Source organism: Thamnophis sirtalis, unplaced genomic scaffold, assembly GCF_051295495.1.
Source record: "Thamnophis sirtalis isolate CommonGarterSnake01/CBP01778 unplaced genomic scaffold, rThaSir2_p1.2 scaffold_14, whole genome shotgun sequence".
NCBI classification, from domain to species: Eukaryota; Metazoa; Chordata; class Lepidosauria; order Squamata; family Natricidae; genus Thamnophis; species Thamnophis sirtalis.
The window spans coordinates 10,433,532-10,503,334 of record NW_028261394.1 but is presented as its reverse complement, the minus strand read 5'-3'; the positions used below and the strand labels follow the sequence as shown (position 1 = coordinate 10,503,334).

The window sequence follows — 69,803 nt, the reverse complement described above, 5'->3', positions numbered from 1 at the left end:
GCGATCAGCAGAAGTAGCTTGCCGTACTGCACTAATCACTGCGCCACCGCAGCTCTTAGGATGCTAAGAACGCTGATTGTGCATTGTTGTCCATTGGCCAATGCCTTCCTTGGCTTGGCTCTTGGCTCCTTTTTCCCACTATGAGTGACAACTCAAACCATCAAATCTCCTTCTATGGTTTATCACCATCACATCCAAATCAAGAGTCTCGACAAACCAAGAATGAGAGGCTAATAACAAACTACAGTTTCCGGGGCTTAAGGGGGAAGAGTAAGCTAGTGACCTTATAGCAATAGCAATAGCAGTAGACTTATATACCGCTTCATAGGGCTTTCAGCCCTCTCTAAGCGGTTTACAGAGAGTCAGCATATTGCCCCCAACAATCTGGGTCCTCATTTTACCCACCTCGGAAGGATGGAAGGCTGAGTCAACCCTGAGCCGGTGAGATTTGAACCGCTGAACTGCTGATCTAGCAGTAGCCTGCAGTGCTGCATTTAACCACTGCGCCACCTTGGCTCCTCAGGTGGAGGTATCCCATTCAGCAAACAGCAGGAGTTGTTTCCGCGAGCCTATTCATCCAGTGTCAGCAACGGGACTGGCAACCAATAGCAAGGTTGCTTGCTTAATGTCCTACATGAACATAGTCCTTGTTTTGTAACCTTTGGTTATTTGTTTGTTTTTTTTTAAAAAAACCTACCGTTTGAACAAAACGCAGAACTCCGTCAGCTATTAACCTAGTTGTAGACCCTCGTTAGTAGTTCTGGCAATGGCACCAACAACTCTAGAGACTTCAGTTCTAGAAAACAGATAATCCACTCCTTTCAGTCTTGTGGTCTGGTCTCTTACTAACCCTTGCATTTCAGGCAGAGAAGGCAATAGGAGGCGTGACTAAGTAACGTTTGGAAGGTGTGCTTTGTTGATGTATTGTGATACATCATTTGGGGCGTGAATTCAATAATGGAGAGACTTGGGACCCCCCAAGTATTTTGAGACCGTTGTGAATGCCCCTTCTCCCTCCCACCCCCTCCAATGAGTGACTGGGGACAGTCGTGAAATTGCCCCTACTTTAATGAGTTGCCCCTACTTTAATGAGTTGCGTCAAAAAGTTTGCATGGCACAGCTAAGTGCAGAAGGATGTATACACCAAATAATCTTGTGGTTGTTCAAGATTACAACTAACCAACTCCGGTCCCACCGTGGTGGCTTGAGATTCACCATCTGTAGCCAACCCCTCCTTTGATCTCATGAAATCAAGTGGTGTGACCTCAACTTTCCAGTAGGATGAAAACAGGCAGCGAGTAAAGTTAGGGTTGAACTAGAGTTGAGTAAGTCCAGGTTTTTGCTTATTCTCTATCCCAGAATGTCATTTAACAACTTGGGACCGGTCCCTATTTCTTAATCTAACCTAGACAATTATGTAGTTAATGTTGCAGAGGTAAAATTGTAGCAGATAGTCCTATGTATTTGAGGAAAAGCCATATTTTATGTAATCATAAGAGACTCGGTGGCTCAGGGACTAAGACGCCGAGCTTGTTGATCAGAAAGGTTGGCAGTTCAGTGGTTTGAATCCCTAGCGCCGCGTAACGGAGTGAGCTCCCGTTACTTGTCCCAGCTTCTGCCAGCCTAGCAGTTTGAAAGCATGTAAGAAATAACAAGTAGAAAGATAGGGACAAGCTTTGGTGAGAAGGTAACAGCGTTCTATGCGCCTTCGGCGTTGAGTCTTGCCGGCCACATGACCACGAAGACATATTCAGACAGCGCTGGCTTTTTGGCTTTGAAACAGAGATGAGCATCGCCCTCTAGAGTTGGGAACAACCAGCACATATGTGCAAGGGGAACATTCACCTTTTATGTACTCCTATCAGGAAAGAATCCAATCTACTGTTGATGCTGTAGAAATTTGGAGAGCATTTACAGATAGGAGCCCCTGTAGGGATTCCATGCAAACCCCCCACAAGTGCTGATGGAAAGAAATGTAATGTACAAGCATAATAAATCTATAATAGTAAAGAATAAGTCCCATCGACATCAAGCATTCCGAAGGCCGCTGGCTAGGTTTTGGCTGCTTCAATAGGCAAATAAAACTGCCCTGGCATAGGAAATGCTTGGCATTGTACCAGTTGGATGGGTGGATTGTTCTAGAATAAATAGATGGATGTTTGACGGACATTGCAACTTTACATTCCAAAACTGTCGAGCTGAAAATGGTTGAGTTCAATTCCCTGGAAAACTGAAGGATTTGCTGGAAAGTTCAAAGAGGAGAGAGAAGGAGGGGGAGGGCAGAATTATACTTCTCAGAATTCCTCCCTTTATTTATTTATTAGCGATGTTTAGCGATGTTTCCAATCCATCACAATCTAAGCAGACTACAGAGTGGATTTTAAAAAATGTCATGGTAGTCACGATTATAAAAAATAAGTAATCACTCTAAGCAAAACCTACAACAATTAAAATAAGAGGATAAAGATGTTCTAATCAAATCGGGAAATTTCTGCTGGCAGTTGTAATTTAGCAACAAGTTTAGGATTGCACATTCCTCACCCTTTAAGGAATGGTCAACCTTGATAGCTTGAGGATGAGTGGACTTCCACTGCTGGCAGGGGAATTCTGGGAGTTGAAGTCCACACAACTTCTGGTTGCCAAGGTTCAGAAACAAAGCTCTCCCTTCTTTCCTTCCTTCCTTCCTTCCTCCCTCCCTCCCTTTCTTCCTTTCTTCCTTGTTTCTGTTGTGACCCACCAGCGACCAGCAGAGTTGGCAGCAGATTCGGACAGTGAGGAGGTTGGGGAGGAACCTGGGCCAGTCCTGGGGGTTGAGGAAAGCTCTGATGAGGGCTCTGTGTCAGAGGCAGAGAGGGGGCCAGGGCTGTATGCCAGTTATCAGCTGCCTTCAGAGTCAGACATCAGTGAGGCAGACGGACAGCTGGAGCCTGTTCCCAGTGTACGCATGTGCAGAGTTGCCAGAGAAGGGAACAGCTAAAGAACAGGGGTTGACTTGAGAGTAAGGCCACAGGGGGATGATGAATGGCCCCTCCCAGAGGAAGTAAAAGAGGGAGGGGAGTTTGCAGGGGACAATTAGTTTGCTTAATTGGTTGGTGACTCTCTGAGACTCCTTGCCAAGTTTTGCAGATATCGGCCTGGCAGCTCTCCAAGCCAGATAAGGTCTGTGACTGTAAATCCTCCCTTGAAAGACTTTGCTGGATGTGAATGAGCAGAATTCACAGTCAATTAATAAAAGGGTTTTTGTCGGGACAAGGAATTGGCTTCAGGCTCTTGGGAAGCCTCGATCAGAACAGTGCCTAAGACAGGACTAGAACTCTTGGTCTCCTTCTTTTCAGCTTAATGCTTTAACCACTGCCCCAGACTGGCTCTTCCTAGCTATTCACTCACCAGTAATTTGGCTAGGATCAGGCTTGAGGGCACTGCTCCTCGCAAGCCCTGTTTGATCCTGGTTTACGAACTTAACCTAATAGGTATGGCGAATTTCAACAAGCTGTTCTTTAAAATGTCAATCGCCTGACATAACCTTATTGTGGAGGACCTAAAATCACCTACACATGAAATCTGAGGATGGATCTTGTAATCCACTGGCCAAGACTTGCTAACTTTGTATCTCCTTTAGAGACAACTGCCCTTCAAAGGCAGTTTTTTTATGGTTCAGTGTGGCCCTTGAAATCTCTCAGAGTTTGTTGCAAAAATCAAATCCAGAAAGCACACACAGATAACTGATTCATCTGGATTCACTAACGTCTTTACACACATAAGAATAGATGAATAAATGTACAATACCAACAGGTGGTTCTTCCAAGTAAACACAAGGCTGGAGGGTTACAGGCAAACACAGGCAGTTTCATATCAGCAGACAAGCCCAGACTGGCTGCTAGTTTACTTCTCAGAGCAGCAGACTGCTTTCTTCTTTAGTTTCTGTTTCAATTCTCTGCACAGACTCAGATCTTTTTAAGCTCCCATTGGCTGATTTAGTTGCTATGCCTATTCATTGGCTGACCTTGTTCCCATGTCTCTCCCAGGCATGAATATTTTAACAAAAACTACTTTAAGGACAAAATTCCAGGTAGTGGTTAAATTTCCCTCCTAAATCCCTTGAATGTCTCTTAATAGATTAATATTATCTTAGCTAATAATATTATCTTAGCCAATAATCTACTATTACAGTCCCTAACGATACATAATATTTTATACTATTGCTACTCAATGTGCCACTCTTTGTTTCTCTTTTTTACAGATCCTGTGAAAAAAAGGGATAATTTATGCGAATGGTCTATTAAAAATGAAAATTAATAACAACTTACCAGCACGTTTGGGGTGTTTTCCCCTTGCCCTAGTCATTTTTGGGAGCCTTCTATTCTAATCACACAGAAGGGGATTCAAGGCATTACAATCGGGAATGGAATCTGTTGTGCTTAATCATATTGTTCCTCTTGGGTTTGAAATCTGTTAGCAAATTAGGAAACTGTGCTAGTTTTGCTCTCATCTGGTTGATACACGAAGGTCTGTATTATTGACACTGGCGAGCAAAAGTTCTCCAGAGTTGAAGGCAGAAATCTTTCCTAGAAATGCCAAGGGTCCCAGATTATCATCACGTTGCTTGTGATGTATACAACACAGTAAGCCGTCACACATGCAATCCGAAGAGTGGGAAAGTGGCTAGGAATAATCTTGTCTCTTTCCAACTGGAAAGCACAGCATGGTCATGTGGTCACCTAGGGGTAAATTTGCAGGTCCCAATTAGGGTTATTAAATAAGGAATTACCTTCCTTTTTTTTTTTTTTAGTAACAGGAATAACTGTCAACCTTGATGGTCAGCTATTAAGGGGCCTTCATCCAACTTGGATTTCAACTCTCACAAGTATAGCCGTATTGAGAGAGGCGATGGCTCAGGGGCTAAGACGCTGAGCTTGTCAATCAGAAGGTCGGCAGTTCAGCAGTTCGAATGCCCAGCGCCACGTAATGGAGTGAGCTCCCATTACTTGTCCCAGCTTCTGTCGACCTAGCAGTTCGTAAAAAATGCAAGTAGAAAAAATAGGAACCACCTTTGGTGGAAAAGGAACAGTGCACCCTGCGCCTTCGGCGTTTAGTCATGCCGGCCACATGACCACAGAGAGGTCTTCGGATAGCGCTGGTTCTTTGGCTTTGAAATGGAGATGAGCACCGCCCCCTAGAGTTGGGAACGACTAACACATGTGCGAGGGAAACCTTTACCTTTAAGCATAGCCATTGGTCATATTGTCTAAGGGTTATTGGAACTGATGCCTGACACATCTGGCTCCTTTAATACATCCTTTTCCTGGACATATTCTCATCTCTTGGTCCAAACTTCACCTTCTTCTACAGAATCAAATGGTGATAGTGATTTTACATTAGTTTCCTTTCAGCTTTTCTTGGGTTCTCTTAATTCCTCCTGATTTTATTTGTTATGCGCTTATATCATCCCAAAGCCATTCCCCTGGGCAGGGCATGCAAAAATAATGCCCTCCAATAAAATCTGAAACCAATCAGAAAAAAGCCACAGAAGGAAACGCGAAGTGACCAGCTAGCAACATCAGCCATGCAAGATGCCCCAGTGACATCGCATATGATTCCAATGCATTCAGTGTGCAATCCATGTCTTGGTGGGATGACATCATGATGTCACTTGCTCTCTCATAAATCCACCCTACTGAGGCCCAGGACACAGAGCTTACATTAAAAGTACAGATGCCACACCTTTGGTTCCTCTGCCTTATTACTGGATCTTATATGCGATCTCAGTCACACCACTCACCTTGCATAATTAAAGGCCAGCAATAAAGAAATACAAACCTAACTATATCAATGCTATTGTTGTTGTTACCGGTAGTTGCGAAGTCGTGTTCGTCCCATCGCGACCCCAGGGACAATGTTCCTCCAGGCCTTCCTGTCCTCTACCATTCTTTGGAGTCTATTTAAGCTCACGCCGACTGCTTCAGTGACTCCATCCAGCCCCCTCATTTTCCGTTGTCCCCTTCTTCTTTTGCCCTCCATCGTTCCCAGCATGAGGCTCTTGTCCAGGGAGTCCTTCTTCCTTCTCATCAGCTGGCCAAAGTCTTTGAGTTTCCTCTTCAGGATCTGGCCTTCTAAAGAGCAGTTAGGGTTGATTTCCTCTAGGACTGACCAGTTTGTTTTTTTTTTTTTTTTAAATATTTATAGGCCGCCCTTTTCCCCGCGGGGACTCAGGGCGGCTTACATAAAATAGGGAGGGGGGGTATAAACAATAAACATAAAACAATACATAAGAGTAAAATAGTACACAACATTCATTCTTCATTCGGGTGGGGACAGATTGTGATCTTATCCCCAGGCCTGAAGGGATAGCCAGGTCTTGAGGGCTGTGCGGAAGGTCTGGACGGTGGTGAGGGTACGAATCTCCACGGGGAGATCGTTCCAAAGGGTCGGAGCTGCTACTGAAAAGGCCCTCCTCCGTGTAGTTGCCAGTCGGCACTGACTGGCAGATGGTATTCGGAGGAGGCCCAATCTATGTGATCTTATAGGTCGCAGGGAGGTAATTGGCAGGAGGCGGTCTATCAAGTTGGATGGCCTTGCAGTCCAAGGGACTCACAGGAGTCTTCTCCAGCACCAGAGTTCAAAGGCCTCCATTCTTTGGCGCTCAGCCTTCCTTATGGTCCGACCTTCACAGCCATCCATTGCAACTGGGAAAACCACAGCCTTGACTAGACACACTTTTCTTGGCAGGGTATATCAATACTATATCAACATTCCTGTAAACAACCAAAGAAGCTAACATTCCTAATGCAGCAGCTATCGGGGAAAGGATCCCTGTAAATCAGTAAACTCTTCCATCCTCAGTAATGTTTGAATTGCTTTCCTGGATGTTATCATGGACAGGACCGTCTGTGGTGGTCTCGGCAGACTAAACTATTCTGGGAGAAATGACCCTTACCTGTTTCACATTCAGGTGTGAAAATGGATGAGGGCGGGAACTTACAGCATACCTGCATTCTCTATACCAGTGTTTTTCAACCTTGGCAACTTGCTGGCTGGGGAATTCTGGGAGTTGAAGTCTTGCTGGCTGGGGAATTCTGGGAGTTGAAGTCCAGACATCTTCAAGTTGCCAAGGTTGAAAAACACTGCTCTACACCCACAACCTATGGGGTGGGTAGATTTTATACCTGGATGAGGCGATCTCAAGCACATGCTTTTTTGGGGAGGTTTGTGAAACTTTGGGAATTATCACTGTAAATCCGTGGTTTGAAAGTTCCATGCTGTATCCCACGCCAGAAAGTATAACAATCTAAAACAGATGAAGAACAGTTGCAGGAACTGGGTATGTCTAGTTTAATGAAAAGAAGGACTAGGGGAGACATGATAGCAGTCTTCCAATATCTCAGGAACTGCCACAAAGAAGGACTATTCAAACTATTCTCCAAGGCACCTGAGTGTAGAACAAGAAGCAATGGGTGGAAACTAATCAAGGAGAGAAGCAACCTAGAACTAAGGAGAAATTTCCTGACTGTGAAAACAATTAACCAGTGGAACAACTTGCCTCCAGAAGTTCTGAATGCTCCAACACTGGAAGTTTTTAAGAAGAAATTGGATAACCATTTGTCTGAAGTGGTGTAGAGTTTCCTGCCTAGGCAGGGGGTTGGACTAGAAGACCTCCAAGGTCTCTTCCAACTCTGCTATTGTATTTTATCTTGATAGTTTCTGCAAAAAAAGGGAGGGAAGAGAATGGCTTGCCTTACCACTTCTACCTTTATCCCCTGATTTTATTTCTTTCTTCTGAAGGGACGCGTGCCTTTTCTCCTGCCGAACACGGAGATTTTGTGACGGCTGAAATCACAAAACGCAGTTGGGAGATGCTTCCCTTGCTTAGAGTTGTTTTTCAGAGTGAGGTGGGCAGCACAGAAAGTTTTTAAAAATAAAAAATAGAGTGCATGGGGAAGGCTATCCACTAATGATAAAAGGTGCTGTCTTGCACATCATTTTTTTTAACAGTAACCCCAGATAACCATAGAACTGCCAACAGAAAATGAAGTGCCTAATGAAATTTCAGGTTTTATCTTTCTTGGCTCGAAGGTCCCTGCTGACTCAAGGTTTTTCCCCCTCTTTCTATCTCTCTCTCTCTCTCTCCCTCTTTTTGTTTCTGAGCCCTGTGTCAATATGTACTTAGCGCCTATGAAATTGTTGGTGTGTGTCTCTCTCATTTTGCCCTTTTGGTCTATAATTTCCAAGAATTGAATGTTAAAATAGACAAGAGAAGGAGGGGGGGGGATCTAAATTCAATAGAAATGTGGCATGATAACAAGGACAAACCCTGGGAGATCTGCAGAATGAAAGGTGTTTCTCCATTCTCCTTTTCTCTCGGTCTTCCTTTTGTCCTAAAACTCCAAGCGGCTGCAGAGCCATGCATGCCATCTTCTCCGAAGAGCTTTTCGATGCTTGAAAAACTTTTGTCAAAGCAAATATAGGAATTGGTGGTATTTCATCAAATATGTGGGATCCTGCACCCTTTCCAGCAAGACCGGGTTCCTCTTTTAAGCAGCCATGGCTATTTTGAATACAGACACCCTACACTGCATTCCCACCTTTGTGATATTAGGTATACAGAATAGAATAACAGAATTGGAAGGGACCTTGGAGGTCTTCTAGTCTGACCCCTTGCTCAGGAAAGAAACCTTATATCATTTCAGACAAATGGCTGTCCAAACTCTTCTTAAAAACGTCCAGTGTTTGAGCATTCACAACTTCTGGAGGCAAGTTGTTCCACTGATTAATAGTTCTAACTGTCAGGAAATTCCTCCTCAGTTCTAAGTTGCTTCTCCCCTTGATTAGTTTCCACCCATTGCTTCTTGTTCTGCCCTCAGGTGCTTTGGAAAATAGCTTGACTCCCTCTTCTTTGGGGCAGCCCCTGAGATATCGTAACACTGCTATCATGTCACCCCTATCCTCCAAGTTTGTGATAATAACCCAATAATTAGGTGGCTCAGTGGCTGAGACACTGAGCTTGTTGATCAGAATGGTCGGCAGTTCGGCGGTTCGAATCCTTACCGGAACGGAGTGAGCTTCTGTCACTTGTCCCAGCTTCTGCCAACCTAGCAGTTCGAAAGCACGTAAAAAATGCAAGTAGAAAAATAGGGACCACCTTTGGTGGGAAGGTAACAACGTTCCGTGCGCCTTCGGCATTGAGTCATGCCGGCCACGTGACCATGGAGACGTCTTCGCACAGCGCTGGCTCTTCAGCTTTGAAACGGAGATGAGCACTGCCCCCTAGAGACGGAAACGACTAGCACACATGTGCAAGGGGAACATTTACCTTTACCTTTAATAACCGGATTAATAGTTTCTTGTTGTTAGATCTTTCCTTCTCAAAGAAGCTGCCTAGATCATGGCTCAGGTTTCCATAACACAGTAAGCCACATAAGAATTGTGAGTTAAATTCTAGTGTCCGCAGACACTTTCGACTCTTTCCACCATGGCCAAACAAACTTGCTCCGTGGCTTGTTTACCAGCTGGATGGGTAACTGTTTGAATGACATCTTCTTAGTCGTTGGCTGTGAATGCAGCTGAGCAGGACATCTAATATCTGCTCAGGGAACAAGCATATCCACCTTTTCTTCTTCATCATCCTAATAAGACCGCCTTGGCCAGGCCAGTTTGCCTTTCCTCCTAATGGTGGCTTAAAGGTTGATGTTTGACTTCTTGGTACCACTAGAAGTGGGGACTTAACAATTTCATCCCCTTTAAAATAGTTCAATTAGTAGGGGGAAAGGATGTGGCAATCTTTGCCTTACAAGAAGGGGCTACAAAGAGTTCAGTTAAGGACTGCATTAGTCTGATAAGTATTAGGAATTCAGATTGCTCCTCTCCAAAAAAAAGTTTTAAAAGTGGGATATGTGTCTGGTTTGTAGGTAGAGATTCCAACAGAGGAGAACATTTGAAGTTCAGGGTTGAAATAATGAGTCCATGGTCCTCTCTTGATTTTGCAGATGTTTCCATCTAGGAGCTGCCAAGGAAGTCCACAGTAAACGGCCCAACCAAAAAATTTCCAAGACCAGCCCACTAGAATATAAACTGAGAGCAAACCCCACTCCTTGTAGCACTGATGGTGTTACCTAGTCTGGTTAATGAAACGTCTGCCAGAAAACAGCCAAGCTCAGTGAGCACCAAAGACCCCTCCCCGTGTAGTGATTCGTTTAACCAGCAGACACAGTTGAAGTCCTAGCCAGCCTGCCCAGTTGCAGGGGGTGATGGGAACTGTAGTGCATTTCTAGGCTTCCCATCCCTGTCATAGTCACTCCAGCTAGCAGGATAGGGAATCACCAATCAAAGGGAATCAGGATAGAGTTGGAAGGGACCTTGGAGGTCTTCTAGCCCAACCCCCTGCTCAGGCAAGTGACCCTATATCATTCCAGACAAGTAACTGCCCAGTCTCTTCCTTAAAATCTCCAGTGATGAAGCACCCACAACTTCTGGTGGCAAGCTGTTCCACTGGTTAATTGTTCTCATTGTTAGGAAATTTATCCCCAATTCCAGGTTGTTTCTCTCCTTGATTAGTTCCCATCCAATATTTCTTCTCCTGCCTTCGGGTGCTTTGGAAAATAGCTTGAAACCTCCCCCCCCCTGCAACAGGCCCTCAAATATTGGAAGACTGTTCTCCTGTCATCCCTGGTCCTTCTTTTCATTAAACTAGAAATATCCAGTTCTTGCAACCGTTTTTCATATATTTTAATCTCCGGGGAGAGAACAGAAAGAACAAATTATCATAGGAGTACAATATGCACCAGCATCTTATTCACTGATTTATTTTGTTGTCTAAGCATTCGATCTGGCTTCTTAAAAGTTGCCCCATTGACCAACGGGCAGCTCTCCTGTGCTTCCACCTCTTTTTGCAAACTTGTCTGGAAAGGTGGAGGTTAAACCATAGAGCCTTTGCAAACAAAGGGCAGAGATATGGCCCTTCCCCTCCAAGAAGAAACTTTTAAGGAGGACCCATATCTTCATTCTGTTCATGCCTATCCTCCCTACCCCCCCCCCACCTCAATGCAAGGTAGTCCCTTCTCTCCTTGCCGTAGGGTTGATCTTAGAGACCGATCTATCTGTGTCGGATTCACAACCATGATTTACAATCATAAGATCCCAGCTGGATGAGGCCAATGGCCTTCAGCCAGCATGTACTGCTCCAGTTGGATGCTTCTAAGAAGCCTAGAAGCCACATCCAACACCTCTCTAGACTTCCTCTCTCCCCACAGCCCTTTGATCTAGCATTCAAAAGATCAACCCGAGACTTCTTAGGAAACAACAACTGAAGGAAAAACTGCCGGTGACCTTCTACCGCTGCACCATAGAGAGGATTTTAACTTACTGCACCTGTGTCTGGTTTGCCAACTGCACAGTGGCAGATAGGACACTGAGGGTTAAAGTCATTACCCAGAGTGTCATTGGTTGCCCCCTCCCCACTTTGGAAGAGCTTTATAGCTCACGCTGCCTTAAGGAAGTTCAAACCTTCTTAAAGACCCATCTCATCCTGGGCTCCCTTTTTTTTTTTTTTGAACTATTACCATCTGGCAGACGGTACCGGACAATAAAAACATGGACAAATAGGCTGAAAAACAGCTTCTATTCTAGCAGCAACTATATTAAATTCTACTGTCTAGTGCAATATTGATGCAACATCAGGGGTTTTCAATTCAATTGTCTAGAATTGTGTTTTTGTTTTATTTTATTAGTTTTCCTTATGTATAATGTACACCGAAGCTGGCACTGAATTTCATTGTACGAGGTGCAATGACACTAAACCTCAACTTAGCTGTCCCAGCAGGCCAGAACTATGTGAAGCTGGATTCATTGAAAGATCTAGGTTTTTTTTTTAATCTAATGCATTTATAGAGTTTTTTAAAGGGGAGTTTTAACTTTAAAGGGGAGTTTAGAGTTTTACAGGAGCCAACGAGATGATTTGGGGAGATCCCCGAGAGAAGGACGCCCTTCAACCATTATGCCTTCCCAGGAGATAAGCGTTGCCCATGTTGCTCTTCTAAAGGCACTCAGTGCTCCGTGCCAGTAAATGATGGGTTAAAAAAGCAACCCCTCTCTCTCTCTCACACACACACACAGCTGGACAATCCACAGGGTGGTAGCTGTTGAACTGCTCTATTTGTAGAAACCCAGAGGACAAGCATTACCTGAAGTTGCTCGCAAACCGTTGACTTTTCACACTTCAGCCCGAGAGCAACCAGAATGAGCAAAGGTAGGGAGGAACTGGGTTTTGTTTTTTTCCTTCTTTAAAAAAAAATGTGATTTCGTGTTTTGGTTTTCCTTCGGCATGGCCAGTCTCACCAACTCTGCCACAGAAAAAGGGCTGTTGTGGGGTGGGGGGGAGAGGAAAATAGACTTTTGCAGGATCTGCTTGTTCGTGTTCCTGCGGTTTTCCTTCTTTCCCCACTACGGGTATCTAAGGTAAAGCCTTCCAAGATTTGGGCTGCAGCACTACATTCGTACAACTTTTTGGTTAGTGGGATTCGTTTTGCGGAGGATCCTGGCTTTAACCTTCTGCTGTGCATTGCCAGTGAAAAAGATCAGCGGTGTAGGGAAAAAGGGGGGGGGGGAATCTTGCAAATGTGTCCCCTTTTATCCTGCGTCTCTTTTTAAAGATTTGCAAAAGTGCTTAAAGTTTTGTAGCAGTGGGCAGGAGCAACAGGTAAGAGAAGGGGAATGTCATGTTAGAGCAAAACTGAACAGGTATACGTATATGATAGGGACGGAGGAAGCTGTTTGATTTTGCTCAACTTCATGAGGGGTGATTTGACCAAAAGGAAACCGGGAAGGCAAGCAACAGAACTCAAAACAAATATGCTTCTTACATCCTCATGCTATGTTGACCTGCAGGGAATTAAAATACTAGTTTTAGAGATTCTCAGAATGTACAGCCATTCTCTTGCCTAAAGAAATGTTAAAATCATTTTCATAGAAAACCTTCACAACGACCACAGTGCTTTCCTTAATTCTTGGGGTGCTAACAGGACACATAAAAACCTTGGCTACTGGTTTGTCTCACCTGGCTCTCGTAATAATCTATGGAAAATAATTACTATGAGCTGCATAGCACTTCTGTTCCTTAAGCACATAAGAGGGGGGAAAAAACTACAAAACTGGAGCTTCCGATTATTATTTCCCAAAATGTAGATTTCCTAGTGTTGGCCAACTTTGGAGGATGTGTTTGCAGGCTGCCTTGAGTTAAATAGGTGGTATTTGGTTAAGTCTGAAAAACTCCCTCTTTAAAAACTTGTAAATGCATTAGTTTGCACCCATTACTTCTTGCTCTTTGTATGGAAGGCAAGGGAAGGTGATTCTATTCTGGGCTTAAAGATGCTGGGATCTATAGCTGTGGATTTAAAATTTATTTTCCAAATGATGGTCTTTTCAGATTTGGATGATGATACAGCCACAGGACACAAACATACTCAGTCAAAGTGATTGGCTTAGCCTGTTATACGGCATGCATGAAACAGTTTAACTTTTTAAAAAATGAAAAAAATATGTATATTTGTTAGTTTTTTTATCTTAGAAGTCAACCCAGAGTTTATTTGGGTTCAGGCAGCATCTAAGTCAAATAAATAACTAAACCCGCTTCTTTACCGGCTGGTAAAAATGTAACGTCTATTCAATACAGTCTGAAAAAAAACCATTTATTGGTGATTTTAACTCAGTTTTAAATGCATTAGATTGCATCCATTATTTCAATTCTGATGAGTTCTAGTTTTCTTGGCCTTTTTTCCCTCTGGAAGTGGTTTTGCCCTCGCCTCCTTCTTCCCAGGGCAAAGGGGGGGGGGTCACCCAAGGTTACCCAGCTAACTTTGGGCCTAAGGAAGGACTAGGACTCACGGTTTGCCACCTTAAGTGCCTTAACCACTACACCAAACTGCTTCTCCGTAAAAAGAAATACCAAGGCTCTACTGTTTTCTAAGTACATTCAGTGGTACAGGAAGACCATCCAATCACTGCAGTCTTTTGTACCAAATCTACCTTGGCCTTTGGTAAACGTAAAGGTTCCCCTCACACATATGTGCTAGTCGTTCCCCACTCTAGGGGGCGGTGCTCATCTCCGTTTCAAAGCTGAAGAGCCAGCGCTGTCCGAAGATGTCTTCGTGGTCATGTGGCTGGCATGACTCAATGCCGAAGTGCACGGAACGCTGTTCCCTTCCCACCAAAGGTGGTCCCTATTTTTCTACGTGCATTTTATACGTGCTTTTGAACTGCTCAGTTGGCAGAAGCTGGGACAGGTCGCGGGGGCTCACTCCATTAGGCAGCACTAGGGATTCGAACCGCCGAACTTTTTTTTTTTTTAATAAATGTTTTTTAATTTTAATTTAAAACAGGTACAGCATCTTTCTTTACATCTGTAGAAAATGTGTCAATCAATTACAGATAAGTTTTGGTACATCTCCTCCACAGTCAACCAACATAACTCATATTAACTCAAGCATTATTATATATCCATTTTCATTTAACTGTAATTATTATTTAGAAATATTAATAAAAGTAATAATCTTGAACAATACCTGCCCACACCGGTGGGAAAAGAAAAAATCCAAAAAAAAAGGGCAAATAAAAATAAAAAATAAAAAAATAAAAATAATACAAAAAAAGACAAAAACGACAAGAGACAAGGCAGGAAAACAAAACAAAACACAGGTGTCTATTATTAAAAAAAAAGAAGTATATCAACTGGTTACAACATGCTTTGGTGCTTCTCTTCCATTAACTCCTATTAATTCAAATATCTTAACTCGAATATTTACCATATCAACATCATTATACCTCCAGTTTTAATTACCTATGGTTATTTAAACATCCTTCATCCTTAACTATGCCAAAGAGTTAATCCATAACACATGCTGACAATTCATTTACTTATTTGTAAAATCCTCTATTATCATCAAATCCTCATGTCCTATTTTAGCTGAACATCCATAATATTTAATTATATCATATATCATAACATTTTCCCAGTATTAATTAACATTTGATTGTATGTATTTTATTTAGTTTTTTTAATAGTGATAATTATTGTAGTTAATACTCTTTGCCGCCGAACTTTCTGATCGACAAGCTCAGCGTTTTAGCCCCTGAGACACCACGTCCCTGCCTTGACCTTAAACTATCCTTAAACTATCCTTATGCATTCGGGTTAAAAGTCTCTTTTCGCCCCGTCCCACTGATAACTTTCAGACAAATAACATGGGTGTAGTGACATATTTAGACGAGAGCCCTTGCGTGTGCGAAGGAGCGAGAAAAGAGAGGTGGGATTTAATTCCAGGCTTTCGTAAAGATGCCTCGCACAGAAGCTGCTGATGTCCTTTCTGTCTGTTACGCTGCCTTTCTTTTCTTTTCAAATTTAGAACTTTTAGTTCGTTTCTCATATTGTGTCCCTTAAAAAAAAAAAAGAGGTTCAATACTTTTCTTGACTTTCCAGCCTTCAGTAGTAGTTTTTTATTTTTGTAATAAGTTTTTATTTTATTTTATAGCATATAAAAATTCTAACTTCAATTGAACAGTGTTTTTGACTGGGTACAACTCATTTTAGGAAGTAATATTCCAAATGTTTACAGCGATATTCATTGCATCTATATATCTATATGTATATCTATATATCTATATATCTATATATCTATATATCTATATAGCTATATAGCTATATAGCTATATAGCAATATAGCTATAGCTATAGCTATATATCTATAGCTATATATCTATATCTATATCTATATCTATCTATCTATCTATCTATCTATCTATCTATCTATCTATCTATCTATCTATATATCTATATATCTATATCTATAGCTATAGCTATCTATCTATATCTATATAGCTATATCTATATCTATCTATCATTTATCTATCTATCTATCTATCTATCTATCTATCTATCTATCTATCTATCTATCTATCTATCTATCTATCTATCTCTATATCTCTATATCTCCATCTATATCTATATCATATCTATATAACTAAATCAATATATCTTAATACCAATAATAGTCATACTATTTGTTTAACCAATTTAACACATCTTCCTTGAATCTCTGATCCTTCCATAGATTTCCCTGTTTCTAGCTCCTGTTTTTGTCAGCTAGCCATCGATAAAATAAGTCCCAAGTCAAACAATATTCCATTTCTTTCTTTTCCTTAAATTGTAGTTTTTTTTAATGTAACAGTATTAAAAAATAATACAATAATACACAGGGATTCATTTTAAATAATAGCAATAGCAAGAAGCAGGGATGCGGTGGCTCAGTGGCTAAGATGCTGAGCTTGTCGATCAGAAAGGTCGGCAGTTCAGCGATTCGAATCCCTAGCGCTGCGTAACAGAGTGAGCTCCTGTTACTTGTCCCAGCTTCTGCCAACCTAGCAGTTCGAAAGCACGTAAAAAATGCAAGTAGGAAAATAGGGGACCACTTTTGGTGGGAAGGTAACAGTGTTCCATGCGCCTTTGGCATTTAGTCATGCCGGCCCCATGACCACGGAGACATCCTTTGACAGTGCTGGCTCTTCGGCTTTGAAATGGAGATGAGCACCGCCCCCTAGAGATGGGAACGACTAGGACAGATGTGCGAGGGGGAATCTTTACCTTTACCTTTAATAGCAGGAAATGCCAAGTAAGGTTTTATTTACAAGTTCTTTTCCTAGAACAGGGGTTGGCAAACTTAAAAACTCCAAAAGCCATTTGGATCCGTTTCCCACAGAAAAGAAAACACCGGGGGCCACCAAAGTCCTAACCGGAAGCCCCCTGTTCAATTCTGGAGCTGACCAGAAGTTTAGTTCCCCCACCATAGAGTCTCCTCCTAGCACGGCGTACTTTTTCCTCTACTTGTCATAACTGAAAGCTCTATCAATTGTGGAGACAACTGGAAAACCCTCCTCTTGCCATAGAGTCTTCTCCTGGCGCACTGTGCTTCTTTTCCCCCCTCCCCCCCACCGGAAGCTCCTTTCAAAATTGTGGTGCCGACCGGTGACGGAGCCGCAGCAGAGGGAGGAAAGAGCCACATGCGGCTCCAGAGCCGCAGTTTGCTGACCCCTGTCCTAGATCACTTTGGAGGAATGAGTGGGGGTGACCCTCAATATTTCTTATTGGCTGTACATTTTAAACAATCATATGAAATGTGCAAAATCTCACTGCTCCCTTCTAGAAAAGCAGCTTCCCTGCAAATAATAATATTTAGGGGGAAACATTGCTGTTATGAGTCTCCTGTTGTTGTTTTGTTTCCTGTTACACTGAGCACCAGAAGACATCATGCCGTTAACTTCATTCTCTTTGGGGTTCATCAGACGTGGGCAGCCAGACGTAATTCCATCGGGGCTCAAATGGTCTACTGAGAATTGAACATAGGATGCACACTGTGTGTATATCCTATGTGTAAAGAGGGTGAGGGTATGAACCTCATGTAAGACAGTCTTCCTGAGGCTATCACTTGATGGAACATCCACCTCTTTCTCTTCCCTGAGATTTGAAGGGAAGATGGACTGTGTAGACCATTGTGCTAGATCAGAGGTGTCAAACTCAATGTACATGAGCCGGATCCAGACCGCAGGATGCTTAGATCTGGCCCACGGGACCACCCTGGAAACAGCAAAGGACTGGCTCATGGTGTCTCTGCCAGAGCTTGGGGCTCAAGCTACATTTTTGCTGGCAGAGCAAAGCAGAGCAGGAGGCTGTCGCAGCTGAAATCGGGGCCTGGGGAGGGGATGTGCATGCTCCCCCCAGCTCTATTTTCACTGGGAGAGGGCTGTCAAAACAAACTAAAAACTAATGTTTCCCCCTTTTGCATTTGAGCACGCAAGAAAGGGACAGGACCGAAGAAAGGGAAAGAGGATAGACAAAGAAAAAGGATGGGAAGAGAGCAAGGAAGGAAAAATAAGGAAAGAGGGGAAGGAAGAAGGAAGAATGAAGAGGGAAGGGAAAAAAAGAAGGAAGGAAGGAAAGATGATGAGAGTGAGTGAGGGTCTGAAGGAACTCCTGCCTTAGCACTTGGCCACCACAGGTGGCCCCGAGACAAGTGACGTCAAGCTGGCCACGCCCCCTGGCTCCTCTAATCCCCCCAGGTCAAACACAACCCTGATGGGGCCCTCAATGAAATCAAGTTTGACACCCCTGTGCTAGATTCCCTAGGACAGAGCGATTATTGAGCCCTAGTGATCGACTGGACTGCTCTTAAGGGAGAGCTGAGCTGCTGTGATTTTGGGGTGCTTCCTCGTTTCCCTTACCTTCTCCTTGGGTCCCCTGTTCACAACCTTATTCAAGCAAGAGAGGACAGACCAAAAAGACTGTTCATTCTTCTCTTTTTCTTTTTTTTCCCTTGAAAACAAGGTTTTTATTTTTTATTACAATTTTTAACAAAATGGATTTTTCTTTTACATCCTCTCATGTACATAATCCATTTTACATCATCATTCTGCTTCCAATTTCAATCCCATTATTCTCTCTCCATATTTTCCATCTTAAACTTATTTTCTTCTTAATGCATAAACAACAGCACTAATTGCCCCTTCAGAGTTAAACCAAATGATCATTTCATAATTCATCTGTTCTATTTTACCCCAGTGAAATCATCTAGCTGTTTTTTTCGTTTTCAGTTCCTTCTTACCCCCCTTCCCAATATTTTCTTCTTGTTCTTCAATTGAGCTCTCTTTTACCCTCTTCTCTTCCATTTCCTGGTCTGAGTGCTCCATTCTTCTCTTTTTCTGAATATTGCTTGTGAAGTTGGAGATGGTGGCAGGGAAAGCCAGAGCTAGGGATTCCTCAAAAGAACCCATGGCTTCTTTTTGAGATGTGGTCCTCACGCTACTGATCTGATAGTTTCCTCCCTACAACCACGCTGTTCCTTGAGATGCACTAAAAATTCTTCACACTCTTCTACATCTGCTAACTTGTTTGTCCCAGTTTTGTTAGCTTCCTTATTTTTTTTCCTTCTTCTTTTAATTTTCCATCCAACAGGAGTCTCGTCCATGCCGACGCTGATATGGGCATTGGTGGTGATGTCTCTGCATCCCGAAGCGAGAATGCTCAAAGAATGTGTGAGTCCTGACAGTCAGAAATGCCCCAACCTCTGCGCCTGTAGCTTTGACGACTGCATCGATGACCTGAGCGTCTACTGTAGCTCACGGAACCTCACCGCCTTGCCGGAAGACGTGCCCCGAAGCACAAGGATGCTGTGGCTGGATGGGAACAACTTCACAACCTTGCAAGCGCTTGCTTTCAGGAACCTCTCCATCCTGGAATTCCTTAACCTTCAGGGCAGTCAATTATCGGGGATTGAACAACATGCCTTCCATGGTTTGGAAGGGCTGTACTCTTTGCTCCTGGAACGTAATCGGCTGAAGTCGCTAGCACCCAATATCTTTCTCCACCTTCAGAACCTGGCCTCCTTACGTCTCAACAACAACCAGTTCAACAAGATCGAAGAAGGGGTGTTTGCTGGGCTTTCCAACCTCTGGTACTTGAACCTGGGGTGGAATTCCCTGGTGGTCCTGCCAGACAAAGTCTTCCATGACCTGCCCAATTTAAGGGAGATGGTTCTGGCTGGGAACAAGCTGACGTATCTCCAACACCAGTTGTTCTACAGCCTCAGCGAGTTGCGAGAACTGGACCTGAGCTGGAATTCCCTCAAGGGCATCAAAGGGAACATCTTCACGAAGCTTCAGAAGCTGCTGAAGCTTTACCTGAACCACAACCAAATCAACGCCATTGCTCCGCGGGCTTTTGTGGGCATGAAATCTCTGAGATGGTTGGATCTCTCCCACAACCGTCTCGCCATGCTTTTCGAAGACACGTTCGTGGGTCTTTCGAGCCTTCACGTCTTGCGCCTCTCCAGCAACGCCATCACCAGTTTAAGCCCTAGGACTTTCAAAGACCTGCAGTTCCTGGAAGAATTGCAGCTAGGCAGCAATAAGATTCGCACCTTGCTCGAAAAGAGCTTCGATAAATTGGGCCAGCTGGAAGTCCTTACTCTAAACGACAACCAGATCCAGGAGATCAGGCCAGGGGCTTTCCTTGGACTTTCCAATGTCGCGGTGATGAATCTATCCGGGAATTGTCTTGCCACTTTTCCCGATTTCACTTTCAGGGGTCTTAGCCAACTCCACAGCCTCCACCTGGAAAACTGTTGCCTCGCCAGGATCAGACCGCACATGTTTTCGGATCTCTCCAGCCTGCGAAGACTCTTCCTGCAATCCAACGCCATCTCGGTCATCGAAGATCACAGCTTGAAAGATTTGCACGAGCTCATTGATCTAGATCTCAAGCACAACCGCCTGAGGAGCCTCTCCCCAAATCAGTTTGCCGGCCTCCGGAACCTGGAGTACCTCCTTCTTTCCTCCAATCGGCTGGTGGAGGTCTCTCCTGAAGCCTTCGCCCCGTTGTTGCGTCTCTCCTGGCTTGATCTCTCCAACAACTTCTTGGAGACGTTGGACAGCGGTGTCTTTGCACCCTTCTCGAAGCTGACCTACCTGAACATCAGGAACAACTCTCTGAGAACCTTCTCGATGGATTGGCTCGGCCCCTCACCTATCCTGGTTCAGCTGTGGCTAGAAGGGAACAAATGGGCGTGCAATTGCTCGCTCAAGGGCCTCCGAGACTTTGCTCTGCAGCAGCCCGGTGTGGTTCTGAGGTACACGCAGTCCATCACGGAAGGAGAAGCACCCGAATACACCTACAACAATATCACTTGCCTTAGCCCAGCGGAAGTAGTAGGACTTGATCTACGGGATATTCAAGAAGACCATTTTGTTGACTGTTAGGGGTTTGATCTTCTTGCTTTCCAAGTGTTCTGACCTAGGCCTCCTGAGAAAGCATAAATCACAATCTTAATCCCCCAAACCCTCTTTTATTTAAACGGCTGTGAATTATGGTCATTCACAGCCCCTAATGAGTCACAAACAGTCTATGAAGAGTCCGACAGAGGTCTGCTCGAGTTGCCACAGTCTTTCAGGGGAATGTTGATAAGCGCCCACCTTTTTCTCCCTTGAAACGCTGCCAGAGACCTAATTGCTAATTAGTTTTGCAAGGCCGAACGCAGCAGTCTCAAACAGGACTTTTCAAAGCTTGAACCGACCAGATGAACTAATTGCTTCCTGCAAAGGCTCACGTCTGTTTGCTCCTCTTTTGCGTCTTATGGGAGGGGCCAATCATCTCCAAGCCTTACTCCCGAGTCATCCTTTTTGTCTTAACTATGCACACACTGGGCACAGGCTCCCACTGTCCTTCTGCCTCGCTGATGTCAGACTCCGGAGGCAGCACGTAACTACCAGATGGCCCTGGCCCCCTCTCTGCCTCCGACGCAGAGCCCTCAGCCGAGCCTTCCCCAGACTCCAAGACTGGCCCATGCTCCTCCCCAACCTCCTCACTGTCCGACTCTGCTGCCAGCTCCGCAGGCCGCCAGCGTACCACAACGCCAAGACACTTTTTCTCCAACAAACTTTTCTCCTTTCTGGAGAACAGTACAAACTTAAATCTTCAATGTGTTCGGACTTATAAGAAGTCATCACAAAGGTTCTGTGGCAAGTGGCGGGTCTCAAACACACCTATGAGATCAGACTTTGTTTTTAGTGGTTTCTTGGTAGTCCAGCAGAGTTGTAGATCAGACGGGGAAGTTAAAACAATTGAGAAGGTGACACACAATACAACTTTGTATATTGCTTCCACAAAATCCGCATAGACTTCCTTCATTCAATCGCCCAGTCAAGTTTGATTTTATGGAGAAATTACCCTAACATTTAGGAAAATGAATTAAGGAAGATAGGGAATATCCAATTATGTTCTGAATCACAGAGCGGCATCAATCCTACTCCCTTAAATATATTTAAGCCTTTAGGACTCAACTATTCCAGTAAGTTGATTAATCTTTCCTTTCCTCACGCCTTTATAAAGTATGTATTTTTTTTAAATTTTCTACTCGCTCTGGAGTTGGGTGGGGAATATGGATGTTGCCCTGCTATTTTTCTCATCATGCCGACATATCACTTGGAAACAGGTTTTTTTTTTCCAAATTGGGTTTTGCAATAACTTGATAGGCTCCATAACAGGAAAAAAAAAAGAAATTCAACTACTTTTGATATATGAATAAGTAAATTACAAGCAACACAACTTTGTTGCCCGTTTTCTGTCACTATAACTTTGCCTCTTGAGAAGGGGCCCTGAGAATTTTGCTAACAGGTTCTTGCAGCCCAAAAAAGTTTGAAAACACCTTGGGATCCTTGCGGTATATTACACCAAAAACTGTATTTGGGTGAGCATAATGAGGGGAAATGTTGAATCTGGAGACTTCTGATGTCAGCTGGGGTCTCAGGAACACCACTTGGCTGAGAATCCTTGAAGTTCAGGATTGGGCTTCTGTCAGGTCTCAACTCATTCATTGCTGAGTTCACACAACCACCTTTCTGAGATGGTGTTGTGCATGTAACTGGACAGTACACTCGTTCGTTGCCGAGTTCACAGAACACCTTTAGACAGAAAAGAAAAAGGAAACACCTAAACCAAACTTAGTATATTGAGCGAATGCAGCCATTATTGTGGTTTGTTCATTGCCCCAATTAAGTTCATTATGGGAACACTGCCCTAATTCATCTGTCATGTTCACATGATTTACAAGGAAATCTTTCCAAAGTGCTGGGGTTGTGCTTGAATGTAGCAATCCCTACATGCTTAGCTCTAAAGACTGTGGATAGATATTACAGTTTGAAACATGTACCAATAGCACTTAGACTTGTATACCGCTTCACAGTGATTTTACAGCCCTCTTGAGTTTAGAGTCAACGTATTTCCCCCAACAATCTGGGTCCTCATTTTGCCCATCTCGGAAGGTTGGAAAGCCAAATCAACTTTGAGCTAATCAGGATCGAACTGCTGGCAGTGGGCAGTTAGCCTGCAATACTGCATTCTAACCACTGTGCCACCAGGGCTTCTAATAGCAATAGTACTTAAGACTTATATACTGCTTCACAGTGCTTTCCAGCCCTCTCTAAGCAGTTTACAGAGTCAGTCTCTTGCCCCCAACAATCTGGGTCTTCATTTTACCCATCTCGGAAAGATGGAAGGCTGAGTCAACCTTGAACCTGGTGAGATTCGAACTGCCAAACTGCAGGCAGCCGGCAGTCAGCAAAAGTAGCCTGCAGTACTGCACTCTAACCACTGTGCCACTGTGGCTCATATCTGGTTGGGAAAAGCAGATGATCATGTACTCAGTTAAGTTCTGGGTGCCATTTCTCCCTTCTAGTGTTCTTGTCACCAGCATTTTCATTTTTTCTGGAGTTTCTCTTGTGTCCTCGCCACTCACAGGTCATTTTTCTTTGTCCTTTTGGAGCCTCTGCCTCAGTTCTGTCATAAGACTTTTTAGCAATTACTTTCATCTGCATGAAAATTAAGAGGAAGTAGAAGGGATTCCCCCCCCCCCTTTTGCTGTCATAAAAGCTAGAAAATGGATTCATTGGTGAAAATTAAAAGCTTTTATGTCATGGGATAAGTTACAGCAGTATGTCTTCCTGGACACTTTTACCTCTGTTTTGTAAGAGGCAAACAACAGCACAACATAAATATGCAGAATGTGGAAGTGAGAGGTTAAATTACCTTTTTAAAGAATCCACAAACTGCATTTCTGGATAATTCCTATACAGGGAAATCAGGCTGTTTGTGGTTTTCTAAATTATTGCCTCAAGGGAAGAAGTCCTCCTGTCGTACAATCTGAATTTGGCACTGTATATATAGGTATACATATATATATATATATATATGTATACCTATATATACAGTGACAAATTCAGATATATAAAACCTTAGACAGCACCAATACAGGTTACTTGTATATGAAAAATAAAAGAGAATACACATGAACAAGCCTTGATTGCAGTTGAAAACAATTTAATAGATAATTCAGTTATTTTTAAAAAAATCCTGAGTCATGATCAATTCTGCACAGCAAAAGAGAATGCCAGCTTTTGAGTTTCACTGATCAATCACTGACATGCACCAATTTTAAAGGCTTCAATGGACGGGGACAGAGGGTAAGATCCCGAATGTAAGCACCCAGTTTTGATGGTCAGTCCATCTGTCTGTCTGTCCCAGAAACATGTATCCAAACAATGCTATTTTCTTATGGGTAAAACAGTACCACATTGGACCAGAGTTCTTCATGGGTGAAACTGAAATAATTGAAGGGCTGACAAAATGAACTGCAGGATAGATCACTCCAAAGCACATGGTGGGCTCCTCGTTTGCCAGGGCAAGTTTGCACCAACAGCCCCTCCAGTGATCATGATTTGCTCCACTGAAGTCCGGTGCTACAGAAGGTTGCTCTCCAAAGGTTGCTTCTCCCACCTCCTGGTCAGATTCATTCCCTTCTGCTTGAGCAATGAGGAGACATTGGCCATTAGGAACTCTACTCGGTTGCTGCCTCAGGAACTACAGGTGGAGGCCTCAGTCAAAAGATGCTTAGCAATATCAGTCAATGCCGAAAAGGCTAAACTCTTGGGAAATTCCTGGAGAAAATCTCCGCCTTCTTCCAAACTTTTGGTGAGTTGTGGATCCAGAGGGACACAGCCTGTTGAAAGGAAAATACCAAAGTGAACAACGCTTTTCTTCCTTCCATCCTCCAAAGGAAAGTTAATGTGTCCCTTTCTTTCATTTCTGATGCCAGGGTTGTTGGTCTACATCTGTTTTCTCGTTGACCTGGTTTAGATATTATTTGCTAAGGTAAGGCTGGGTTTAAGCAAGTTTAAGTGTCTAGAAGAAGGCACGACTAGCAGGGTTTGCAAATTATGCTAAGCAATAAACCACAATGGTTACGTCCATGCAACTTGCCAAGGTAAAACCAAACACACCACATCATCATCATCATCATTATTATTGGTGTGCTGTGTGAACCTAGCAAGTTACATAAAAATACACAAATGGCCCCTTGAAATCTGTATTCCCCCAGCAGCAATTCTAGGAGAAATTGCAAGGCAAAACCGATTGGCAGTCGGTTAAACAATAATGGTGTTGAAGAGACTATGACTGTTTTCCACAGAGGCAACCTTGGATAGTGTGGAGTTTGCAGTTATGTTTGCTAGTTACTAGTTAATATTCAGTGAGCAAATACTCACCCAGAAATGGGACACCTGCATGTTTGGCCAGTTCTTCTCCACCTCCTTTGGAAAAAATATTTGTGCATTCCTGGAAGGATAGAAAACATTTGTTATAAAAGCAGGTGGCGACAAAGGCTCTATTTGCAAGAAGGAAGATGGACGGAAATAGAGGTCACGGCTGCTGGAAAGCAGAACATAGTTTTGCACACGTTCATACAGTTATGGTCTTTCATTTCCTATATGCAAGAAGAGGGCAGCTGCAAAGGACGGTTGGATCCATCCTGTAGGTCACAAGAAGACCCACCAGATACCTTCTCAGAGTTTCCCCAGCAACTGAGAAGTTACTCTGCTGTAGTCCAGTTTAAGTTAAAGCCAAGGATGCCCATCGTTTACAGAGTTCTGCCCATCAAAATACAACTGCAAGTCGAGGATTTAATTTTTCACCTCCTGCTGTTTTTGGAGAGGAAGCTTGGTATAAGGGAGAGGTTAGCAACCTGCAGCTCTGGAGCCGCATGTGGCTCTTTCATCCCTCTGCTGCGGCTCCCTGTCGTCAGTTGGCTCCACAGTTGATAAGGCTTTCTGTTAGGGCAGGTAGAGGAAAAAGGATGTTGCGCTAGGAATCTCTGTGGTGGGGAACCAGACTTCCGGTCAGTTTCAAAACTGAATGGGGGGCTTCCGGTTAGGACCTTTATGGCTCTTTGAGTGTTTGAGGTTGCTTACCCCTGGTGTAGTGGTTAAGGCATCAGGCTATAAACCAGGAGAGATGAATTCTAATCCCCCTTAAGCACAGAGCCAGCTGGGTGATCTTTCACCAGCCACACATTCAATCTTAGAAAGAAAAAGGCAAGGGTAAATCAAATCTTTTCAAAATCTTGAAAAGAAAACTGCAGAGACTTGTTGGGTAGGAGGTCATATTTTCACATTTTTGTCCTGATTAAATTTTTCAGGCCTTCACATCTCTAAGTCAAAAAGCTGCCCGGGATTAAAAGATGCTTCCCCCTAAATATAATTCAGTCTGGTTAAGGGACGGGACAGCAATTAACTATACCCAAGCCCTATTGTGAGCAATTCTATCTTCCCTTCTGCCCTCGGGCTTAGAAATTCTTTAATGTCCCAAAGGTACTTTTTTTTCCAAGAGGCAACTGGACTATATTTTTTTCTTTGAAGATCTTCTGCTTCTCATTCAAGAAGCTTTTTCAGCTCTGACTGGATGGTGGGGAATGGAAGGATTTACACTCCTTTCAGGCAGCTGGTCATTTGCATCCTTTAAGAGGGTCTTTGAAGCATTTGGAGGTTTATCTGTGGCCTCAGGGTCACCTGAGTGATGCTTCTGGTTCCTGTAGTCTGCAATTCCCCCCCCCCCCCCCTGGAAATCCATTCCTACTCCCACACTATTCCAAGCATATTCATCCCAAATTGTATAGCTAAAAGTCTGGAGAGATTCTCAGTCATCCAGGTCATGGTTCTCCTCAAGGTGCTTTTGTTTTTTTCTTTTGAAGATGTTTCGCTTCTCATCCAAGGAGCTTCTTCAGCTGCCTCTTGAAAAAGCCCCCTTGGGACAACCATAACCTGGACGATGGAGAATCTCCATCGACATGTAGCTGCACTAGTTTACTTTACTTTATTGTCATTGCACATGGTACAACGAAATTAAATGCCATCTTTAGTGTACATTATAACTATAAAAATAAAAACACAAACATACATCCTTTGTTTTCTACCTAATTGAAATTGAAAACCCAAAATTGCATTATACCACAGAATTTAATATGGTTTCTGCCCTGGGATAGAAGCTGTTTTTCAGCCTATTTCACTAATTTCTGTAGTTAGATCCACGGGCCAATCCAGGCTTGGCACCCAACTCTCACCGAGCAATGGGGACAAACGAAGCCGCTCATGTTCTCCACAATCCCGAGGACCCGAAGACCGGTTTTCTTGCAGAATGTCAGTTCTCGCCTCACGTCGCCCACTGCCACAGCCTACAGGAAGGAAAGAAAATCAATTAAGGGGGAAAAAACTCTGAAGCATGAACTGCTTTCGTTAGAAATGATCACTCGCCAGCCACCTTTTGCAGCAACAATAGAACGTATCTTCTAAAGGATCATCTTGGAAGTTATCCAGTGTCAAGAATTTGTTGCAGAAATCAAACCCAGAAAGCACACACAGGTAACTGATACAGCAGGATTCATTTAACTTCTCTTTATATATAACACAACACATGATGTATGTATGTATGTGTATACACACACACACACACACACACACACACACACACACATTTTCATACATACATACAATACCAAGAGTGGTTCTTCCAACGTGGTAGAGAGAAGATAAATTTCAGTTCAGAGATGGAGACTAGCTGACTAGTTCTTAGCTTTTGCACAGACTCAGAGCTACAGAGCTAAGCCATGCACAGGCTCCAAAGTGTTTCAGCTCCCATTGGCTGACCTTGTTGCTAAGCCTTATTCCAGTTCATGAATATTCATACTCTGACATCCAGAGGGTGAGCTTTGGAGCACAATGGAATGGCAGAAAGATTATATTCAGCCACTCCAAATGCACCATGGATTATGGAGAGAGGTGGGGTGGGGATGTGGCATTCACTATCGTGTTGGTCAAAATCACCCAGATAACTGCTGGCTTCCCACATTTCATGCAAGTCCATAATTTGTTTGGGGTTGAATCAAGCCAACTAACTGAACCCAGCCAACTGGGGTTCATTGTATCATTCAGTGTTTAGCATGATGGGTTAGTTAGCAGGCAGTGCGTGTGCTGATTTCAGAGACTATCATCCCCTGCCTTGAAATCTCTATACTGCTCTAGCCAATCATCACCCTTTAACTCCATAATCCCTCACGGGATGGAGTCTGGGCAACTGAATGGCGCTATCAGAGTGTTTTAATGGTCAGATGCAGAGTTTTTTTTTCCAGCAGATATATTCTCAGTGGGCCGAGAGAGAGAAATACCTCCCTCTACCTAGGATTGAACTCACAGCCCCACAGAACTTGATGGTGAGGCGAGAGCACCACCTCTAGGCCACCACATCGCTCTGTATGCTGCTGCAGCAGATGTATTGGAAAAAAACCTGGAGGGGTATCCTCTTCAGGTCTTAGTCTTGAGAAACAAAATGCAGAATGTCAAAATCTGGGGAAATCTCCACTTTTGGGTATTCAGGTAAAATGTCCCATTTTCTCTGGGCGCAGGATACTGGTGATGCGACACAAGAGGCCTAGCAGAAGATCCAAAGCCAGTGGCGGTGAGGGCCCGTTACCTGAGGTGTGGTCACTAAAACTGCCCCAAGAGGTTTAAAAGGCCGGAGGGATTCTACTGTGGAGATGTGCTCATCGGAGGTCCCAGGGGGTGTGTCCACAATCAAGAAGTCAAGTTCTCCCCAGGTAACGTCTGCGACGAATTGCTTTATTAAAGCTGTAAAGACACAATAGGCAAACGAGGATCACATACGAGAGTATGAGAGACGCGTCTCCATATTTCTTCACTCAAGTGACACGGGTAGTCCTCGATTTGTGACAGTTCATTTAACGACCAAAGTTACATCATCACTGGAAAAAAAACCTGACTTATGACTATATTTTACACTTAGGACCATTGCAGCATCCCCATGGTTATGTGATCAAAATTCAGATGCTTGGCAACGGATTCATACCGTATTTTTTGGAGTATAAGATGCACCACGATTTTGAAGAGGCAAATTAAAAAAAAAAAATCTGCACTCTGCAGACCTCCCAAAAATGGTCTGTTTTTTGCAAAAATGGGCCCGTTCCCCCCCCCCAAAAGAGCATGCATAGCCCTTAGGAGGCTTGTAGAGTGCTCTTGGGGGTGGGAGCAAAATTAAGCAAAAACCGGCCCATTTTTCGCTCATTTCTGCCTTCCCCAGCACCCAGGAATACTCTGAAAGTCTCCTAAAGACTATGCATGGCCATTTTGGTGAAGGGGGTGGAGTTTTGGGAGGCCAAAAATGCTGTATTCAGTGTATAAGACACACCCAGATTTTCAGTCTCTTTTTTGAGGGGGAAAAGGTGAGTCTTATACTCTGAAAAATACGGTATTTATGACAGTTGCAGTGCCCGGGGTCATGTGATCCCCTTTTGTGACTTTCTAACAAGCAAGGTCAATGGAGAATCCAGATTCACTTAACAACCGTGTTACTAAGTTAACAGCTGCAGGCTTTCGCTGAACAATTTATGTCAAGAAAGATCGCAAAATGATGCAAAACTCACTTAACAAGTGACTCGTTTAGCAATAGAAAATTTGGGCTCAGTTGTGGTCATAGGTCAAGGACTACCCGTACTCGCTTTGGAGGGTGGCAGCTGAAGCATGCCGTACCGTTTTTCTTTGGTCCTCTCCACACCACGGCATCGTCTGGCTTCTCCAGAAGGAAGCCAATGGACATGAGGGCAATGCTTTTGTCCTGGTCCACGAAGACTGGCACCCATCCACTGTCACACTGGTGAACATCTCGGTCCTGCATATTGAGCATGCGAGGGATGCTGGGGCCACACAGGTCCACATCGAGGATCCCGACCTAGAAAAACAAGCAGTCGTGTTCTGAAAGAAAGATCTCACAAGGCAATAATGGTGGCCCAGTGGTTAGAACGCAGTACTGCAGGCTACTTCTGCTGATTGCCAGTTGCCTGCAATTTGACAGTTCGATTCTCATCAGGCTCAAGGTTGACTCAGCCTTCCATCCTTCTGAGGTGGGTAAAATGAGGACTCAGATTGTTGGGGAGCAATATACTGACTCTGCAAAACAGCTTGGAGAGGGCTGTGAAGCACTGTGATGTGGTATATAAGTCTAAGTGCAATTGCTTCCAACCCACAGTTCAGACACTATTGTTGGTCTGCAAGGAGAGCACATGTTTAAAAATAGGTGACTACTGAATGTCTCGAAATGTTGGCATTCTCACTTGAACTCTGGCAAGACTTTGGCCACGTCATTTAATTTAAATCTGGCAATCCCACAGTGTTGAGATTATGTAAACTGTAGTTCCCGGCGAACACTACATGATCTCAACGAGTAGAAAATAAGGAATAGCCTTTTAAAACTCCAGAAGCCAAATCAATCAAGCCAACTAAATCTAGAATTGTCTTTGGTTGGAAAATGTGTGCTGGAGGAAGCAAGGCAGAAGGCCAAACCAAGAAATAACCATGCTCTTCTTCTGAGACGGCTTGAGTGGGAGCTATGAAACAGATGAGTCAAAAGGTACATCCTGCCTATGTAAAGCTCAAAAGGTGGAGCAAATAATCTTATCACGGATATCTCTTGCATTTCACAGATCTCCTGACACAATGTTTACATTTTTTCCTCCACTATACAATAGCTGGCAAACCTAGAGTCCTCCCAATATTAGACCAGCTGCCATCAATCCCAACTAATGCAGCCAATAGCAAAAAACCCTACATCCTGCGGCTCCCTGCTTTGACTCGCATTGGGCATGGATAATCTATCTCTCAGAGGCTATACTTCGTAGGACGTGTCAAATTTTTCAGCTTTTAATTTTCAAACATTAAAGATAAAGGTTTCCCTTGCACATATGTGCTAGTCATTCCCAACTGTAGGGAGCGCTGCTCATCTCCGTTTCAAAGCCGAAGAGCCAGCACTGCCTGAAGAAGTCTCCGTGGTCATGTAGACGGCACGACTCAACGCCAAAGGCGCACGGAACGAACCTTCCCACCAAAGATGGTCCCTATTTTTCTACTTGCATTTTTACCTGCTTTCAAACTACTAGGTTGGCAGAAACTGGGACAAATAACAGGAGCTTACTCCATTATGCAGCGCTAGGGATTCGAACCACCGAACTGCCAACCAGCTCAGAATCTTAGCCACCGCATTCCAAACATTAGGGGTGTTCAAAATTTGTGACATGCCTTGGGGACTGTAAAGATATTTTGGTTTATTTTAATATAATTTGGATGTGCTTGGTAAGTAGCTACATAAATATAATAACTTCTGAATATTATTTTGGTCTCATTTCCTTAGTATCTAAGGTCTGCAGTAGGCGGGGCAGAGTTTTTCCTTTTATTGGGGGATCTGGAGAGCTCAGTTCATTTTTCTACATGATGCCAGGTTTATTTTAGGGCTTTGTATGTTTTCCACTTCAGGACAGCAGGAAACCATGCCACTTATTTTGGCCGATTGAATCAGCACGATCTCTATAGGGGAAGAAAAAAACCAGGACCCAAGTGCAGCTTTAATGCCTCACGGTATCCACCGTGCCTTAGAGGGAGATGATTCTGCAAGAGCAAAATGACTCATGCCATCCGCTTCCTTAAGCCGCCTTCAGTCCAACAGGAAAGAAAGCTTCCTATGTTGGATGTTGAAAACCTTCCGTTTCCCAATCCAACCAGCTGGAGTAGTCATAGCAGAACACAGGGAAACAAATGGTATCAAATCACAGTCTTAGTCTAATAAGCACAGCACCATCAAAGAGGTCAGTAGATCTCCAGGTTTCAGCTAGAAATCCCTTCTTTGCAATACAGCCTACATCAGGTGCGTGTGTGTCTCCAAACTTACTTCAACTCCCAGAATTCCTCAGCCAGCCCTGCTGCAGAATTCTGGGAGTTGAAGTCCAAAAGTCTTAAAAGTTTCAAAGTTTGGAGAGCCCTAGCCTACATCATAGAGCTGGGTGGGCAACCCGCAGCCCTCATTTCTCTTTTTCTGACTCCCCAAAAAGCTTCCTTCTAATCACTAGAAATTCAGAGCAAAACACTGCATGTCAGTGGAATTATGATCATGGTTTTAATAAGGAAATAATTCTAAGTAGGAAACCTTAATGGCTGAACATCTCAGGTTGAATGGCTAAATCTGGAAGCCCCAAGGTTTCTGTGTGGTGGTGATGGGTTAGGGTTAGGGTTGTGGGGGGGAGGAAATGCTTTAACTTTGGCACTGTACTGTCTTGAAATGGCACATACCTTTTTCCCAGCATGCTTGAAAGCCAAAGCCAGTTCAGTGGAGATGGTGCTCTTTCCAACACCCCCTTTCCCTGACAGCACCAGGATTATGTGCTGGACGCCAGCCAAGTTGCCTCGGTCTGCCAGGAACAAGAGAAAATAAGCAGAGACAATTGACATCGGACAGAAAGAGAGAGAGAGAGAAAGAGAGAGAGATGAGGAGCGATCTGGGTTTTGCCAGAATCAAAGGCAACCCAAGCCTTCCTTCCAATTCTGACAACGGACTGGAATGGCATTTTGCAAATCCCTATCATTGTTCCCGTTGGTCAAACTGTGCCCCGATTCAAGGTGTCTGGGGCAAAATAAACTTAAGGTCTTGTCCTTAAACAGGCCAAATTTAAAAAGAAAAAAAGAAGAAGCAGGATTGTGCTTAAGCAAAATCAACCAAGAATCTGGTGCACCCAGAAGAACTTCCAAAAGCAAATGTACTTATCATTACAAGAGCACAAGACTCTGGGCTGTTTTAGCTACTAAGGCTAATAAAACTTCCACTGTGGAAAGGGCAGTAAAATGCTCTTTGTAACGGCAGTGTTTGGGTCCCTAAGATTATTATTTCAAAAGAGATGAAGCTGAAGAGCCATGCTGCAGACTCTAAAACACAAGCCTCTGCAATTCATAAAGCCACTCTTCCCCTATTCCCAAACATCCAGCAGGGCAATGATTTACCAGCCCCAAATACAGTAGATATGGCCACTTTTACATTTCCCAAAGAAGCCAGAAACTGCCAAAGCAACAAAGCTCTTCTGTAAAGAGGTGGTTGCCGAAGTGACAGGAAGTCAAGAATGGAGTCACATCCCACACTAACCTACATGGTTAATTGTGGTTTGACTAAGCTGCAATTGGCTGGATCATACACTGCACTAAGTCAAAGCCAAAGAAAAGTTACCATTTAACCTGAACGAATACAACATTAACAGCCTTACTGAAATGAATCAAAACTTGCACCATGGACTACAATTCCCATCATTCCTGCATGAAAACAGAAGCTGTCACACATCAGCGGGCCACCGAACTGGAAAACTGGTCTAAGATGTGAAGGTGTGCCGTAAGCAATCAAATGCATCTTTTTTTCTCGACGTTCTTTGTAAGTCTAAGAAAAGATAGAACTTCTCCAGGGAGATACCTATTGGTGTGATGTATGTGTGTGCATATACTCTGCTGCATCCCCTAATGAATAGTTCTGAATGTAAACTTGCAAGCCTTATTGTTGGCCAACAACGGAAAGGTCAGTCAGTAACTAGGTTGATGTACAACTTTACCCTACATGGCAACCTCCAGATTTGGGTGTGCAATTCCCAGAATTTCCCATCCGCATGACTTTGCTGGCTAGGAAATTCTGAGACATCTGGATTGTATCAAACTGGGAAAACAATCAAACAACGCAAAATTTTAGATTAGGAAGGCTGCATATCTAACAAAAACATTTAATTCTCTGATTTATCACCCAGACACTCTCTGTATGGGCTACATTTTCACCAAAGCTTGTATGTTTTGACTAAACCACCCAAGGTCAAATGAAAAGAAGTAAATTCCTTGGAACAAGTTCAGAGAACAAGATCAGAGTTCTCTTAAGAGAACTGTTCTCTTAAAATGATGCCCGCTCTACATTTCCTGCTTCTATATATTAAAAGTGTTATAAGCAACATTAGAAAAAAGAAATAAACAGATTAGCTGGGGAAAAAGCAAAAAAGATAAACCTCACAATTCTAAGCACAAGTGGATAGCCAACAAGCTTAACCAGGTTATTGAATTAACCCCGTTTTCAGAGGCTGTATAATGGGCTGGATCATAAACTCACCAGAAAAATTGGGTTTGCAGAATGTATGAAATTATACAAGACTAATCAAAGCTGAAACCATTTCTACAAAGCTGTTGAATGCTGCCTCAGGGCCCGATCTGGTGAAGCAAAAATAAACCCAAGCTCCCTCCCCCTCCTTTTTTAAACCCTAGCTTATTGTGGTGTTTATTAAATATACAACAGAGAGATATGGGATGTATAAACTTAGTAGGGATGCACCTGTGATCAAATGACATATTGTATGTGATGATGGGGTTTTTCTCCCCCCCCCTTTTTTTTCTTCTCCTTTTCCCATTGTTTTTTTTTCTATTGTCATGTGATGTTGTCTTTGTAATAAAAAATAAAATTAAAAAATAAATAAATAAACCCAAGCTGACTGGATCCAAATTCAATTATTTAGATTTTGTTCACACTGAAATCAGTGGCCATTAAGCAACTTACTTCACTGATGTCAGTAGGAACCAAGTTCAGATAATTTGATTTTGATCCAGACCACCCTTAGTGATTTGGAATATATACAAGCAGTCCTCAATTATGACAGCAAATATGCCCAAAATTTATGTTGCTAAGCAAGACAGTTCTTAAGTGACTCTGTCCCATTTTGTGACTTTTCCTGCCACAAGCGTTAAGTCAATCACTACAGTTGTTAAGTTAGTAATGCAGTTGCCAAAAATGTGATTTTTGATCATGTGACCATGGGGATGTTGCAATGGTTGGGTAAAAAAATGGTCATAAGTCACTTTTTTTCAGTGCCAACGTAACTTCGAATGGTCACAAAATGAACTGTTGCAAGTTGAGGACAACCTGTATTACTGATTGCATTGGAATGAATTTCTGAGTAACATTTCAGAGGAAAAGTCAGCCCGTATTGGAAGAATGAAAGTAATTTAATGATGTCTCCCTTAACTGGCATGTTTAAAATCGAAGGTTCATAAATTTACAATTTAGAACCAGCATGCCCAACTCCTCTGCTATCCATATTCACAATTCTCTTTTTTACCAGCTGCAACCGGTAATAATATTTGCAACACTTCCTATATCTGGGGGAAGCCAAGATCCAAGACAACATGTTGATTAGAATTCCATGGCTTCTCAGTCATTGGGCCTTATAATAAAGACTGTGCAAGATGTAAACACCTCTAGTGTGTGATCAGAGAAGGAAAAGGTGAATAAGTATGTAGATGTTGAGTCACCCAGGAATTTCCTGCAATTTAACACGGCTAGGGCTGAAGAACATCATAATAAGTTACTCAGCTGCATTATAAGAGGAAGAAACCATCTCCTGGACAGAGAATTTTGAACACCCCAAAAATGTATTAAGAAAATGAAACCTAGCAAAGGGGACTCCTGAAACTCTGATGGGGGACAAAGATATTGAGTGGACAGCAGGACGTTGGCCCGGAAATGGAATCTTCCATGACATTGGCGGAACTCATCAGAAAATCCACAGAAGGTAATGTTGGGGTAATTTGCCTCTCTTTTTTCTACTACTAAATTCATTGGGACAAAAGTTCAGCTTTCACATTTCTGCCATTCTTTTTTTTTTTAATGGATGTATTGTCATCCAAAGAGAATGCCTTGATTAGGACTTTTTTGTCAATAGGGAAACAAGAAAACAATATTCAACAACAAAAGTCAGCTAGTGATAGTACAAGATGTCCTTGATTTACGATCATTGGTTTAGTGAGTTACAATGGTGCTGAAAAAAGTGACTTATGATGGATCCCTGGTCATTCTCATGTGATTATGACCTTCTCAACTGGCTTTTGATAAGCAAAGTTAATGGGGAAGGTGACAGGAGGTTGCAAATCATGGTCACCTAACAAAAGGATATGCAGTGACATGATGCCTCACTTAATGACCACAAATGTTTCAGTCCCTATTGTGCTCATATGTCAAGGACTACTGTATTAATATATGAACAGCACATTGACGTATCATATTTTGATCCCAATGTTCATTTAAAAACTTATGCCTCTATGGAGTGGTGGGGTGGCAGAATCACCAAAGAGAAGTGGAGAATTTTTTTCCAGACTTTTTAAATTATATATTTCTTGGTGGTATTAAGAGCTTGGGATCCACCAGCATCATATCTCAAAATCACCAGCTAGAAAAATGTTCCATTATCCCGTTGCTGAAATTGTTGCCAAATTCCACTAGCACAATCTGGAGATCCATATGGACCACATCCAGACTGATGGATAAATAAACAATGTAAGCAACATATACACTTAAGCAAAATATTAGGCATGAAATGTGATAATGAATACCAATAGAGAATATTTGTAACTCGGGGTTGAACTGTGGAGTCTAATGAACAATTAAAATAAAAACATGCATTTTAATTTCATTTACATTATGCCTTAATGAATTCTATTTCTCATGTAGTCCTATAAAGAAAATCTCAAATAGATAACGAATTATTGCAGGAACAGCTGTCTAGCTTAAGGCTATAACTGAAACTCAGAAATAAATGCATGGCATCTGTGCTTGAAATGCTTATGCCATCTGGTCTCTCTCCCGATTTTCCCCGGCTTCCACTCCAATTAATCACATAGGTTTCAATTTAATTAAATATACTCACATTTGTTATGTCACTATTGGTATAATGGATTTAAGTGATGACAGTATCTGGAATTCGGTGAGATTAGATTTTTCACTTGGCCATTAGACTTATAGCAGCACTGCTCAGCGGTTCCAATACATCAGTTACCTGATCAGAAAAACCTGGCTCACCGAGTGTTATTGTTTGATCACTTATTGTCTATTGAAAATAACTGCTAAAAAATGAGTTATGACTATTTCTTTTGTTTCAAAGTTAAGAATGGTAGAGGTTTGCCTCTTAGGGGCTTCATTCTCACCTTTAATTCTCCTATTGGTTACATCACCTTGCCAATGAATAATTTCCTGTACTCTCCTGTAGAAAACTCAGGGAGTATTAGTGTTTGCAGTCTCTCAGAAGTTAAGCATCCCTGCATCAAGGCAAAACTTTAGGAAATAGAAACATCAGTCATTCCTGTAGATGCTTCTCCTAAGCAAGAATGTACTGTTTTCCAATGGTTTTCATTTCATGCAACTGCAAAATATTTTGATCTGTTATTCTTATTTTAAAAAAAGCTTTTATTTATCTACTGTGGATATAACCAAGACATATTATTAACACCATCGATAGAGTAAATATTGGTTTGTCCAGATTTATATCCCAGGAATCTCGTGTGTGTGTGTGTGTGTGTGTGTGTGTGTGTGTGGTTTAAGCAGGTGCCATAGGTATTACAAATGAGTCAGAAGAGGTTCCAGCCATTTAAAAGATATAATTGAGCTTCCCAGTTCAATTTCATTTTCTCCCAGTCATCTCTGTGCGACTGGATTGCCATGTGGTTGGTTGTAGTTTCATACAGAGACACATACAAAGGCAATTTGATATTGTGATCAGGAAGGAAGGGCAGACAGGTTGATTACAGTGATTGTGTAAGTATACCACAGCAACCCAAAAAAGGAAAAAAAAAGGTCTAAATCTGGAATAAAGGCCAAAGGGCTGAATCATGTATCTAACATGTAACCTTCCCTCAAGGAAACACAAGAATTGTGTTAAAGTATTGTTCTACATCAAAAACAAAAAATACAACCAATACTTTTAAATGTACTAATATTTTTAACCTTGGCAACTTTGTGTTTTAAAAATCTTTGCTTTAAAAGTTTTTAACGTTGGCCACTTTAAAAATATACGGGCTTTAACACCTACGTCCTAAGAGTTGTCAAGATTGAAAAACACACTGCACGTATGCAATACAGGCAGTCCTCGATTTACGATAGTTCATTTAGTGACCGGTCAACAGTTACAGCAGCACTGAAAAAAAGTGATGCATGACGGGATTTTCCCACCAGGGATGCAGTTTCCCCACGGTCACATGATCAAAATTCAGTCGGACACGACTTCGCAACTAACAACAACCACAAACACATTAAAAGACCATAACCGTCAGCGACACCGGTCTGGGTCAACCCACCCGCTTGGCGACCAGAACCCGGGTTCGCAGCCCACGCTCAACCCAACTGAGGCCTGACACGCGTGTTTGGCTTCAGCTTGTCGTGTGAATGGGGAAACCGCTTTTCCCCTACTGAGGGGGCAACCCCTGGTTCATCCCACCGCCCGACTCCGAGGGTCCGAGCCTTCGTCTGAGGGGATCCCCGGAAGGTTTCCCTCTCCAGGGCGGCGGGTTGGAGGACGACAGAGGAGGGAGAGGGGAAGCGTGAACGCCACAGGCCGACATTCATCGTGGTGGTGGGGAATCTTTTCCCCTCATGAGGCAAGAACTTCACCTGTTGAACTTCCCTCATTGGAACCTCCCCCCCCCCCAACAACAACTAGGCACCTTCCCTCACGCACTCACCCTCCTCCCCCTTCTCCATGTTGCTTCCGTTCGCCTTCCCTCAACGGGTGGAGTGACACAGCCGTTGTCTAATCAGGCCTCCCTCCTGAATGACCGCCCCCTTTTTTTTTACACCAATAAAGGAAGGCTACCGCGAACGGGTGCGCCCGCCTTTCGACTCCATTCGCGGACGAGTGACGGCCTCAAAAGGCGATTGGAAGAAAGGAGACGCTAGGGGCGGGACCGAGTCTCCCTTTCTCAGCCAATCAGCTTTTATTTAATTCCCCGAAGAAGCCCGCTTTCCTCTTCTTTTTTGCGAGGCAACTCCGGCAAGGCGAAAGAGAGCAAGAGAGAAGGGGCGGGATGAGGGTATGTGTGACGTCACTGAAGGCGCCGCCCACGCGCCGCTGGGGAAGCCAATGAGAGCCCGAGATGCGGGGCGTCTCGCGCGCGTCTTCCTCTCGCGGCCGCGGAGGGAGGAGGAGCGAGACTGAAGCAACGAACGCCCGTCCCACCCCCACCCCTCAAAGGAAGCGGGACGCGGAAGCCTCTCGCGAGGGACGTGCCCAATGGGAGGAGAGCGCGAGGACGGCTCCGCCCCTTCCCCGCGCGAGAAGGGGAGGGGCGGATGCTGCGCGATGACGCAGGTAGGAGGTGGATGCGGAGGGAGGGGAGAAGGCCGCGTAGCGCGGATTTGAGGGTGAACGGAAAGACGGGATCCTGGGCGGAGGGTTTCCCCCCCTCCGGGGAAGTCGGCCCCAGTTTGGGAACACACCGCGCTGTCCTCGGAGAGACGGGGGAGGCCGACGGGGGGGTCGCTCGCCTCTGAGGTAAACGGAGCCTGCGGCCTACCCGATATTCAGTTAACAGTCAAAGCTCTTTTAAAGCGTCTTTCGCAAAGCTTGCTGGGAAATTTTCGCACGGGGTGCTGGGTAAATGAGGCTCCTTCAGGCTTCCCTGAGGTGGGAAATCTTCGGACCCGGTTAAGGGGAAAGGAAGGGCGGTCTTCTCGGAAGGCCCCGCGGCTGTCTAGCCTCCTGAGTGCCCTCGCCTCTCCCCATACTTTAATTTAAACCTAGTTCCGTCGGGCGGGAGGGAGGACGTCCTTCCTGAACTCGCCTAATCCTTGGTGACCTGAATTGGCCCCTTCCTTCCTTCCTTCCTTTCTTTTTCCTCTTTTCTTTCTTTTCTATCTCCTTACTTTCTTTCCTTTCTTTCTTTCTTTCTTTCTTTCTTTCTTTTTTTCTTTCTTATGCTTCTCCCCTCCCCACCTTCTTTCTCATTGGGTTACTACTATTCCTCATTCTATGGGACAATTACCTCAATTTTATTAATTTATGTATTAAGTCATATTGTATCTTACCCTACAACTATTGTATTTTACCCTACCCTTAGTTTAAATTCTTGATATAAGATTTTATTGTCGATATTGTGTTGGCTGGCACCTTGTGCTTTGAGGTGGCCTATATAGGCTGATCAAAGCTATCATTTTAAACTGCATTTAATACCAACTTTAAAGCATATTTTATTCCAAATTCATTTTAAATTGTATTTTATCTCAATTCCATTTTAAATTGTTTTTCTCATATTCTAGTAACAATTTGTGTCAAGAAGTCCGCACTTTGGTATGGCCCAAAGGCTAATAATAAAGTAAAGTAAATTGGACGCTGCTCTTCCATCCCCTGGCTTCTCAGATTGTATATATTGTGTACAATATATTGTATCTATTGTATATATAGTTGTATAACACAAAAAGAGGCAGCCCCCCCCCCCCCGAGAAGTGGGCTGAAATGCTAACCTTAAAAGTTAGTTAAGGTTTTAATTTAATACTCAAGGTGCTACTTGCCACCTATAAAGCCCTTCATGGTAGTGGATCTGGGTACTTGAGAGACCGCCTACTGCCGATCACCTCCACACGACCCATTAGATCTCATCGTTTAGGCCTCCTCCGAGTTCCATCCGCTGGCCAATGCCGACTGGCCACCATGCGGAGGAGAGCCTTCTCGGTGGTAGCCCCGACCCAATGGAACGATCTCCCCGTGGAGCTTCGTACCCTCACCATCCTCCAGACCTTCCGCACAGCCCTTAGAATCTGGCTATCCCGTCAGGCCTGGGGCTAAAGATTGTAACCCGCCCAAATGGTATGAATGTTGCGTTTTAATCATGTACTGTCTTATATGTAAAAGTCTGTTTTCCCCCCCTTCCTTCGGATTGTGAGCCGCCCTGAGTCCCCCCAGGGAAAAGGGCGGCATACAAATAAACAATCTAATCTAATCTTCCAAGTACGTGATGGCCTTTTTAGTAGCCTGCTTCAACAGAGCATGTGGATTTTAATAAAAAAAAAAGTTGGGCTGGGAAGCCTGACCTACCCTTGGAAATGATTTTTCATGGATAGTTTAGTGTGGACTTGGCCAGGGATGAGGGAGGAAAAAGGCTGTTAGGATTCTGTCTCTCAATATTGCTTTCCAAGATTTTTGGGGGGGAAACGTGGGATGGAGATGGTATGAAATAGTTTGAGCTGATAACTCTGGTAGTTTGTTATTCTATTTCCAAAGAAAGTAATCTGAAAGAGACCTTGGAGGTCTTCTAGTCCGCCCCCCTGCTCAAGGAGGAAACCTATACCATTTCAGACAAGTGGCTGTCCAATATCATTTTGAGGACTCCCAGGGTTGGATATGTGCTTAGATATGTGCTTGATTCTTGTTTTCACATTTTCACTGTTAAAGCTACTTCATATTCTACTTTTAATTTACAAGTTCTCTACTGCTAGGTTTGAAACAAGTTGAGAAAATACTGCCTTTCAAATGAGGACTAAAACAAATAAATAAACCCTGTATTTTGTAAACAGAAGTTTTGTTTGCAGTTGGTGGTGACTATGTTTTCTGCAGCAAATATATTCAAACCTGGCCGATATCCATTCTTTTGTATTTTTTGGCATATGGAAGTCATTGTTGATGGCGGTTACAGAAATAAAAATGCAGTTATCAAAGAAAATATGCTGTACATCTGTTCAGCTCCAAAACACAGAAGCACCGAAAGATTCCCTCGCCCAGCTTATCACCTAGTATTGTTATGGGGAAAAAAATGGGAGGAAGGAGTGGTATGCACTCCTTAAGCTCCTAAAGGAAGGGTGAAATATTTTTAAAAAGATACTAAACTAAGGCATACTTTTGTTTTGAAATAAGAGGAAAATTGTCATATCCTTAATAGTTTTCGTGTTTGTTCTGTGATGGTAAACCTTGTGTAGGAGGAGACTTCTTGCTTTCTTGACTAAGGTTGATGTCTATCTTTTGACATTCTAAAGGCGTGCTAGTTAGATTATAAATCTGGATAAACTGAAATACTGATTTTAGAATTATCAAAAATTTTATTCTTATATCTTTTCTTTCCCCATTCATATTCAAGCTTTTTCATTTTGATTATGTGTTTTCTAACATTGAAAAGCAGTTTTGGGATTAACTGATTCAAATATTAAACAATTGATGCCTTTGAATTTGCTTTAGTATACTTAGATTGCTGTTTGTGTTCATTTTCTGTTTGGGCACCTCCTTCTCCCACCCTACTATTTAAAACTACTGCCTTCAGATACACTGGAATGTTTGCAGTAATCTCCTAAGGCAGAGCTAAGTTGTTGAGCTGTCAAGCAGAATTTATTGGATCACTCATTTGAGTCACTTTAATCATAAGGTTTGCTATTCATTACATGATGCTTGTGTTAGGCAGATCTAGGAATATTAAGTATTAAGTACTCATTAGCTTAAGTAACATTTAGGTCTCTAATCATTGTGAATTGGGTGGAAGTGAGGAGTCCTAGAAAACGTAAAAATTAGTAAGTTATGGGAGCGTTTCTATACATCCAAAAATGGTTAGGGTGACCCATGTCACTGCTACTATGGACTGAGAAGAGAAAAGAGATGCTTTGAAACTTTGAATTGGATTGATTGAGCTCTGAAATAGATGGGGGGGATATTGTAATAAGCTGGACATTAATACATATCAGGAGGTACACATGGTCATTTCCCTGCTTACTGAATCAGTGATTGATCCAATGTCCTTAACAAATATTTAAGTCCAACTTATTTAAGAACAGCGGTCTCATTTCCTGCCTTTGTATATTTGATGGCTTCTCTTCTACTAAATAAGAATTTTGATGGAAGGGAAAAGAAATAATCTGAGGGCTTAAAACATTGTGGATTATTTCAAGCCAGTTTGGAAACAGTCAGTATTCTAGACTCTTTTCTGTTCCGGTGGTTTTGATCTCATTCATCTTGGCCAAAGATTATTGACTGTCATACTTCCTATGCTTTTTTTGTGGTGGAGTGCATTTTCCTCCTTTAAGTCTAGTGTGATAAAATTGGCACTAGCTGATAAGTGGAGAGTCAATTGTTTTTCCTATGTATATAGTTTACTATCGTCTCTCTTTCTCGGCACAAAATATACCTTAATATGTAATGTTTTCTGAAGGGAAAAAAATGTTGCACATTGAGACGATTCCTTTGAAGAGGGCATTGTGAGTAAGATATTGCTTTGCCTTCCAGATTACCTCTCCAAAGAGGCCATGGCGCGACGTATGCGCAATAGTAGAGCTTGGCGCTATGTTCTGAGTGGAGTGCGGCGAGAATCAGATTCCCGGACTTTTACAACGACTTCTGGAACCCATGGCTGGTCATCTGACACTGATGGGCAGGTGAAATTTGTTTGTTTTCTGCAAGACTACCTAAGATATAATTCCATTGGGACACTCAATACTTTCATCAGATTCTTGTTGTAAATTCTGACAGATTGTACATTCATACAATGCACTGAACCCAGAGACCATGTACAGTGCTCAGAATGCATGTTAGTGCACATGTAGTGTTTGCCAGGAATATATTAACTTCAACACATTGGTTTTTGGATTCAGTGCTGCAGCTGTAGAAGCCTAGGAAAATATGCAACACCCTTTTTTGGATCTCTATAGCTTTAGTTGATAACTAGGTTGGAATTGAATCGAACCTAGAAAGGCTTAATGTGTTATGCCAGGTAAAGTAAAGAAGTATACCTGAGAAACTGAATTGCTGGGTTCAGTACTTTTTACTTAAAAAAAAAAACAATGGAAGAAGCTAACTAGAACATGAAAGTTCTTTTATGGCTTGTTAACAATGCCATCCTAATTTGGTTGCGTGGCTTCTTCCTTTTGAATAAATAGTGAAAAAAAATTTTAATGGAAGAAGCTGTAAATTTGTACAAACCATGGAAGGAAACAAGTTGCTCTTGCTGATAGAATTATGCCTGAACGTAACTAGTACAAAGACAGCTTGAATAAAATATTTGCCAGGTGCTCTTAACAGTTGTATGTTCTAGTCCTGGATAAAATAATGTGGTATATCTTCTACTTTTTTCTTTAAAAAAGAACAATGATTAAACTCTATTTTTTTAAAAAAATGTATAAATGTATCTAGTGTTATGATTGTTTTATATGCTTGATTATCAAACGTGTGTTTAACACTTCCTTAAGCCAATCTTCATAGAATCAAATATTTATGCTATAATTAACTCCTTGATTAATCCTGGAGTTCATTAAAGCCAGTTACCTTAAATTTGGCAGAATTAAATTTGATCCTAGTCAGCCTCAGAAAGATCGTCTAGAAATTAAAGACATGGGCATAAACATAGAATTATGTGACATCCAGAGCATGTGAACCTTAAAACTTTCCCCAGGGACCCCTGTTATTGCTAAATGTTTTCTTAGAATAAGAGGAAAATATACCTATTCTTTCTTCTTTCTCTAGCAGCACAGCGACTCTGATTCAGAATCAGAATTTCCTTCTCAGTTGCCTTCCATCCCCACAGCCATACCTGTGACAGGAGAGTCTTACTGCAACTGTGAGAACCAGAACGAAACTCCGTATTGCTCTAACTTCCACATGGCTCATCGGATGAAGGATTGCCAGTGTGGAGAGGAAGATGATTGTGAGAAAGCTTCTGTATTCTTTCTTTTGTTGTCTTGTTGATCCTTTCAGTTTCCACTGAGCTATAGGTGTATACATATATATTTGGAAAGTGATGCAAATGCACAGGGAGAACATTTTGGGGGAATAGAAATCTTGCCCAGTTTTTGCTATAATATGTGCTGCGGTATATCTAGGGATGTATTTATAATTTTAGCAACTAAATCAGTGCCTTTCAAACTTGGCCACTTTCAGACGTATGGGAGAATTCTGGGGGTTGAAATCCACACATCTTTAAACCATCCTTGACAAGACATTTGAAGTAGACTTTTTAAAAAAAAATTCTTCAACTAGGAGCAAATTGACAAGCATAACTTGAGGTGAAATGGTTGGAGGTGTTCCCCATTCACACTACTTTTCTTCTCCATGTCTTTCTCCAAAGATTTTGACTGGGTATGGGATGAATTGAACAAATCGGCAAATACTCTCTTGACTTGTGACAATCGTAAGGTAAATTTCCACATGGATTACAGTTGTGGTACTGCTGCCATCCGGGGGAACAAGGAACTAGCAGAGGGTCAGCACTTCTGGGAAATCAAGATGACATCACCCGTCTATGGCACTGACATGGTATGTTGGATAAAACCTGACAATAGGTACTGGAACCAGTTTTTTAAAAATCCAATAAGATTCATCCATAATTACATTTCAGTAGTTTCTGTCACTGGGAGTTGGCAGCATTTACATTGAATACATCATGGGTAGTTGCAATAGCACTGTTTGTTGTCTTTAATTTTTGTTTTTTGAGACCTATTTTGCTCCACCAGATCCTAACAGTTTGTATCCAATTTTTCTTTTTAAAAAATGCTGTCAAATATCACAGAGGATGATCAAGTATCAACACAGCCACTATCTTGCTGGAAAAAGCGCCAAATGCTACCAATATAGGAGAGTGATATGAGGTTGAGAACTTTTGAACAATCTCACCTAGAGTCCTCACAAGTTTTTCCATATAGTGTCTTTGTTGTCTGGATGTGGCAGCGTTGTTGGAGGAGAAAATAGTCCATGGAGCCTTTTTGGTACATGGAAGATTTTGAGGTTTAAATTCTGGTATTTCTAGCGAAAGAAACAGATGATAAGTCTTAGAACAGAATAGTACTGAATTAGATACCTAAATAAATCTGCTTCGTACAAGGCACTAACCCATAGATTGTGATTTTTAAACCTCCAGAGATTGGGCTCGTATAGCATGGTTTGCCAAAAATCACAAAGAATACACGAGCATGCCCAACTTACAATGACAGCCTGTCAGTTCCAGTTGCAGTCATTAGGTGAATCATCATGGGTTATTAATTATGCCACGTGACTTTGACTCGTGACTTCCTGCTGGCTTTGCCATTGATTTTGCTGCTTGGAAATCAGCTGTTGAAAGATACAAAGAGAGATCACAGGACCTTAGGCTCCTGTGACTGTTGTAAAGGTGTGCCAAGTGCCAAACACCTACAATCCTGTGGCCATAAGGCTATGCCATGGTTCTAATTCAGTGCTGTCTTGTCTTTGAGCAGTCACTAAATCAGGGCTCTGGAGCCGCATGTGGCTCTTTCATCCCTCTCCGGCATCTCCCTTGTCACCAGTCTGCTCCATAACTGATAGGGCTTTTGGTTAGGACAAGTAGAGGAAAAAGGACGCGGCACTAGAAGGAGACTCTAAAGTGGGGGAACTGGACTTCCGGTCGGCAGAGGAAAAAGGACGCCATGCTAGGAGGAGAATCAATGTTGCGGGAACCAGACTTTCGGTCGGCTCCAGAATTGAATGGGGATCTTCCAGTTAGGACCTTTGTGACTCTGACTGTTTAAGGTTGCTGACCCCTGCACTAAACGAATGGTTGTTAGGTAAAGGTAAAGGTTCCCCCACATATGCGTGCTAGTCGTTTCTGGCTCTAGGGGACGGTGCTCATCTCCGTTTCAAAGCCGAAGAGCCAGCACTGTCTGAAGATGTCTTGTGACTGGCATGACTCAATGCCGAAGGCGCACAGAATGCCATTACCTTTCCACCGAAGGTGGTCCCTATTTTTCTACATGCATTTTTTACGTGCTTTCAAACTGCTAGGTTGGTAGAAGTTGGGACAAGTAACGGGAGCAATATGCGGCGCTAGGAATTCGAACCGCTGAACTGCCGACCTTCTGATTGATAAGCTCAGCATCTTAACCACTGGAGCCACTGCGGTTGTTACATAAGGAGTAATATTTGATCACTTTCGTGTTTCTTCCATCCGACTCCCTCTAGATGGTGGGGATTGGAACATCAGATGTGAACCTCGATAAATTCCGTCACACATTCTGTAGCCTGTTGGGAAAAGATGAAGACAGCTGGGGTCTTTCCTACACAGGTAATAACAGCAAAGGTTTCATTTATTTATATCTGGATTTGTAATTTACAGGTGAATGTTTGCAGCTTATGCCTGAATACAAGAACTATTTTTCCTAAAGTTTTGTGTGGATGTAGCTGTCCTTTGTAATGTCTGATTTGCAAATATTGTTCAGTTAACGTTAGAGAGCATTTTCTGGCATCCACAGAGAAAGTTTATTCCTCTTTATTAGAGAATGGCGATGGCAAATCATATACACAATCTCAAAATTGATTTTGGAATTCAAACATTGTAATTTCAGAAATATTTGAGGAAGCATTCTAGGCCTTGGGACTAAAGGAGAAAAAAATTCCAAATTATTTGAACTGGACACTTCATTAAATATTCAGCTTATTTTTAGGAAACATTTTTAAATATCTAAAATGCCGTCAGGTAGAAATCATGCCAGGTTTGTTTTTTGTGGATCTAGGAAATAGATCAATGGCTAAACATTGGAAGGGGGGAGAGATGACTATTTTGGTGAAACATTAATAAAAACTTTGAAAGGAAATGGGATTGTTTTAGAAGACAATGGACTTTGCTAGAGGAGTTTAGGTAAGCAGATAACTATCTGAGGAGAATCTTGTTTTGCCTCTTGCATTACAAACTTTCTTAAACAAAAAGTTCGATGAACGCTATAGGGTCCTTTTTACCTTTGCAGAAATTAGAAACCTATCATGTTATAATTGCAAATGTCCCTTTCTCCGTAGGACTCCTCCAGCACAAGGGGGAACGGAGCAATTTTTCAACAAGGTTTGGTCAGGGCTCCATCATTGGGGTGCATCTGGACACATGGCATGGAACTTTAACCTTTTTCAAAAACAGGAAATGTATAGGTAAGGTGGAAGAGGCCAGATGTGTTTTTTAACTAGCGAAATATGGAAATATATGGATAAAATTTATGGGAGGATCTCTAAAAGGCAACAGATTGTTTTCCATTCCAAAATCAGACTTTATTTTAATAGGAGAGAAGGCCATCTTGAGGTACCGCTACCTGGAAAGGACCATTTACTTGTTGAAAACTAACCTGTATAGCATAATGTAGAGTAAACTAGGAGAGAATCATCATTTTAACAAACCAATTTAACAGATTGGTTGTGGGAAGGTGACTCTGATGGAGATAAAGGCCTCTTAAATAGCAAATAAGTTTTTACACATGCATAAAATGACAATTTATAAGTTGTCTGCTTGGTTATTGGATTTGTTCATGGCATTCGTATAGCTTCCAAGGAAGACTATAAAAACTGCCTGGTCAATTTTCACTATTGGGTCCATAGAAAAAGACAACCATGCAGCTGTCATGTATTTGTGGCCTAAAGTGGAAGATGTCATTGTAGAAATGCTAAAAGGAATAAAGGAAGTGCAACCTTTACCCCCAGACAGTCTCTGTGTTATCTCCCCACCCCACCCCATGTCTGCCTGTTAACCTTGGACTTCTTTGCTGACTTTGTGACTCAGGTGTGGCTGCCACCAAGCTCCAGAACAAGAGAGTGTTCCCGATGGTGTGCTCGACTGCAGCCAAAAGTAGCATGAAAATCATCCGCTCCTGTGCTACCCCCACCTCTCTGCAATACCTCTGCTGCTACCGTCTCCGCCAGCTGCTTCCTGACTACGTGGACACGCTGGAGGTGCTTCCCCTCCCTCCAGGACTCAAGCAGATTTTGCACAACAGATTGGGCTGGGTGTTGAGCATGAACTGTGGCTCGCTCCAGTCCTCCTCCTCCTCCTCTTCCTCCTCCTCCTCCTCTTCTACCTCCTCAGGAAGCGATTCAGACAGCTCTTGTGGCTCAGACGCTGAGGCACGCCATCGGAAGAGATGCAGGTGGAGGACTTAATTTATTCCCCCCCCCCTCGAAAGACATTGTTGTCATGAAGGATAAGCCGTTCCCTCAGTGTTACCGAGTGACATTCTACCTTCCTGATTGTGTCCTGTTTGAACACTAAAGCCCGTTTCAACTTACCATTAAAGAGACAAAGCCGTTTCCACAGCTTCATTTTACCACGTGGCCAGCGAGGTCACCAACACTGGTTTGCCACGTTTCCCGGAACAAGTCGTTCGAAAGGCCAGGCTTCTGGCAGCCCAGTGTATCAATAAGTAATCCTTCCTGCAGCCAAAGGAATGCTTAGGGACACCTCAGAAGCTACCACATGTGCTATGTGAATTGCAGTAGAGGGCTGCCAGAGTTTCGGAGCCAAGGAGCAAAGCAGTCTTTCCAGAGCCAAAGGGCTCTCCTCCATTCTCAGTGCTTTGGTATTCAGAAGAGAACGTTAAACCTTTTGACAGCGTAAGTGGTATCATGTGAGGCCTGCAACTCTTCAACCTTCTTTGCATGTCTTATTACTTCTCCTGTATTGAACTATACCCAAAAGAATTAAAACATATATACAGACTTTGATCAGTGATGATAGGCTAGTTCGTCAACCTTGCTGTCCTCTTGTCTACAGAAAATTCTAATCAGGTTTCCCTCATTATCTTAATTATCTGATTCAAATGTAATACCAGGCTAGTAGTTGGAATTATGTGGATGAACCTCAACTCTGGATGCTCCTGCTTTCTTCTGGATCTTGAGTCCTACATTTCCTCTCTTCACAGCCAGCTGTAATTTACTTATTTAAAGGTATTCACATCCCATGTATATTTCCTGGGGAGGTAAGTTTAAATATTCAAATTCTTCCTTTAATCTATGTCATTAAAAATAACTGCAAGGATACGTACTGGTGGGGCATTTTGCAGTTTCAAAAACCTGTATTGGTATGGTCTTTTCCCTAATGATTACTTATGTGGGTAGCCATGTGGGTAGCCAGAAAAGGCTCTCTTGATATTTTTAATGTATGGATAAGCACAAGGGCAATTACATTCCCTTCAGTTTCTCCTATGCTTAATACAAATGATAAAGTATGGTCCATTGTGAAAGGAGGTGTATGAAGGGAACAAAGCTGCATCGTTTTGTAATAAATCATGGATTAGTATTAATTTCTGGATTTAATCACTGATTTGGCAGTATAATAGATTCCCTTCTGACTCCCTGGTGTCGTCTGATTAAATGAAAGCAAAATACAGAGCTTTCGTTTCACGGAATTGATTACTTAACTGGATTAAGATTGCACTAAAATAAGGGATTCGGTGTTCCTTTTTTAAAAAATAAGATGCTGCAGTTAAAATATCTATAGACACTTTTATATTTAAGCTAGGTTCTCTCAAACATACAACCACCAAGTCACATTATGTTTTAATGCATGAACACAAAAAATATGCCAAACAAACAGCATAATGATATATAATAATAAATTATTCGGCAGAAGGACGGAAATTTAAAAAATCCCCACCGTCAAGATAGGCTCGTTGATAGCATTTGTGCACAAAGACATTTATTGATTTTGACAAACTCTGTTTCTGCAATAAATCTTGTAGCTTTGGCAGTAAGCTTTAAGGCTAAGGAGCTATGACCCAGTGGTCAGAACAGCACTACAAGGGGCTTCAACAACTTAAATCTAGGACAAGCTCTGGATTTGTAGATACCATGAAAAGGTAGACCCGGCGAGACAGGTCTGGGCCAATCCGTCTCTCCGTTTTATTGTCCTCAGTTCTGACTTGGAGGTTGCTGAGAAGAAGTCGTCTCTCTGCCTCTGTATTACATTCTTGGTAGGCCTGAAAGAAAGAAAGCATACTCAATTCCCATGTATTTCTGGTAATCTGGTCTCTGTGATGTTATTTCAGCATGAAACCCCTTTTCCTCTAGCTTTGTTTTAAAACTGAATTGTCTAGAAAAGAGCTCTTGATAGCAAAAGGGATGAGGTATAAGCAAGGCTGGTTTGCCACGAGGAGAACGGATCTGGAGCATCTCTAACAAAGCTTTGGGTTAAGAAAAGCCCAAAGGAATTAATGAGCTCACTTGTAGCTTTTATCATTAAAGATTTGATCTACAATTTGTTTTCTTAAAGATGATCCTTATATAAACTAAACAGAAGCCCTGCGGCTAACAAGAAGTAAAAGAAAAAAAACTGGCTGTATTAGAGGGAAACAAAAGTATTTAGAGGAAGAAAAAATATCTAGCCCAGAAATGCTTCCTCTCACCCAGGAGAACTCAATAGGCTTGGAATAATGAGAAACTGACCCTTGGAGAGAATGGAATGAAGTTTACTAGGAGTGGCTTTATCCAGCCTTCATAGTAATTCTCAACACTGCAACATCTGAGTAAATATCCCACTGGTATTTCCACTCACCCCCTTTTCGCTGAAATCTCTGTGGTTTTTACTTGCGGCCTACTTAATTCAACAGAGATCTGGTGCTGTTCTGACTGAGGCTTCCCAAGAGCATGAAGGAAACTCCTTGTCCCGAACCCCCCCCCCCTCTATTAATTTACTGTGAATTCTGCTCATTCACATCCAACAAAGTCTTTCAAGGGAGGATTTACAGTCACAGACCTTGTCTGGCTTGGAGAACTGCCAGGCTGATATCTGTAAAACTTGGCAAGGAGTCTCGGAGAGTCATGAACCAATGAAGCAAACTAATTGTCTCCTGCAAACTCCACTCCCCTTTCGCTCCTCTTTTATTTCCTCTGGGAGGGGCCATTCAGCATCCACCTGTGGCCTTACTCCCAAGTCGAACCCTGTTCTTCAGTTTTCCCCTTTGTCTGGCAACTCTACGCATGCACACACTGGGAACAGGCTCCAGCTGTTTGTCTGCCTGGCAAAAGGCCCTGGCCCCCTCTCTGCCTCTGACACAGCCCTCATCAAAGCCTTTCCCCAGGCTCCAGGACTGGCCCATGTTCCTCCCCAACCTCCTCAGTGTCGGAATCTGCTGCCAGCTCTGCAGGCCGCTGGCAGGCTTCCAACAGCTGCCTGAATTTAGCCCCCATTCTTGAGAATTGCCTCCCTTGATTTCCCTCCCCTACAGCCAAGAGAAAGCAACTGGTGGAACGAACTGACCCGCAGCAGTAGATTTGGCGAAGGGTAAGCTTGAGCAATAGCTGTTGCCATAGCTGGACTGACTCGATTGAACTGCTGGATCTGTTTCAGCCAGGTCTCTTGGAGCCCTTTCCCGTCCTTGCCAATGTGCACACCACTAGCCCACTTGCCTTTGGCACAGAAGGAGAAAGGCTGCTTTTCCTGATGTTTCCTGTCGAAGAAGCCGTTACGTACGGGTTATACATAGGCTACCGTTTTGGCTTAACATGTCGGAACTGACCACACAATAGCCTGTTCCGAAGGGGTTGTCTTGAGCCAAGACAGTTTCCATGCTGGTCAGGACGTCCCATTCCTAAGATTGGGCTGGGACCATTTGGAGCTCAGAATGTTCCCCGCTAAAACATTATTAAACACGAAGTAGGTATTATCAATGGACCCTGTAACACTAACCACTGCAAGCAAGGCAGAACAAAACATAATGTGTGGCTTGTTCTAAATACAGTGCAGTGTAAATCAAGCAGCTGTATCAGTAGAACACTAAACGCTAAATTTCTTTTTTAAAGAAACAATCTCATTAGTCCTGCACAGACAAAAGTCACACAAAAAGCTTATTTACGGATTTTTTGTGAAAGGATTGTGGGATAAGAGTCTTGTGGTTTCTGCTTCACAGCTCCGAAGCTTTGTCAAGGCAACGTGACAACTTGACACTCACTTATAAGGACGCTGTGCTATAGCTCTGGTCACCGCAGAAACATGCTGGGCCAATTCCTGCCATCTTTCCAGAAATAGGACATTTATGTTATCCCGGAGTTGCAACACCACCAGAGCCTGCAAGGAGAAAGTTGGAGACAGACAAAAAAACAAGAAGAAAAACACATTTGGCCTTTCTTACATATCTTGAGAGGTTCCAGGCTTCAACGCTTTTCCCATCCATCTCGGCTAAATGTTAAGGCAATGACGAACTGGTAATTCCTGTTTCAGTGTTTTTGCTAGATCAGGGGTCTGCAACCTTAAACACTCAAAGAGCCATTTGGACCCATTTCCCACAAAAAAGAAAACAGCCACAAAACCTGGCTAGGCGTGGCCAACTCTAGTCACATGACCACCATCCCCAGCCACGCTTACCCAGCTGGTCATTAGGGCAGAGAACCAGTTGTTAAAAAATACTGGAGCCACAAAACTCTCTTGACATTCTCTCTCTCCCTCTTTATCCCACCTCTTTCTGTATCTCTCTCTGTGTCTGTCTGTTTCTCCCCCTCTCTGTATCTCTCTGTGTCTCTCCCCCCCCCATCTCTCCCCCCCCCCCCGATTCTGATATGAGGCATTGGGCAGGCAATGAGGTACTCTAGCCACTTCTCCACTGCCTGCCGTCACCCTTACCTTCTCAGGCCAGGTGAGGAGTCACTGGGAGGGGAGGGTGAGGGGTGGGGCCAGCTAGTGGTGCGATCACCTGAGAGACAGCCACAGCAGAGGGCCCAAAGAGCCACATGCGGCTCCGGAGCCGTGGGTTCACCCTTGATGTGGTATAAGGGTGTAAATTAAATCAGGCAAGGGATTCAAAGGATAACCCAGATGTCTCAGAGAACGGAGCCCTTTGCTGTGGTTGATAAGCTCAATGCTTTGTTTACCTCTTCAATTTGATGCCGTGTCATGAATTGCTCTGGACCAAGCTGTAATGTTTCATTCTTTAGTCCAGTGACTGGTTTTTCTTGCGGAAGCTGATGATACCTAGGCAATTCAGAGAAGAACCACAATTGGGGAATTAATATTTTGGTATAATGGTTAAAAGTACCAGGCTAGGACCTAGGGGACTATTTCTTCTGTCTTAGACACAAAGCCAGCTGGCTCACTTCAGCCCAATCTCTCTCTCCGCCCACCCCCCCCATATACTTAGAAGAAAGCAGCACGAAACCACTTCCAAAATTCTTACTGAGAAAACAGCAGGGACTTGTTCAATCGCCAGACTGATTTCGAAGGCACAAAATAATTCTTGTCAACCTACTGTGGTCTGGAAACTTGCATGCAGGGAAAGTCTATTGTTAATTTAAATCACTGAGGCATTAGAGGCAGTCGATAGTAAAGAATGAACTTGTCTTGTTGCCTTTCATGGCTAGAAGTGTTGCTGCTGTTTCCTAATCATCTTAAAATGAGCTTGAAAATGCTAAGAAGGATCAGATTGGTTAATACTTGTAAGGGATGCAGCCAGGAAATCCCAGCACTATAAACAAGACTGGAAAGCTAAATTAACATCCAGCAGAAGGTAATGGAGAACCAGATGTGATGCACTTGAGTTTTCCTTGTCAGCATTTGAATTTGTTTTGCATTTAGTACCACCTTATCCTTTGACCAGAAGCCGGTTATATGGCTGAAATCCCAGAATCCTAAGGCGTTAGACTTGCTACAACCCTGCCTCAAACAGCCTCAAGTGAACAAGCACAAGCAAGACTGTTTACACATTCATTCCTTTTGAATCAATTTTCCCCACTTTTATACTATCTATTTCCAATCTTTATTGGTAATCTGCACTATCATTAAAAAAAAACCCAAGATTGTCCTGAAACAAGTATTGTAGGAGTCAAAGATGAAGACCTCCAATTGTGTATGTCAAGGACTCAGACTTTTAGCTTCTTGGGATCTTCAGCTCTCACAACTCGTACAACCCTTTGCTCCTTGGGACCCACAACTCACACAGCCCTTCCAATCCCATGTACCATTGGTAGGTATCTAGTCCAATGACAACCACGCTGAAAGATACTGTAGAAGGATCTTCCAAATGGTGAAAGGGACACAGATGAATAAGATCTGCTGCACACTGCTGGCCATCGGGACTTGAATTCTAGAATTGGAAGAAGATTTTAGAATCAAAAACTCATCACCTCTTTAACACACGAATTTAAAAACTATGTTGGATTCCACTGGTGAAGAAACTCCAACCTCAAATGTGTTTGCCTTAATTTTCTTAGACAGAAAAGACAATATTGAACTCCCAGGTAACTCTACTGGAGTCATTTTACCAATGGATTATCAATAGCATGAATGTGCTATTTTGAGGTTGGAATATTGTGATGGATTCTTAGCACAAATACTGTCACAGTTGTTTGTTATTTGAACCTTCTTCCTTTGTGTTAATGCCCACCACTTGGCTATCTTTCTTCAGTAGTTGAATATATTTTTGTTCAATTTCCAAGTGCCGGATTTTGAATGTTTTTTACTTTTAAAACAATTCATGGGGTTCTAATCGTTCCTGAATTAAATCTTTCCTGAAATAAAATCAGACTGAATTTTTAAATATATATACCATATTTTTTGGAGTATAAGACACACCTTTTTCCCTCAAAAAAGGCTGAAAATCTGGGTGCATCTTATACACTGAATACAGCATTTTTTGCCTCCCAAAACTCTGCCCCTTCACCAAAATGGCTGCAGAGCCTGTAGAAGGCTTCCAGAGATAATCTGGGGGCTGGGGAAGGCAGAAATGAGTGAAAAACGGGCCATTTCTTGCTCAATTCCCCCCCCCCCCCCAGCGCTCAGGAGTACTCTATAAGCCTCCTACAGGCTCTGCCTGCATTTTTTTTTGACAAAAAAACAGGCCTGTTTTTGCAAAGAACGGGGCATTTTTTTGCTCATTTTGGGGAGCCCTCCCCAGGAGCACTATGCAAGCCCCCTAAAGGCTATTCATGCCTTTTTGGGGGGAAAAAAACAGGCCCATTTTTGTGAAAAATGGGCTGTTTTTGAGAAGTTTGCAGAGTGCAAAACCTTTTTTTAAAAAATTTGCCTCTTCAAAACCTTGGTGCGTCTTATACTCCGAAAAATATGGTACATACAGGAGTGGCCACTTGAAAATCGCAACTATGGTATGCCAGTATCTATTAAATCCCACTTACAAATTAGATCAGTAAACTGATGGCAGAGCAGGGATACCCTTTTACTCACCTGGCTGAGTCTACGCAGTGTAGGATTTTTGTAATGTAAGAAATAAAATTTATTCTACCATACTTTTTTTTTCACCATATGCCTTGGCTCACCAATTTTCCCCCCTGCTCACCTTTTTTTGCTTAATGATTCCAGTACTGTCCTCTTGGATTCTGCCTGCTGCCAATCTAGCTTTCTATTGCATTTCCTCTCAATTATTAAGCTTCATCTCCCTAGGTGTCTGGAAATAAGATGAAACTCTGAAACACACCATTATCTGCTCCTCCTCCTCCTCCTCATATAAGGCATAGCAAGCAGAGAATCAAGGCAAACTGGCAATGAGGAGCCAGTAAAAAATGAAGGAAATTAGCACAATTAAGCAACTGGGGGGGGGGGGGAAACCAATACTTTCCATTCATATTCGTATTCACAAGTTAAAATACTGTACAGCACCTGCATTGATGAAAGCTGTCTGAGGAAGTATGAAGGCTGCATCACTAGCAGGACCTCCCTTTCCACTGCACTCTCTTCCTGACAATTGTCCTGCGGAAATAAAATTAAACTTTTGCCAGAAGAGAAAAAAAGTTTTGGTAGCTCAAACTAAAAACTTACTAAACCCAGCATCCGCTTCCAATGGTGGTTTGCAGAAGCAGGGAAGAGATCCTTAAGGTGTTCTTAGCTTACGTTCCTCTTTTACCTTATGCTTGCATTCTCTTGCCTGTCCTCAAGAAGTTCAAAACATTTTGTTTTAAAATTCATTCATAGACCAGCTCACATCCCAGTTTTTAGTGCAAGACTCTAAAGATCTCACCCATTTATAGCAACAACAGTTGCTATAAAAAAAACAATGATAAAAAACAACGTTCTGATGAAACGTTTCACTGCCCTCTCCTCCTACAAATCAGTAACCTTTAGTCAGTTAAAGCTAAGATTTTAATTATATGGGTTTTAGATACTAGGAAGTTTGGCAAGTCAGACTGATTTATTAGCTGAACAGCCAGAGTACTATTAAAATCAGTGGATTTCATAGCTGACACCCATCCATTAGGGAACAAATAGTGTAACTGGGACAAGCCCAATATAGATTGAGTCTGGGACTCTTGCTATATTTATTATCTTCCTTGACTGCTTTGTGCCTTTTCTTCTATTAATTTCTGAGCAGGAATTTAGCAGCTATGGCAAAATAGCAGCTAATGGATCAGAGCAATAATCCATGTCATCGGCGCAGAGCAGCACTTCATACACACGGCTGTCCTCAATTTCCAATGGAGAAATCTGTTCTAAATCCAAATAAGTTGCTGAATTTTCCTTCTAAGAGCTTCAACAATAATGTGTTTTATCAGAGTTGGCCCAACTCTCTTCGATGTCATGCAGAGGCAACCCTAAATGAATACAAATCTTAAAGGGCTACGAAAAGCAGATGAGCAGAATAAGGAAGCTGTTATAAGACACACACTCAGTCTTGCTTCTTTGGCTACGGTATCAGTGGAGTTTTGATTGAGATACTTACGGAACCAGACGTACCGCTGAAGACTTTTCTCTTCCAGGTTATGCTGTGTGGAATGATCTGATGCTCAATATGGTATTTACAGTCCAAAGTATCCAAAACTTCCAGCAAGATATCAGAGCCAGGGTGCTCTAGAAGACCTGAAGAGAAAGCCTAACAAATTGATCATTTGGGTGGACCTCAACTCTACTACACGGTACTATGCGAAAAACCTTCCCCTCTAAATTCCCTCCTGGTAAAACATGGGAATGCAGCATGTAGAGATGGGTTGGTATAGTGATTAAAACATCAGGCTAGAGGTTGGGAGACTGAGTTCTAGTCCCACCTGGTGCAAAGCCAGAAGTGGGACTAAAACAAAGCTTTGCGCCCACCTGGCGCAAAGCCAGAGGAGTGACTTGGGCCCAGTGACTCATTACCTTAGGATAGCAGTTAGACTTATATACCGCTTCATAGGGCTTTCAGCCCTCTCTAAGCGGTTTACAGAGTCAGCATATCGCCCCCACAGTCTGGGTCCTCATTTCACCCATCTCGGAAGGATGGAAGGCTGAGTCAACCTTGAACCGGTGAGATTAGAACTGCTGAACTGCAGATAACAGTCAGCTGAAGTGGCCTGCAGTACTGCACCCTAACCACTGCGCCTCCTCGGCTCTCTAGGATGGAGACCATGGCAAGCTGTTCACAAAAATCTTGCCAAGAAAAGCATCATTTTGGTGTAATGGTTAAAGGCACTGGGCTAGAAACGAGACTGTTTTTAAGTTCTGCCTTAGGTGTGAACAATAGCTGGGTTTTCTTCTGAAATCTTTTCAAGAAAGCTGCAGGGACCGGCGTAAAGGCACCAAAAACGCCAAACCAAAAGTGGAAAGGAATAAATCATGCAGTGTAAACATACTACCTGAATCCAAGCAGACAATCATTTGTTTCATGCACTGATCAGGCCGAAGGAATTTCAAGGCAGCTGCTTCTTTTTTACGTCTCTCTTTTTCAGCTGCAATCTGCTGTTTTATCTTCATTTTCTCTTCTTTTTTATGCATGCTCTTCTTTTTTTCTTCTGTTTTTATCTGGGCCATCTTGTTTTTGTCCAGGGACTGCTTTTTTTTTTTTTTCTCCGGCCTTGAATCACAGGATACGGTTTGTGTCAATGGTACAAGCGAAGAAACTGCTTTTGCCTCGAGGAGAGCCATGCCCGGCTCTAATTTTTGTTTCTCTGAGCAGCCCCGAGCTCCAGCATCTGAATAAGTGGCAAAAGCGGTTGAGGATTCTGGTTTAACATCACTATCTTCTTCAGAATCCGAGATTTCCCACGTGATCGCTCTTTTTCCATCAAGAGCAACAGTCTTCTTTTTCCCCTCCATGATTTAAGTTTACCCTCTTTCCAGTCTACATTATCAAGTGCAAATGTTAAATCAGCAACAATCACCCAACCCCAGCTATGTTTGTAAAAATATCAAAAGCTGGGCATCATTTCATGAAAGAAAGCTTATAGATGTATTAGTGGTAAAAAACAACAACCCTACATTCTCGTCAATAATAAACAGGGCCAATGGTCATTGCTGAAACAATCAAATTATCCTGGTTAAATCTTGGCTGCAAGTCAACAAACTCAATTTGATCACAAAGCCAGGTCACTTGATCTCCTTTTATTAATAGAGAAAGCTCCCCCCCCCCCAACTAAGTCATAGCTAAATGATCTCTCACAATTTGGATCCTGTGGATATGAATACTGTCAACAGAAGCTTATTTATAGAACCTCTGCCCCTGAAGTCTCTACGCTTTTTTGTTGTTGTGGCTTATGCAGCTGAGCAAAACTTTTCCCCATCACTAGGCATTTCTACCAATGCAGCAACAGCTGATCAAGTGTTTTATCTGGGTCGCTTGTAGTGGGACATCGCTTGGGGGTGGGAGGGGAAATAAAAGGCAGCCGCACGTCCAGAGTCTCCCTCAGCCATATCAGCTACGGCAATTTCAAGCCTGGAAACGAAATAAGAGAATGCATTTCATTAGCACAGACGGGTATTATAGGTTACATATCATTCCATCCATCCTGGTCCCTATTGAGAAAAAGGCTCTTCGAAGCAACCCTTTTACTACTTGGAGCTCGACAAAACGACCATTTCGCCGAAGAGGGAAAAAAAGGAACCATATACGAGAAGAAGCAAAGCAATCGGGATCATCCTTCAAAAAAATAAAATCGTTTTGGGAAAGGAGCGGAAGTGTTGCCTGCCGGATCGTTTATAGCGACGGCCCGCCCTTTTCACCAGCGCCTACTCTACTCTCTGTCTAACCTAGGGCCGGAAGCAAAGGAGCGACTGTGCGTGGGCGGCCGGATGATTTATTAGGGACGGACCAGCCTCGGCTGAATTTGGGAAAAAAGGATACCGAGGCGGAAGTGTTCCTCGCCGAGCGTCCTATGAGATTGCACCGTCCCTGCTGGAGCGTCTTGCGAAGGTTTGGGATTCTAACAAAGCCTGTGAAGAGGGGCGGAAGTGAGTCTTGGGGGAGGATTTAGGGAGGGGGACGGCTCTTGTTCGGAGCGGTGCCTTTGAGTCGGAGCCAGAGGGTGAAGCGCAGGGCTGCTTAAAAGGAGCGAGGTGTTTGCTGGGCTGCGTGGCTTCTTTGGTCTCCCCAACAACAACAACCCCGCGAGGTAGGCCGTCCGACTCAGAGCCGGTCAAGGTTTTGCTGGACAGCCATGTGTCTCTCCTGCTCTAGCAGGGGGTTGGACTAGATGACCTCCAAGGTCCCTTCCAGCCTTATTATTATTATTATTATTATTATTCTGTGTCCTAATTCGTACTTCCAGAAGGAAACGAAGGCATGCTTTGGGGGCCTTGGGTGTTTATATTTGATTTGTCAATCGTTTACAAGATAATTGATATAAGAATAAACATGAGTCTGAATGAAATGGTACGAATAAAAAGGAAGATTAGGACAGGGACGGTAGGCAAGTTGGTGCACTTATGCAAGCCCTTTACGGATCTCTTAGGAATAAGGTGAGGTGCATAGTAGGCAATTTAATGTTGAAGCTGTGAGAGTTAGAGCAGTGTTTCTCAACCTTGGCAACTTGAAGATGTCTGGACTTCAACTTCCAGAATTCCCCAGCCAGCGAATGCGAAGGTTGAGAAACACTGGGTTAGAGGATGTAACAACGGAGTCAGGTAGAGCATTCCAGGCATTGACCACTCTGTTGCTGAAGTCGTATTTTCTTCAATCGAGTTTGGAGCAGTTTACCTTATATTTTGGACATGGTGGCTCAGTGGCTAAGACGCTGAGCATGTCGATCAGAAAGGTCAGCAATTGAAATCCGTTGCATAGCGTAATGGAGTGAGCTCACATTACTTGACCCAGATTCTGTCAACCTAGCAGTTCGAAAGCACGTAAAAAATGCAACTAGAAAAATTGGTGGGAAGGTAACAGCGTTCCGTGCGCCTTCAGCATTGAGTCATACTGGCCACATGACCACGGAGACATCTATGGACAGTGCTGGCTCTTTGGCTTTGAAACTGAGATGAGAATTGCTCCCTGGAGTCAGGAACAACAAGCACATACGGTATGTGCGAGGGGAATCTTTACCTTTAAGTGTTGTATCTTATGATTCTTGATGAATGTATTATATTTCATTTTTCTTTATGTACACTGAGAGGCTATGCACCAAAGACAAATTCCTTGTGCGTCCAATCACACCTTGGCCAATAAAGAATTCTATTCTGTTCTCTTACCATAGGCAGCGATGGGTCGTTACATGAGATATCGCCCGATTGCAGCCAGGGCCAAGAAAATCCGCGAATACTGGGCTTTAAAAAACCAACCTCGTGACTCCCAGCGTTATGCGGTGGATTACGAGAAGATGACCCGAGCTTTCACAGGAAAGCGCCTCCCTGTGCTGGCCTGGGAGGATGTGAAGAATGAGAACCGGCTTTTCATGCTGCTATCCCGATTGCACCTCTTTGGCATTGGCAGGATGGTCACACGCAAATCTTGGATATGGGAACATGATGAGCCTTGTTATTGGGTCATTACTAAAGTAAAGGTGGATTATACCGCCGAGGTGAGTGTTTTCATTGGTTGGAGAAAGGAGTAAATTCAGGCATCCTAGTACAGGTAGCCCTCGACTTATAACAGTTCGTTTAATGAATGTTCGAAGTTACAGCTGCGCTGAAAAAGGTCACTTATGACTGTTTTTCACACGATCGTGATGGCGTCCCCATGAACACCTGATCAGAATTCCAATGCTTGGCAACCGGCTCATATTTATGACAGTTGCAGGGTCCTGGGGTCATGTGATTGTCTTTTGCAACCTTCGGATGAACAAAATCAATGGGGAAGCCAGATTCACTTAACAGCCATGTTACTAACTTAACAACTGTGGCCAAAAAAGATGGTAAAACAGGAAAAAAACTCACTTAACAAATGTCTTGCTTAGCAACAAGAATGTTGGGTTCAATTATGGTCGTAAGTTGAGAACTACCTGTATATAGGTTATTTATTCATTTTATTTTATTTGTAAAATTTATTAGACGCCCACCGTATAAGAAAGTAACTCTGATCTGCTTACGATATTAAAAGATAAAACTATAAAACTTAATGATATAAATTAAAAAAAATCAACCTAGCTAAAAAGTTGGGGAGGTAAAGGAGTAGAATGGAGTAGAAGGAGACGTGGTGGCTCAGTGGCTAAGACGCTGAGCTTGTTGATCCAAAGGGCCAGCAGTTCAGCGGTTTGAATCCCTAGTGCCGCCTAACGGAGTGAGCTCCCGTTACTTGTCCCAGCTTCTGCCAACCTAGCAGTTCGAAAGCATGTAAAAATGCAAATAGAAAAATAGGGACCACCTTTGGTGGGAAGGTAACAGTGTTCCGTGCGCCGAGGTGGCGCAGTGGTTAGGGTGCAGTTAGAGCCGAGGTGGCGCAGTGGTTAGGGTGCAGTACTGCAGGCCACTTCAGCTGACTGCTATCTGCAGTTCGGCGGTTCAAATCTCACCGGCTCAAGGTTGACTCAGCCTTCCATCCTTCCGAGGTGGGTAAAATGAGGACCCGGATTGTTGTTGGGGGCAATATGCTGACTCTGTAAACCGCTTAGAGAGGGCTGAAAGCCCTATGAAGTGGTATATAAGTCTAACTGCTATTGCTATTGCTATTTGGCATTTAATCATGCCGGCCACATGACCACGAGACGTCTTCGGACAGTGCTGGCTCCTTGGCTTAGAAACAGAGATGAACACCGCCCCCTAGAGTCAGTAATGACTAGCACATATGTGTGAGGGGAACATTTACCTTTAAGGGAGTAGAGTGAGAAGAAGAGAGGGTGGGATGTATGTTGTAAATCTATCAACCACCCCCAATGGGAAATTCCTTCATTGGAGCCTCAAGCCAACCAACAGAACCAGTTCTTTCAGCTCTTACTGAAGGTAAGGAGGATTGGAGCCGACCTCACTTCAAGAGGCAGGATTTTCCCAAGGGCAGGCGCCATCCTCATTCAACAGCCGTAATTGGGTGGGGGGATTCTTGAAAATGGACCTTCAGTTTTGCTTCAAATTTAAGACACTCCCTCTTCCCTTCATCTTGAATGGACTATAATCATGGGATGTTCTTTTGTTACAGAAAATGGAACATGGAAAAGCTTGGGGATATCTGACATTTAGAGGTAAGGGAAGATTTCCTTTGATGGGTGAAGATTTCATGATAAAGCCTGTAGCAAGGGCGAGTTCTCATGAGATAGAACAGTGAGGGCAAACAGTTTGGGCTCTGTGTGTGTGTGTGTCAAACATTAAGAAATGCCTAACTTGATTCTGCTGATGTGTCAAAAACACCCCCCCCCCAAACTCTGAACCAAAGAGAATTCTTTTTTTTTTTGGAAAAGTTTTTTTTATTTTTTGTTCTCGAAATACCATGATAGGTATACATTCACAGTTATTCTCTACTTCCTTTCTTCCTTTCTCCTTTCCCTTCTTCCCTTACCTCTCCCCTATTCCTCTCTTCCCCTTCCTACCCTCTCTCTTCTCTCATTTTCCCTTCCATTTTCCTCTCCTCACCTCTATCTTCCTTCCTTCCCTCTTCTCCTCTCCTCTCCTCCTCTCTTCCTTCCTTTTTCTATTGTTGTAGGTCTCCCTCCCAGCTCTTAATTTTTATTTTCTTGGGGTGGTATTTCCGCAGACCCAAAAATAATTGAATATCATTTCTTGTTCCCAACCATAGAGAATTCTTTATATACATTATATATCTCTATCTATCTATCTATCTATCTATCTATCTATCTATCTATCTATCTATCTATCTATCTATCTATCTATCTATCATCTATCTATCTATCTATCTATCTATCTATCTATCTATCTATCTATCTATCTATCATCTATCTATCTAATCTACCTACCTACCTACCTACCTACCTACCTACCTACCTACCTACCTACCTATACACACACACACACACACACACACACACAGAGTCCAATCATGTGGTGCTATGTATTATATAAAGAAACACAGAAATAATTACAAAAAATGAAATAACAAGTAAAGCAAACTGCATGCACATTTGGGGCTTACAAATCTTTCTTTTCATGGTGTGTTCCATTCTGGGAAGATTTGCGTGCCTAAATGGACCTCTCTACATCTTCTCAATTGCTTCTTTAGGTAAGCCCGAAACCGAAGAGAGAGAAATAGACAAAGTCATGTACCACGACTGGCGCATGGTGCCAAAACACGAGGAGGAAGCCTTTAAGCAATTTACCCCTCCTGAGGAAGAGGAGAAAATCCGGTATGTCCTCTATCCACCCCTGCTGCGGGCCATGATCCTTGCGCAGAGGCAGAAAGAAGGTAAAATGACTCAAGAGGAACCTATGCTTGATTTGGAGCCAACGGTCCACCTCCTAAATACGTCCCCCAGAAACCAAGCTGAAGGGACTCCAGTCTGAAGACTTTTATGACTTCAATGTAATATTTGGTTTGTTATATTCTCAGGTGCAATCAGTCACACAGCCCAGAGCTCTTATTCTGCCTTGCACTGAGATGTTTCTGTGAAATATGATCTTGTCACTGAGGGTGTTCCCCCTCCCCCCCACCAGCAATAAGTAAAATGATAAGGTAATTTTGCAATCGGAATCTTCTGTTGACATTTCCCCGTTATCCTGTCTTGTTTTTTTGGATTTCTTTTTATTTCCCGTTGCCGTGTTTCTTCTTGTTGCTTCCTTATCAAGTCCAAGGAAAGGACATCAATCTATTTGTTTTAATAGTGAGGCAATATAAATGAAAGAGACTCCTAATTAAAATAATCGATTGGAACAAGAGATCTCTGTCCTAGCCCTGCAGTTTCTTCCTCCCCTAAATCCAGTCACAATCTTAAAATGGGCTGTTGTGTTACTGTATGCTAATTAAAAAAATAGGCTCAGTCTGTTCTTTAAGAAATGGCATTATTGTTTCCTGTCTTCAAATGTGGTGGAGAAGTGAAACAAGCTTGTTATGAGGAAAACACGAGGAGGAAGGAGTATTAGGTATGTTCGCCGCCTTGAGTTATTTGTAAAAATAATAAAAGGATAGGGAACGGTAAAGGTTCCCCTCGCACATTTGTGTTAGTCGTTTCCGATTCTAGGTCATCTCTGTCTCAAACCCGAAGAGCCATCGCTGTCCGAAGACTTCTCCGTGGTCATGTGGCCGGCACGACTAAATGCCGAAGGCGCACGGAACGCTGTTACCTTCCCACCAAAGATGGTTCCTATTTTTCTACTTGCATTTTTTACCTGCTTTTGAAATGCTAGGTTGGCAGAAGCTGGGACAAGTAACGGGAGTTATGTGGCGCCAAGGATTCGAACTGCCAACTGCCAACCTTTCTGACTGACAAGTTTAGCGTCTTAGCCACTGAGCGTCCCTTTATAAAAGGATACAAATAAATGAAATAAAACATGTTAATATCATGGATACAATGAATTTGTGCCACAGCCCATCTTCTGAAACATCTGGACATTATGAACTGGATTGGTGGAGAAATGGTGTTAAGTTTTTACATGGGTGCTTCATGTATGTTTTAGTGTCTCTAAACGCCTCCACTCTTTATCCCAGAGCACGTAACAATAAGATCACCACCTTAGAAAGTTACTTGGATATAAACTTGTTGGAATCTTGCTAGCTCTTACAGTGGCACCCACTGGAAATCAGAGGTGGGATTCAGCAGGTTCTGGCCAGTTCTGGAGAACCGGTAGCGGAAATTTCGAGTTGTTCAGAGAACCGGTAAATACCCCCTCTGGCTGGCTCCACCCACATCTATTCTCTGCCTTCCGAGTCCCAGCTGATTGGGAGGAAATGAGGATTTTGCATTAACCTTTCCCTGGAGTGGGGAGGGAATGGAGATTTTACAGTATCCTTCCCCTGCCACACCCACCAAGCCACGCCCACAGAACCGCTAGTAAAAAAGTTTTGAATCTCACCACTGCTGGAAAGGTACATGAAACTTCTTTTCCAAAAGTAATAATTGACGGTCTTTGGGTTTTTTTTTTAATGCATGACTTAAATTTCATTTTAAGGGCAGAACAATTGTCTCAGCAAAGAAGGGAGGGGAGTGGTTGACATTGATTGACTGCTCATCTGCATAGAAATAGAGGTAACAGAGTCCATCAAATAGTTCAAGTCATACACGGATAAGACAGTCAGTTATCAACGTCTTTCAGTTAAGGGATAATCCAAATAACATAGTCCAGTATCAGAACTCAAAGTTTGCTAGCAGTTGCAAAACTTACAATAGCTCACGGCACTCAGATCGGATCAGACCAGCATCTAACGAACAGAGAGCTAACAGTCGTTCTGGCTCCCTCTTATGGCCGATTGAGGAATACAGCACCCAATCACTTTTTACAGTATGCTTTAAAGAAACAGGTACAACATTGTTACATGATTTTTATATTGCCAACCCAACCATTAGATTATATTCCTAACAATAATACCATCTTTCCCTGAAAATTAGACAGGGTCTTAATTTCTTTTGATCCCTGAAATTGGCACTTGGCCTTATTTTTGGGGAGATCTTATTATTTTTGAGATTCAGGAGGCTGTGAGCATGGTCACCTCATGGCTGCTGCTGTGTTGCAATATTTTCATGGAGGGCTTATATTTGGGGAGGGCTTATTTTAGCGCATGCACTCAAAAGCCCAATTGGACTTACTATCAGGGGAAGTCTAATTTTCAGGGAAACAGGGTAGGGTTTCCCCTGAAAAGCCAATAATGTGGTGTTGGTTGTTGTTGTTGTGTTTATGATAATCTTGGTATATCCAGTCCTGTCTAGAGTCATTTTTTTTAAATGTACAATTAACTTAATCGTTACTGAATTGCAGAAGAGTTGCTGAAAGATTCCTCTGGGAGAAAACAAACACCGAACTGACCAACATCTTTTAACAACTTTTTCATCTTGGAATGAAATCAAGACGGATCGTTCTTCTTTTATGGCTGGCCAATAAAAGATTTTGAAGTGCCGTTAATCCTCAAGTTACGAACTATACTTGAGTCGAAAGCTTCTGTTGCTAAGCAAGGCAGTTGTTAAGTGAGTTTTGCTTCGTTTCGCTACCATTTTGCCAATAGGGGACAAACAAACCATTGCCATTGTCCAGTTAATAACACGGCCGTTAAATGAATCTGGCTTCCCCATTGACTTTACTTGTCAGAAGGTGATCACAGGACCCCGGGACACTCCAGCTGTCATAAATATGAGCCAGTTGCCAAGCGTCCTAATTTTGACCCTGGGGATGCCACAGTGGTTGGCCGTAAGTGTGAAAACATCTTTTCCTAGTGCCACTTTAACTTTAAACGACCACTGAAGGAACTGTTGTAAGTCAAGGATTAGCTATATATTTTATTTTATTTTTGAAAGCCGCCCAGAGTCACCGAGCTTAACTTGGTGGCATTACACATCTTCTTTAATATATAAATAAACTTCCTTCCTCAACTCCCCAGGATATAGATCAGACTTCTAGATTCTATGGTCTGCAGATACTGGTTTTCAGTTGCCACTCCATTATGGCCAAGGATGATGGGTGCTGGAATCTAAGCCCTGGAGAGTTAGTCCCCCCACAATATCCTCATCTGGATTAAGCAGGGAGTGGTTAAAGATTGATGCTTAAAGCAGGAGGAGGAGTGTGAAAATAACACTGTGTTTTAAATCTGCCTATCTGTGTTAAACATAAATGCTCCTTTTCCATTTAGTGAGCACAACGCACTCATTCTATCAAGCCTCTTTAGCATTCTGTCAGCCATCTCCCCTGTTAGGAGGTTTAATTTTCTCCGATGAGAAAAGTAATTTGATAAGAAAACTCAGCAGACTGACAATTAGAAAAACATTTTTGTATTAATTTGAAAGCTGCGAATGTGGGATTTTAAGGCAGTGTGATTGACTTTTCTAATCACTCTGCTTGTTGCATCCTATTAGCGCCGAGGAACGTTGCCACAATCATTTACACATTTTTCTTTTTAAGAAAAGGGGGGGATCTACAGTTGCCGCTTACTCACCCTGTTGCAAAACTGCCTTGGTTTGAATGTTGTGGGTTGGGAGGCCCAAGCTACCCCGATTTTAAAAATTGTGTCTCTTGTGTACCGAGAAAGTTGGGTTAACTTGAGTACAACTCTGTCCCAAAAAACTTGGACAATTAGATCTCTAGTCCCAAGTGACCAACCCAGATTGGATCCTGAGTGCAAAATAATTTAAAATGAGGAAATCTTTGGCCGAACAAGGTTTTAGATCCAACTGAGCACTTTAGCTTTGGAGAAGTTTTAATCAGGTCATCCTCGATTTACAAGCATTTGTTTTAATGACCCAAGTCACTAACGAAAAGGGACTTCCAACCCTTCCTTGCTACTATTAAGAGCATCCTCTCAGTCCCTCGATTAAAATCCTTGGCAACTGGCATGTCCTTATGACTGCTGCACTGCCCCAGGGTCACGGGGTCACCATTTGCGACCCTCCCAGCTGGCTTCCCAAAAAGCGAAGTCAAGGGGCGGAGGGGGGGGGGTTTGAGCCAGACTTGCTTAACGACTGTATGTTTCGCTTAACACAGTGTTTCTCAACCTTGGCAACTTGAAGATGTCTGGACTTCAACTCCCAGAAATTCTGGGAATTGAAGTCCGGACATCTTCAAGTTGCCAAGGTTGAGAAACACTGGCTTAACAACTGCAGCGGTTCACTTAACAAATAGCAAAGCAAACCGTTTTGCTTTGGACAACAACTCGCTTAGCAATCGCCGCGTTTAGCAAGGAAAATTCTGGTCTCAAATTGTGGCCGTAAGTCAAGGACTTCCCAGATAGGCATAAAGAGGAATAATCTGTTTCCCAATGGATTTTTTTTTAAAGCCTCTTTGCTCGTATCATAACTGAACACATTTGTAACTGGCCATTCTTTGATTTTTGGCAAACTTATTTTATCCCCCCCCCCCCACTTCCCCGCTTCCCCTTCCTTTGGCTGTTTTTCAAAAAAGAACAAAATACTTTAATTCCTTTGTGAAGCCTGTCTGGAGGGTTAATGAATTAATGTCGTGTCAAGTGCTGTGAAAATTAGAACTCCTTACAGGCTCTTTAGCGCTGGCAGAGGGCTGCTGTGAACAAGCAAGCAAGGCTGCAGTTTGTCCAGTTTTTTAGCGCAAAGCTTTTCAAGCCCTCGACCCCTTCCCCTTTTTTCAATTCTCCTGGTTTGCAGAGGATGGCAAAAGCTGCCAAGATATTCTGCAGAAATGGGGTGAAATTATATACAGTGGTATTAATAGCATGTCTTCCCTAGTGGTAATAAACCAAAAATTGGATGGATTTAACAAGGGAAATTCGAGCCAGAATGACTTGCATATATATTGCAGGTATCCATTCCAGTCATTCTGGTTCAAATTTCCCTTGTGAAATTAATCCAATTTTTGGTTCATTACCACTAGGAAAGAGGTGTGTATATATATATATATATATATATATATATATATATATATATATATATATATATATATATATATATATATATATATATATATATATATATATATATATATATATATATATATATATATATATATAGCAACTGCTAGATGGCAGCAAGGAGATCCTGAGAACCTGAACCTCCACTGCCATCTAGTGGTTTTCTGTTTTTTTTCAGCCTAGATGCGACAGCTGCAACATAATACACAGCACTTGAGATTGGGTAAAGAATGCTGAATGCTGACACACTGGTATGCAATACCTCTTATACGTCATCATGCAATTAATTAATAAAGGATAACATTAACCTAACTTTGAACAGTCACTAAATGAATTGTTGTGAGTCAAGAACAACCAGTACATACTGGGGTGGGGGAAGGAAGTAAATACTCTAGTTCAAATAAACTCACTTCCTTAGCCATCCGTGCAAACGTAGAAAAACAAATTTTAAAAACTCACAAAACACAAGAGAAAAGAGAAGCAAAATGAGGTTATAATGACAGTGATATATCAGCTTTAAAAATGCACTTTGCTTTGTCCGATAACCACATAAAACTGGAGACTGAAACATATGAAGAACGGTTGCAGGAACTGGGTATGTCTAGTTTAATGAAAAGAAGGACTAAGGGAGACATAATAGCAGTCTTCCAGTATCTCAGGGGCTGCCACAAAGAAGAGGGAGTCAAACTATTCTCCAAAGAACCTGAGGTCAGGAAAAGAAGCAATGGGTGGAAACTAATCAAGGAGAGAAGCAACTTAGAACTGAGGAGAAATTTCCTGACACTGAAAACAATGAGTGGAACAGAAATTGCCTCCAGAGGTTGTGAATGCCCCAACACTGGACGTATTTAAGAAGATGTTGGATAGCCATTTGTCTGAAATGGTATAGAGTTTCCTGCCTAGGCAGGGGGCTGGACTAGAAGACCTCCAAGGTCCCTCCCAACTCTGCTATTGTATTGTA

General features: G+C 42.8%; 5 protein-coding genes across 11 annotated transcripts; 3 read left to right on the top strand and 2 right to left on the bottom strand.

The window, feature by feature from the left end:
* Positions 1-12,135: 12,135 nt before the first annotated feature.
* On the top strand, positions 12,136-21,870 carry IGFALS (insulin like growth factor binding protein acid labile subunit). Its single transcript, XM_087728748.1, has 2 exons — positions 12,136-12,238; positions 18,989-21,870. The coding sequence occupies exons 1-2, from the start codon at positions 12,229-12,231 to the stop codon at positions 20,788-20,790; spliced, it is 1,812 nt and encodes a 603-aa protein (XP_087584874.1). The 5' UTR covers positions 12,136-12,228; the 3' UTR covers positions 20,791-21,870.
* Positions 21,871-23,888: 2,018 nt separating this feature from the next.
* On the bottom strand, positions 23,889-38,421 carry NUBP2 (NUBP iron-sulfur cluster assembly factor 2, cytosolic). Of its 3 annotated transcripts, none has more exons than XM_014051634.2 (7): positions 38,272-38,421; positions 32,044-32,162; positions 29,458-29,656; positions 28,385-28,539; positions 26,979-27,089; positions 25,129-25,198; positions 23,889-24,584 (listed from the first exon to the last, which is right to left on the bottom strand). In XM_014051634.2, the coding sequence occupies exons 1-7, from the start codon at positions 38,288-38,290 to the stop codon at positions 24,439-24,441; spliced, it is 819 nt and encodes a 272-aa protein (XP_013907109.2). In that variant the 5' UTR covers positions 38,291-38,421; the 3' UTR covers positions 23,889-24,438. The 3 variants fall into 3 exon arrangements, with proteins under 3 accessions (XP_013907109.2, XP_013907112.2, XP_013907110.2); XM_014051637.2 differs by lacking the exon at positions 38,272-38,421 and adding an exon at positions 36,742-36,761; XM_014051635.2 differs by lacking the exon at positions 38,272-38,421 and adding an exon at positions 36,465-36,483.
* SPSB3 (splA/ryanodine receptor domain and SOCS box containing 3) lies at positions 35,117-49,561 on the top strand. 4 transcript variants are annotated; one of them, XM_087728902.1, is made up of 7 exons: positions 35,117-35,333; positions 42,789-42,937; positions 44,025-44,202; positions 44,623-44,810; positions 46,467-46,569; positions 47,298-47,423; positions 48,046-49,561. In XM_087728902.1, exons 1-7 carry the CDS (start codon positions 35,285-35,287, stop codon positions 48,420-48,422), a joined length of 1,170 nt encoding a protein of 389 aa, XP_087585028.1. In that variant the 5' UTR covers positions 35,117-35,284; the 3' UTR covers positions 48,423-49,561. The 4 variants fall into 4 exon arrangements, with proteins under 4 accessions (XP_087585028.1, XP_087585027.1, XP_087585031.1 ...); XM_087728901.1 differs by having other exon boundaries at positions 44,022-44,202; XM_087728905.1 differs by lacking the exon at positions 35,117-35,333 and adding an exon at positions 38,748-38,897 and having other exon boundaries at positions 44,022-44,202.
* Positions 49,562-49,939: 378 nt separating this feature from the next.
* On the bottom strand, positions 49,940-59,127 carry EME2 (essential meiotic structure-specific endonuclease subunit 2). Its single transcript, XM_014074568.2, has 8 exons — positions 57,807-59,127; positions 56,918-57,054; positions 55,861-55,950; positions 54,207-54,331; positions 53,124-53,223; positions 52,208-52,323; positions 51,517-51,706; positions 49,940-50,236 (listed from the first exon to the last, which is right to left on the bottom strand). Exons 1-8 carry the CDS (start codon positions 58,264-58,266, stop codon positions 50,066-50,068), a joined length of 1,389 nt encoding a protein of 462 aa, XP_013930043.2. The 5' UTR covers positions 58,267-59,127; the 3' UTR covers positions 49,940-50,065.
* Positions 59,128-59,363: 236 nt separating this feature from the next.
* Positions 59,364-64,320, top strand: MRPS34 (mitochondrial ribosomal protein S34). 2 transcript variants are annotated; one of them, XM_087728849.1, is made up of 4 exons: positions 59,364-59,558; positions 60,636-60,959; positions 62,510-62,552; positions 63,545-64,320. In XM_087728849.1, the coding sequence occupies exons 2-4, from the start codon at positions 60,642-60,644 to the stop codon at positions 63,823-63,825; spliced, it is 642 nt and encodes a 213-aa protein (XP_087584975.1). In that variant the 5' UTR covers positions 59,364-59,558; positions 60,636-60,641; the 3' UTR covers positions 63,826-64,320. The 2 variants fall into 2 exon arrangements, with proteins under 2 accessions (XP_087584975.1, XP_087584974.1); XM_087728848.1 differs by lacking the exon at positions 59,364-59,558 and adding an exon at positions 60,297-60,461.
* Positions 64,321-69,803: the final 5,483 nt, after the last annotated feature.

What these genes read in the sequence shown, in the direction of transcription:
- EME2 (XM_014074568.2), bottom strand. Translation starts at nt 58,266, where the DNA reads ATGGAGGGGAAAAAGAAGACTGTTGCTCTTGATGGAAAAAGAGCGATC. An exon ending in TCAGCGGTACGTCTGGTTCC is followed by an intron (nt 55,951 to 56,917) that starts GTAAGTATCTCA and finishes TTATTTCCGCAG; the next exon opens with GACAATTGTCAGGAAGAGAG. An exon ending in ATAGCACAGCGTCCTTATAA is followed by an intron (nt 51,707 to 52,207) that starts GTGAGTGTCAAG and finishes CTTCTTCGACAG; the next exon opens with GAAACATCAGGAAAAGCAGC.
- SPSB3 (XM_087728901.1), top strand. Translation starts at nt 35,285, where the DNA reads ATGGAATCTTCCATGACATTGGCGGAACTCATCAGAAAATCCACAGAA. An exon ending in CTGGGGTCTTTCCTACACAG is followed by an intron (nt 46,570 to 47,297) that starts GTAATAACAGCA and finishes CTTTCTCCGTAG; the next exon opens with GACTCCTCCAGCACAAGGGG. An exon ending in CAAAAACAGGAAATGTATAG is followed by an intron (nt 47,424 to 48,045) that starts GTAAGGTGGAAG and finishes TTTGTGACTCAG; the next exon opens with GTGTGGCTGCCACCAAGCTC.
- MRPS34 (XM_087728848.1), top strand. Translation starts at nt 60,420, where the DNA reads ATGAGAATTGCTCCCTGGAGTCAGGAACAACAAGCACATACG. An exon ending in AGGTGGATTATACCGCCGAG is followed by an intron (nt 60,960 to 62,509) that starts GTGAGTGTTTTC and finishes CTTTTGTTACAG; the next exon opens with AAAATGGAACATGGAAAAGC. An exon ending in GGGATATCTGACATTTAGAG is followed by an intron (nt 62,553 to 63,544) that starts GTAAGGGAAGAT and finishes TTGCTTCTTTAG; the next exon opens with GTAAGCCCGAAACCGAAGAG.
- NUBP2 (XM_014051634.2), bottom strand. An exon ending in GAGAGGACCAAAGAAAAACG is followed by an intron (nt 28,540 to 29,457) that starts GTACGGCATGCT and finishes GTGTCTTTACAG; the next exon opens with CTTTAATAAAGCAATTCGTC. An exon ending in TCGTTTGTCCCCATTGCTCG is followed by an intron (nt 25,199 to 26,978) that starts GTGAGAGTTGGG and finishes CTATCCTTCCAG; the next exon opens with GAATGCACAAATATTTTTTC.